Below are 72,089 nucleotides of genomic sequence, written 5' to 3'. Positions count from 1 at the left end.
AAGGTGCATGTTTAGAAATGCGAGAATAGTGTAGGGGGATCTTACTAAACTTCTTACGCTCTTGGCGTTTAGAAGTTACGGAGGGCGCATCGGAGCCAGAGGTCGATGTTGATGAAGTGCCGGTCTCGTAGTAGACCACTTTCCTCATCCTCTTTTGCTTGTCCCCACTCCGATGCGGCTTGTGGGAAGAAGATTTTTCCTTCTTCTCTTTGTGGTGAGAAGAAGATTTCTTCTCCTTCCCTTTGTTGGAGGAGCTCTTCTTCTTCTCCCTCCTCTTGGTGCGGGACTCTTCCGATGAAGTGCTCCCGTGGCTTGTAGTGGGCTTTTCACCGGTCTCCATCTCCTTCTTGGCGTGATCTCCCGACATCACTTCGAGCGGTTAGGCTCTAATGAAGCACCGAGCTTTGATACCAATTGATAGTCGCCTAGAGGGGGGGTGAATAGGGCGAAACTGAAATTTACAACTTTAAACACAACTACAAGCCGGGTTAGCGTTAGAAATATAAATGAGTCCGCGAGAGAGGGTGGAAAACAAATCGTAAGCAAATAAGAGGTGTGACACGCGGATTTGTTTTACCGAGGTTCGGTTTTCGCAAACCTACTCCCCGTTGAGGAGGCCACAAAGGCCGGGTCTCTTTCAACCCTTCCCTCTCTCAAACGATCCCACGGATCGAGTGAGCTTTCTCTTCTCAATCACTTGGAACACAAAGTTCCCACAAGGACCACCACAAGTTTGGTGTCTCTTGCCTCAATTACAAGTGAGTTGATCGCAATGAAAGAATCAAGAGAGAAGAAAGCAATCCAAGCGCAAGAGCTCGAAAGAACACAAGCAAATCACTCTCTCTAGTCACTATGGCGTTGTGTGGAATTTGGAGAGGATTTGATCTCTTTGGTGTGTCTAGAATTGAATGCTAGAGCTCTTGTAGTAGTTGGGAAGTGGAAAACTTGGATGCAATGAATGGTGGGGTGGTTGGGGTATTTATAGCCCCAACCACCAAAAGTGGCCGTTGGGAGGCTGTCTGTTCGATGGCGCACCGGACAGTCCGGTGCACACCGGACATGTCCGGTGCCCCCGCCACGTCATCACTGCCGTTGGATTCTGACCGTTGGAGCTTCTGACTTGTGGGCCCGCCTGGATGTCCGGTGCACACCGGACATGTACTGTTCCTTGTCCGGTGTGCCAGTATGGGCGCGCCTGACTTCTGCGCGCGCTGAGCGCGCATTTAATGCTTCGCAGGTAGCCGTTGGCGCCGAATAGCCGTTGCTCCGGAGTTGCACCGGACAGTCCGGTGCACACCAGACATGTCCGGTGAATTATAGCGGACTAACCGTTGGAGTTTCCCGAAGCCGGCGAGTTCCTGAGGCCGCTCCTCCTTGGCGCACCGGACACTGTCCGGTGTACACCGGACAGTCCGGTGAATTATAGCGCGAGTGCCTCTGGAAATTCCCGAAGGTGGCGAGTTCGAGTTGGAGTCCTCTGGTGCACCGGACAGTCCGGTGCGCCAGACCAGAGGTGCCTTCGGTTGGCCCTTTGCTCCTTTGTTGAATCCAAAACTTGATCTTTTTATTGACTGAGTGTGAACCTTTTACACCTGTATAGTCTATACACTTGGGCAAACTAGTTAGTCCAATTATTTGTGTTGGGCAATTCAACCACCAAAATTATTTAGGAACTAGGTGTAAGCCTAATTCCCTTTCAACAACTGCATGTGTTAGTTCAACTTTCGGACTCCTTGATATCGCCACATCTGCAGCAGGCGGCGTAACACCCTTTGATGCTAGAATTGTGCCGGTAGTATCTTTTTCCTCTAACCCCTCTTCGTCAATGTCGAAGAACGAGCTCATTACTGAAGCTATTCGTTCTTCCTCTTCCTCTTCTTCTTCGCTTTTTGAGAGAGGTTTTAGAGGATTAAAGTTTTGGGCTATCAGAGCGATGGCATCCTTGATCTTTGTCCCTTGGGTTTCCAAAGAAGGGATTTCCTCAATCATGGTCGGCGTCTCAGCTTCGGGCACAACCTGGAAAGATGAAAACAACAAGAAATTAACACAATAAGTATATAAGTGGAATGATAGAGTTTAGAAAACACACTATACCGGAATTTCCTCCGAAGCTTGAGGTGTTGACCCAGGTTTTATCTTTGAAATCTTGCTCCACATCGTGGTTACCTTCCTCTTCCTCTTCTTCGAATCCTGAATCATGTCAGGATAGTCAGGATAGAAGGAGCCGATAGCATCAAAAACACGGTTTAGTCAGTGTCTTTTTCATGCTGCGAAAGTCTGATGCAAAGCTTCGTCCTCTGGTTTGCTAAAATTCCCAAGGATTTCATTGTATTTTACTTCGATAAAGTCTACCCATTCGTCGCAAGGTTCCCCAAACTCATCTTCAAACTTATACTTGTAGCGAAGCATAACTAGTCTAGGCTTTGCACCCGAAACATCTTTCTCAAACTTCTTCGGCATCTCCTAGTCTGTCATCAGTGGCCACATTTTAAAAGCTAAATATTTATGAACAAGGTCCCTTGTCCTCACATACATACAAACAACATTGAAGGCAACTATAGCAGCCTGAGCTTCAAAGTTGATATAACAAGTCGGTTTTTATAACCAAAGCATGTATGAATAGGGGTTTGAATAATTCCCTTTATGTGAGTATGCTCCTTCAAATTATTCTTCATATAAAACCACTCCTTCGCACACGCATTCGACCACTTGCTTTGGTATGCAAGAGCCGGAGATAGGGCACCTCTCCGATAGGCAAAGTTATAACAGCCAAAGTTATTGTGAAGGCCATTAGTTGCCTTCATTTGAAAATGCAATTCATGTATATGACAAAAAGCTTCACAAAGGGCTTCAGCATCGGACTCAACACCTTGGCTCCGCACAGCCCTGATAAAAATTCCTAAGCGCACTATGGCATTTGGCGCGAGTTGGTGAAGATAAATGTTAAATCTTTTCAACACAACAACTAATGCCTTATGTAGCGGAAATCTAAGTACATCTTTTAGAAAGCTTCCAAAGACAACAACTTCATCCTCCTTCGGCTCTGACACCAAATCTTTGCATCCTAGTAGAACCCGGTCAATGTAGCCAAACCGTTTAAGTACCTCAATGTGCCCATCTTTGGTCTTTGATTTGCCAAAGTCCACATGACTCGACTTTGTTGGGTGAATGATGGTGTTGTCTTCCTCAATATCAATATATCCACTATCCTCGGAAGGATCCACGATAGTAGCCAAGAGCACCTCTAGGACAGATTGCTCCTCGACCATGTCTAATGAAAAAGTATGTGGTTCGCAATTACCTAAGGCTAGTTCAGAGAAAGTGAAATCGTTCGAAGCAAGCTTCAAAGGTAGAGAAGGGTTTAGTAGCAAATGAGCGCAAGCAGCAGAATGTCGACCTAGTACTACCGGGTGTTGATCCTTTTATACAGCCAACTTTTGAAATCTAAGTGTAGCATTCGCTGAACAAGCTTCGAGAAGGTGTTTTTGGGACCTTCGGCGCAAGGCCTCCCAATTTCTTTTATTTGCGATCTAAGCTCGTTATGAAGAAACGAACTCATTCAGCAAGGGGCTACTATTGGGGGCCTACTCTACCAAAGGTCCTCATTTAATATTCACTTTGACGTAAGCAAGTGTGTTTTAGGTACACCGTTGTTGATGAAAGAAGATAGCATGCGAACAAAGTGATGTCAAGAAAAGACGAAGTAGCATATAAAGAAGCTTCGTCCGTTACATGAAGGCAGCGAAGGTGCAGACCAAAGCCGACAGTCTCGGTATGAAGAAAGCTTTGAACGCAAAGTAGCAAGGGATAAGAAGTCTAAGACTTGTACAACAAGAACGAAAAATAAAAGGCAGGAATGTACTTACTCTATCTATAAATCATGTGTGTAAACTTTACATGCATGCTTGTAATTTCATACGAAGTTGTACCTCTCTCCTATAAATAGGTGAACAGTGCCCTACATAAAGTCACCTTTTGAAGGGCCATAGGTTCGTGTTGCTTAGCATTCGAAGAACCTTCGTTCCACCTTACACTAAGGAGTCGAAGGTATGTTTGTAAACTTATTTGATATAAAGGAAGATGGAATGAAAATGCTAAGGCATGTGAGATGAGTTTCACACTATGATGTATATTGTCAATTCATTCCATATTGTCCCATTTGTATCTCCTCTTTGAAGACCTTCGTCCTTCGCACTAACACTTCGAAGAAGTGTTAAAAACAAGGACAAAGGTGTACATATTTAACTTGTGTTGCCTTGGTTTTCAATACCATCAGGGGATGGAAATCAAGTATTCAACAATTAAGATTTTAGTACCCTTATCATTAGTTGCTTCATACGTCTTCTAGTCCATCAAATGGATGTGAATACAACTTTACTCAATGGAGAGTTGGATGAGTAAATATATATGAATCAGTCTAAAGTATTCATATTACTCAGGCAAGAAGGCAAGGTGTGTAAGTTATTGATGTCTTTGTACATGCTAAAAAAGCACTAAAGCAGTGGCATGAGAAATTTAATAATACTCTCACATATATATGTTTTGTTGTTAATGAAGTTGATAAATGTGTGGTGGGTTGGAGCATGATTATGTGTTTGTACACCGATGATATGTTAATCTTTCAAACTAATATTTATGTTATAAATGAGGTAATGTCATTTTTGTCCCAAAACTTTGATATGAAATATTTAGGCGAGGTTAATGTTATCCTGAACATTAAGGTGGTAAAAAATTAGAATGAGATTACACTTACGCAATCTCATTTTGTTGAGAAGTTCATTTTGTTTAATTATTCGAAAGAATAAGAGATTAGGAAGATACCAATCAAGATTCTTAAATAATTGGTTCACTCACGTACTTAGTTGGTACTACTCGACCTACTCCTTTATAGTTAGCAAATTTGATAGTCGCCTGGAGGGGGTGAACAAGTGAAACTTGAAATTTACAACTTTAACACAACACTTGGTCCCCCGGTTAGCGGTTAGAACAAGATGAACAATCATCAGAGTATAAACTAAGTCCTTTGCTTGAAAACGTGTTGTTGTTAAAGAATGCGGAATTAACACAAAGCAACATAACTAATTATCTATGGACAATAGAGCAAGAGGGCTTAGTTAAGAAGAGGAACAACACAAGTTCTTTCTTGCAAACAGTTGCTTCTACAAATGAAAATATCATTTGAAGCAACACAAAGTAGAACCAATAAAGAGTAGCGCAAGAGAACTTAGAAAGAGAGAATACAAACCAATCACAAGCAATAAGCACACGAGACATGGGTGATTTGTTTCCCGAGTTTCGGTTCCACAAAGAACCTACGTTCCCGTTGAGGAGTCCACAAAGGACGGGTCTCTTTAACCCCTTTCCCTCTCTCCAACGATCACCAAGATCATTGAGCGTTCATTCTTCTTTGTCAACAAGAGATCAAAGTCTCTGCAAGGCCAACCACAAAGATAAGGGGTTCTTGCTAGCTTTACAAATCAATGGAAGTCAATACACCAAGCTCAAATGAACACAAGAGGAAGCACACACTTTCTTCTCAAGAATTCTCACAAGGTACTATTCGCTCAACACACATGAGTAGCTCTTTCTTGCTTGATTTGTCTTTTGTGACACTTGTGGGGCTCTAAAAATGAATTTATTTATTTATTTTCTAGAATTTTGGAGTGATTTGGACATTTTCAACATTAAAAATGTATTTCTGAAAATATAAAATCTTTAAAATCCAAATTTATCCAGATTTTGGATACACTTAAAACACCCCTATCAATACATGCATGGCTTCCCCTCGATGAGCCCGTCTTAGAACATGAACCGTTTTTCCAAATTCAATCTACAACTCTCGCAAACATTCGCTGAAGTTTGAGTTCTTCATCAACTCCGGTGAGGACCTTCTTCTCGAGTGAGCCCTCCATTGTCCTTCTCCATATTTCTTCATTTTCACAGATTATAGTGAGTGATTTTCTTCCCCAAAACATTAATCTTACAACCCCCTTTTTCTCCTTCCATTCGGCCATACGACAAACTGCACCAAGCTACTACACCCTTGGCCCGCACGTGCCCTAAGCCCCCCACCACATACGTTGAAGACCCCTCTCCCCCGCATGAAGAGTAGCCCACCCAAGTGGTGCTTGGCTTCAGGAAATAAAGAGAGAAAGTAGAAGGTACCCACAATAGATCTTAACTATTAGATTCTATCTGTTAAATCTCATCTATTAGATCCTATCTAATTAGATCCCATCTGTTAGATCTATTCCACCAAAAAAAATCTTGTTTTACCCATAACTTCTTCGTTTTAACTCTGATTTTAGTTGTTATCGAACCCACGACATCGTAGTGACACGTAGAATATTAATATGCAGTTTGTTTCCATGTTTTGGTATAATGTTATTGTATCCATTATTTGCTTATTGTATGTATTGCTAAGATTAGAAGCGAGGTCATGAGGAACCTAAAGCATAACTGTTGGGAAGTACCTGGTGTTTCACAAAAAAGGCAAGTTGTATCCTTGATCACATTCTTTGACCTAATAAATTTGATTGACATATTCTCACCATGCTTGCACTGTTACGTTAAATTGATGGGGCCTAATAGGTTACCTAGTCTTGTTTACCCTACACCTTTCATACTAATGAATTATTAAGTAGTCTTGCTATTGCGCTACCTGGTTTTGGGACTAATGCTATATATGAATTATGATCACGCTTTATTATTTTGTCAATGGATTCTTTATTGTTCATTATAAGATCATTTTGTTAACTAGAACATGCAGCAACTACCCGAGACAATAGTGCTACCACAAGGGTGGAATTCATCACCCTTGGCCAATTAATTAGGAAAGCTAGTAAGAGATTATCATACCCGAAAGAGGAAAGCGGGGAGTGCATCGCTGCATAGTATAGGGAGGTTCTCGAGTCGATCATGCTGAGATGGTTTTTCAGATGAGGGATTCCTATACTCCCTTCTTTCTGAAACCGTAGCGGGGTTTGTCAAGCTAGTGGAACTTTGTAAAGGCCTCGCAGTGGATCCAATTCACATCGGAAGTGTCTAAGGGTCTAGCTAACCTAGGCTAAAAGGGAAACACGTCTTGTGGATGAAAGTTGCCTAGAGGGGGGTGAATAGGGCGAAACTGAAATTTACAAAGTTAATCACAACTACAAGCCGAGTTAGCGTTAGAAATATAATCAAGTCCGCGAGAGAGGGTGCAAAACAAATCACAAGCAAATAAAGAGTGTGACACGCGGATTTGTTTTACCGAGATTCGGTTCTCGCAAACCTACTCCCCGTTGAGGTGGTCACAAAGACCGGGTCCCTTTCCCTCTCTCAAACGGTCCCTCGGACCGAGTGAGCTTTTCTTCTCAATCACTTGGAACACAAAGTTCCCACAAGGACCACCACACGATTGGTGTCCCTTGCCTCAATTACAAGTGAGTTTGATCTCAAGAAAGAATGAGAAAGAAGAAAGCAATCCAAGCGCAAGAGCTCAAAAGAACACGACAAATCACTCTCACTTAACACTAAAGCTTTTGTGGAATTGGAAGAGGATTTGATCACTTGGGTGTGTCTTGTATTGAATGCCTAGCTCTTGTAAGTGGTTGGAAGTTGAGAAACTTGGATATCTTGAATGTGGGGTGGTTGGGGGTATTTATAACCCCAACCACCAAACTAGCCGTTTGGTGGAGGCTGCTGTCGCATGGCGCACCGGACAGTCCGGTGCGCCAGCCACGTCACCAGGCCGTTGGGTTCCGACCGTTGGAGTTCTGACGAGTGGGCCCGCCTGGATGTCCGGTGGTGCACCGGACAAGTCATGCAGACTGTCCGGTGTGCCACCCGCGCGTGCTCTGCTCCTCTGCGCGCACTGGCGCGCATTTAATGCGTTGCAGTCGACCGTTGGCGCGAAGTAGTCGTTGCTCCGCTGGCTCACCGGACATGTCCGGTGAATTATAGCGGAGCGGGAATCCGAAGCTGGCGAGTTCAGAGTCGCTCTCCTTTGGAGCACCGGACACTGTCCGGTGAATTATAGCGAAGCGCCTCTGAAAATTCCCGAAGGTGCAAAGTTTGGCTTGGAGTCCCCTGGTGCACCGGACACTGTCCGGTGGCTCACCGGACACTGTCCGGTGCGCCAGACCAGGGCTGCCTTCGGTTATCCCTCGCTCTTTTTGTTGAACCCATTTCTTGGTCTTTTTATTGGCTAAATGTGAACCTTTGGCACCTGTATAACTTATAGACTAGAGCAAACTAGTTAGTCCAATTATTTGTGTTGAGCAATTCAACCACCAAAATCAATTAGGAATATAGGTGTAAGCCTAATTCCCTTTCAATCTCCCCCTTTTTGGTGATTGATGCCAACACAAACCAAAGCAAATATAAAAGTGCATAATTGAACTAGTTTGCATAATGTAAGTGCAAAGGTTACTTAGAATTGAGCCAATATAAATACTTATAAGATATGCATGGATTGTTTCTTTTATGTTTAACATTTTGGACCACGCTTGCACCACATGTTTTGTTTGTGCAAATTCTTTTGTAAATCCTTTTCAAAGTTCTTTTGCAAATAGTCAAAGGTAAATGAATAAGATTTTGCGAAGCATTTTCAAAATTTGACATTTTCTCCCCCTGTTTCAAATGCTTCTCCTTTGACTTAAACAAAACTCCCCCTAGATGAAATCCTCCTCTTAGTGTTCAAGAGGGTTTTAAGATATTGATTTTGAAAATACTACTCTCTCCCCTTTTTGAACACAATGAGATACCAAATTGAAAAATCATACCAATTGAGAAATTCTTTTTAAAATTAGGTGGTGGTGCGGTCCTTTTGCTTTGGGCTAATACTTTCTCCCCATTTGGCATGAATCGCCAAAAATGGAGTCATTAGAGCCCTTATTACTTTCGCCCCCTTTGGTAAAAGACATAAGAGTGAAGATTATACCAAAGCCGGAGAGTTGCCCGGAGCGACGGCGAAGGATGAGTTACGAAGTGGAAGTCTTTGTCTTCGCCGAAGACTCCAATTCCCTTTCAATACACCTATGACTTGGTTTGAAATAGACTTGAAAACACATTAGTCATAGTATATGAAAGAGACATGAACAAAGGTATATTAATGAGCTATGTGTGCAAATCAATAAAAGAAGTTCCTAGAATCAAGAATATTTAGCTCATGCCTAAGTTTGTTAAAAGTTTGTTCATCAAGTGGCTTGGTAAAGATATCGGCTAATTGATATTTAGTGTTAATATATGCAATCTCGATATCTCCCTTTTGTTGGTGATCCCTTAGAAAATGATACCGAATGGCTATGTGCTTAGTGCGGCTATGCTCAACGAGATTATCCGCCATGCGGATTGCACTCTCATTATCACATAGAAGAGGAACTTTGGTTAATTTGTAACCGTAGTCCCTAAGGGTTTGCCTCATCCAAAGTAGTTGCGCGCAACAATGTCCTGCGGCAATATACTCGGCTTCGGCGGTAGAAAGAGCTACGAAATTTTGCTTCTTTGAAGCCCAAGACACCAAGGATCTTCCCAAGAACTGGCAAGTCCCCGATGTGCTCTTCCTATTAATTTTACACCCCGCCCAATCGGCATCGGAATAACCAATTAAATCAAATGTGGATCCCCTAGGATACCAAAGCCCAAACTTAGGAGTATAAACTAAATATCTCAAGATTTGTTTTATGGCCGTAAGGTGAGCTTCCTTAGGGTCGGCTTGGAATCTTGCACACATGCATACGGAAAGCATAATATCCGGTCGAGATGCACATAAATAGAGTAAAGAGCCTATCATCGACCGGTATACCTTTTGATCGACGGATTTACCTTCCGTGTCGAGGTCGAGATGCCCATTTGTTCCCATGGGTGTCTTGATGGGTTTGGCATCCTTCATCCCAAACTTGTTTAGAATATCTTGAGTATACTTTGTTTGGCTTAGGAAGGTGCCCTCTTGGAGTTGCTTCACTTGAAATCCCAAGAAGTACTTCAACTCTCCCATCATAGACATCTCGAATTTTTGTGTCATGATTCTACTAAACTCTTCACACGTAGATTCGTTAGTAGAGCCAAATATGATATCATCAACATAAATTTGGCATACAAACAAGTCATTTTCAAGAGTTTTAGTAAAGAGTGTAGAATCGGCCTTTCCGACTTTGAATCCATTAGCGATAAGAAAATCTCTAAGGCATTCATACCATGCTCTTGGGGCTTGCTTGAGCCCATAAAGCGCCTTAGAGAGTTTATAAACATGGTTAGGGTACTCACTATCTTCAAAGCCGGGAGGTTGCTCAATATAGACTTCTTCCTTGATTGGTCCATTGAGGAAGGCACTCTTCACGTCCATTTGATAAAGCTTGAAGCCATGGTAAGTAGCATAGGCTAATAATATTCGAATTGACTCAAGCCTAGCTACGGCTGCATAGGTTTCACCGAAATCCAAACCTTCGACTTGGGAGTATCCCTTGGCCACAAGTCGAGCTTTGTTCCTTGTCACCATACCATGCTCATCTTGCTTGTTGCGGAACACCCATTTGGTTCCTACAACATTTTGATTAGGACGTGGAACTAAATGTCATACCTCATTCCTAGTGAAATTGTTGAGCTCCTCTTGCATCGCCACCACCCAATCCGAATCTTGTAATGCTTCCTCTACCCTGTGTGGCTCAATAGAGGAAACAAAAGAGTAATGCTCACAAAAATGTGCAACACGAGATCTAGTAGTTACCCCCTTATGAATATCGTTGAGGATGGTGTCGATGGGGTGATCTCGTTGGATTGCTTGGTGGACTCTTGGGTGTGGCGGCCTTGGTTCTTCATCCTCCTTGTCTTGATCATTTGCATCTCCCCCTTGATCATTGTCGTCATCTTGAGGTGGCTCATTTGCCTGATCTTCTACTTCATCAACTTGAGCTTCATCCTCATTTTGAGTTGGTGGAGATGCTTGCGTGGAGGAGGATGGTTGATCTTGTGTATTTGGAGGCTCTTCGGATTCCTTAGGACACACATCCCCGATGGACATGTTCCTTAGCGCGATGCAAGGAGCCTCTTCATCACCTATCTCATCAAGATCAACTTGCTCTACTTGAGAGCCGTTAGTCTCATCAAACACAACGTCACAAGAAACTTCAACTTGTCTAGAGGACTTGTTAAAGACTCTATATGCCCTTGTGTTTGAATCATATCCTAGTAAAAAGCCTTCTACAGTCTTAGGAGCAAATTTAGATTTTCTACCTCTTTTAACAAGAATAAAACATTTGCTACCAAAGACTCTAAAATATGAAATGTTGGGCTTTTTACCGGTAAGGAGTTCATATGATGTCTTCTTGAGGATTCGGTGTAGATACAACCGGTTGATGGCGTAGCAAGCGGTGTTGACCGCCTCGGCCCAAAACCGATCCGAAGTCTTGTACTCATCAAGCATGGTTCTTGCCATGTCCAATAGAGTTCTATTCTTCCTCTCCACTACACCATTTTGTTGTGGAGTGTAGGGAGAAGAGAACTCATGCTTGATGCCCTCCTCCTCAAGGAAGCCTTCGATTTGAGAGTTCTTGAACTCCGTCCCGTTGTCGCTTCTAATTTTCTTGACCCTTAAGCCGAACTCATTTTGAGCCCGTCTCAAGAATCCCTTTAAGGTCTCTTGGGTATGAGATTTTTCCTGCAAAAAGAACAACCAAGTGAAGCGAGAATGATCATCCACAATAACTAGACAGTACTTACTCCCGCCGATGCTTATGTAAGCAATCGGACCGAATAGATCCATGTGTAGGAGCTCCAGTGGCCTGTCAGTCGTCATGATGTTCTTGTGTGGATGATGGGCACCAACTTGCTTCCCTGCTTGGCATGCGCTACAGATCCTGTCTTTCTCAAAATGAACATTTGTTAATCCTAGAATGTGCTCTCCCTTCAGAAGCTTATGAAGATTCTTCATCCCAACATGGGCTAGTCGGCGGTGCCAGAGCCAACCCATGTTAGTTTTAGCAATTAAGCATGTGTCGAGTTCAGCTCTATCAGAATCTACCAAGTATAGCTGACCCTCTAACACACCCTTAAATGCTATTGAATCATCACTTCTTCTAAAGACAGTGACACCTACATCAGTAAAAAGACAGTGACACCTACATCAGTAAAAAGACAGTAAAAAGACATAATTGAGATACGGAAAGCAAATTGTAATCTAATGAATCAACAAGAAAAACATTGGAAATGGAATGGTCAGGTGATATAGCAATTTTACCCAATCCTTTGACCAAACCTTGGTTACCATCCCCGAATGTGATAGCTCGTTGGGGATCTTGGTTTTTCTCGTAGGAGGAGAACATCTTCTTCTCCCCTGTCATGTGGTTTGTGCACCCGCTGTCGATTATCCAACTTGAGCCCCCGGATGCATAAACCTACAAAACATGTTTAGTTCTTGACTTTAGGTACCCAAATGGTTTTGGGTCCTTTGGCATTAGAAACAAGAACTTTGGGTACCCAAACACAAGTCTTTGATCCCTTGTGTTTGCCCCCAACATACTTGGCAATAACTTTGCCGGATTTGTTAGTTAACACATAAGAAGCATCAAAAGTTTTAAATGAAATGCTATGGTCAATTGATGCACTAGGAGTTTTCTTCTTAGGCAACTTAGCACGGGTTGGTTGCCTATAGCTAGATGTCTCACCCTTATACATAAATGCATGGTTAGGGCCAGAGTGAGACTTCCTAGAATGAATTCTCCTAATTTTGCTCTCAGGATAACCGGCAGGGTACAAAATATAACCCTCGTTATCCTGAGGCATGGGAGCCTTGCCCTTAACAAAATTAGACAATTTCTTAGGAGGGGCATTAAGTTTGACATTGTCCCCCTTTTGGAAGCCAATGCCATCCTTAATGCCAGGGCGTCTCCCACTATAGAGCATACTACGAGCAAATTTAAATTTTCATTTTCATTTTCAAGTTCATGCTCGGCAATTTTAGCATCTAATTTTGCTATATGATCATTTTGTTGCTTAATTAATACCATATGATCATGAATAGCATCAATATCAACATCTCTACATCTAGTGCAAATAGAAGTATGTTCAACGATAGATGTAGAGGGTTTGCAAGATTTTAATTCTACAACCTTAGCATGTAATATATCATTTTTACTTCTAAGGTCGGAAATGGAAGCATTGCAAACATCTAATTCTTTAGCCTTAGCAAGCAATTTCTCATTTTCAATCCTAAGGCTAGCAAGAGTAATGTTTAATTCTTCAATCTTAGCAAGCAAATTATCATTATCATTTCTAAGATTGGGAATTGAAACATTACAAACATTTGAATCAACCTTAGCTAACAAATTAGCATTTTCATTTCTAAGGTTGTCAATAGTCTCATGGCAAGTGCTTAGCTCACTAGATAATTTTCGCACTTTTCTACTTCTAGAGCATAAGCATTTTTAACTTTAACATGCTTCTTGTTTTCTTTAATAAGGAAGTCCTCTTGGGAGTCCAAGAGATCATCCTTCTCATGGATATCACTAATCAATTCATTTAATTTTTCTTTTTGTTGCATGTTTAAGTTGGCAAAAAGAGTACGCAAATTATCTTCCTCATCACTAGCATTATCATCGCTAGAGGACTCATATCTAGTGGAGGATTTGGATTTAACCTTCTTCTTTTTGCCGTCCTTTGCCATGAGGCACTTGTGGCCGACGTTGGGGAAGAGAAGTCCCTTGGTGACGGCGATGTTGGCGGCGTCCTCGTCGTCGGAGGAGTCGCTAGAGCTTTCGTCGGAGTCCCACTCGCGATAAACATGGGCATCGCCGCCCTTCTCTAGTGTATACGGCATGATGGCTTTTGTTTTAATATGTTTGGTGGCTTAACAATGAGATATCATCCTACAAAGTATTCTTGTACGAACGTACCTATATGAATTGACTATTGGTGGGAATTCTCTAAGAAGCTCATGAAAGAGACACAAGAGCATGACTTATAAGCTCCACCCGAAGAGATTGCCTAAAGAGCACCAAGTACGAGTCAAATTCTTGAGTACAACTAGTTTGTGCAAAACTGCCAATTTAAGGCACGGTTCGTTGAGCAATTGTAAGCTAGTGTAACTATTTTGAGACCTGGTGCATGATTGATGGAGTTTATTGAGCTTGGCCTATTCACTACTAAATTCCAAAATAAACCTGAAAGTGTCACCCATGAATCCAACTTCACTTTGTGCAACAAGTTCAAAACTGAATCCATCATATCGTGGATATCGTAACTGAGTTACTTTCCAATTTTGTCTTGCATGAAATGTTTGGAATTGGATCCATCAAATCGTGGAGATTGTAACCGAGTTAGTTTTAGTTTAATATCCTTTTGTACATGGTTATCATTAGCCTGGTTTTCCTATATAATATCCTATATAATAGAGGGTGTTGTTCTCTTCGAAAGAAACAAGAAACAACCAATTTACTACAGGTTAGTTTAAGACAAGAAAGTCATTATTGCTGCATGATCTCAGGCTTCTCTATCCCTAACATCGACGTGATAAAGACGACAAAGAGAGCAATGTCTCCAAAACCATGCTCCGCTAAAAAACCTACATATGTTAGAATGAATAGGGTTTTTAGACAACAATCATGCAACTGCTTGGCAAATAAATATGTACTATAACATCTACGGACTTCAACAAAACCACGAACTCTCAACCAGACTAGAGCAATTCCTCATAACGATGAGTTCATCACTCTTGTTTCTACTAGATGCATTTAGGATAGGTTTAATCTACTAAGACATGCCTTTATTTGTTATGTGTGCTTTATACATTGTTTATGTAACGATTTGCTTTAGGAATTCATTTAATCTTAAAATGCACAATTATCTAACAATACAATTAATCATCAATGTATATACAAGTGCCCACAAAAATGATGGAATATGAATATACGACATTCAAGGCATCAAACAATCCCTAACTCATAGTTGCCTCTTTACAGATTGCATTAACAATCAGATCAGAACAAAGTCACCTTGAAACTGTGTGCCTGACTTGGTGATACAATTGTATCCTCCTGATTTGAAGACCCTCGCTTTCTTAAATAATGGATGAAGTGATGTCATTGAACTCAATGTTTTAGAAAGCTGGACCTCGGTTTGTCTGTAAAGCACTTACAACACAGCATTTGGAAATATCGTGGTGTCATAAGGCATTACAGAAGCAACTGACACCACTGTTGCAAGGTCATGTTGTATTGGTTCCAGAAAACACGGCCAGAAAAAAAATTGCTGCGGAAACCAGACCAAACATTTTGTACCCCCTACTATCTTATCTTCTTTCTTCTGGTCAGTGGGAGTCCAATGTATTTTGTTTCCTGGAGCAAGTTCTATATATAAGAACTGGGACCTCAATTCCATTGCTCCAAAACAAAGATAAAATTACCAAATCAGCAATTTCTACAATGATTCAATGAGTAATGAGCAAATTAGTATTTTTGTTTCAAAAATATTGATGCTTCATCTGCATTCAGAGCTAGGCAAGTCAATGTTACAATAGGTTTCTTTCTTGATAACAAGATGTTATAGTAGATATTTGGCAGACAAGTATACAAGCAAAGTTTTATCGCTCCACAAAGAATGTAAATGCATAAGCTTGTAGAACTGCATGGGGAAATATTTAATTGCATTAGCTTGCTCTTAAAAAGCATGTAGAGGAAATCACCAAATATGCTGCCGATCGCTGTTTTTCAGAACCTGTTGAACAGATGGTCTTTTGGCAGATGTTGAAACAGTGTTGCGGCAAATCAATCTCCTACGAAGTTGGATTTGTTATTCTGTTTCATCAGTCTCTAAGAAATGAGCAACAGCAAAGTAGAGCTGCTGTTCTTCAAATGGCTTTGACACATATCCATCCATTCCACACTGCATACATTTTTCAAAAGTCGCTTGGATTACATCTGCCGTCATAGCTAATATTGGTACATGCCAATGGGCCTTATTTCCATAATTATTAGCGGATATTTCACCCATCATGATCATATCGTTTATTTTTTTCTCTATGGACCGGATTAATCTTGTAGCTTCAAACCTGCAATTGAATGTGAATATTGTTAATGGTAGTCCTACAGTGGATCTACAAGTGATCAAAGTAGATGCAACCACTTGTTATAACCCATAGGAAAGCAAACACAAGCATGTGAGGCTACAGTGCATTTTTTTAAGCAAGGACTGGATGTGAAAACAAAAGAGAGATTATCCTCAGTGATACTCCTATGAGAGTGCTTGCTAATAACATGAGGAGATGCATACATTTGACAAGTGTTGTTATTTGAGGACCAAAAAATAACTTTCTCTTTTTTTCTCGAACACGCAGGAGAGCTGCGTATCATTATATTAAAAGAACAAATAAACAAGGTCTAAAATAGACCGGGGTACAACTGACGCCTTACGGCGGCCTGAACGAAACTAGCATAGACTGACTCATCTATAAAACTCTAGGCTACATGAGAGAGGGAGGCAACAAGGGATGTCAACCCCTTGGCCCCGGCAGTCTCCCACAGACGGCGCTCATCCCCCACATGGATTAGAAAATTAGCAACATTAGGGGAAAGGCCATCAAAGATGCATCTGTTCCGATGATTCCACAAAATCCAAAAGAAGCACATACCTAAAACTAAAGACATGCTTCCATGTGAACTAACGTAAGATGTTCCAAGAGTGACTTCTGCACAAAGAATCTTTTACATATTGAACTCTTATAGTATATCCCGCAAGTAAATAACATATGACAATTTTCCATTGGAAATCATATGGCGCCCAGGGAAATTGGCGCCCACATTCTAAAATACCGTATTGCAATGTTTCAACAATCATCACAAAAAACATGTGTGCAAGTACACCTTAAGTGTAGCCTCAAGAATTCAATAAAGTTCATCTTTGATGCTGAGATTAAAAAACAAAGTCTCACTGTCAGCACATGATGAACACTGCCAGGTTGACTGCTTGTCTATTTTGGTTCTTGGCATCTAGGAAGAAATTTCAATCTGAAGTGTTGCGGCTATACCTAACTTTGTGTACTGCATACATGATTTTTGTGATGATTTTTGAAATATTGCAACATGGTATTTTAGATAATGAGAACGCCTGGGCAGCAAATCTGCGCTCTTTTTCATTAGTAACTCATTGGAAAGGAACATTACCCGTCCATCTCGGGCATCTGAACATCCATGAAGCAAGCATCAAATGTGTGAGGTGGCTTGAGCATATCAATTGCATCACTCCCACTATCAACACATGTAACTTTAGATCCATATTTCTTCAAAGAACCAGCTGCAACTTTACGGTTGACTGCATTATCATCCACAACCAGAATCTGTTTTCCAGTTAGTACACTTTGAAGAACCAAAGATTGGTCTCTACTCTGCTGCCTTGTAACCCCAACCCCTAAGGTTTTGCGAAGACAGGCAACAATAGTACTAAGACGGAGGGGTTTCCTTATGCAATCACCAAATCCTGTCAATCTTAAATAATCAGATTCAACAGGGCTTATTGAGCTTCCCAAAAGAATAGTCTTTGGCATGGGCTGAGAAAACTTGTGTGCGCCCTTTAGTTGACAATCTACAAAACGATGATAGAATGCCAAACCTGAACCTTTACCCCAAGCTTCTGTATCAACAAGGACCATGTCCGGATTGTTTTTGCTGCTCAACATGTAAAATATAAATGATAACATCAACAAGTAAGGCATCAACAGTGCTTAGAAAAGAAAATGCATACATGGAAAGTGATGATGGCGACATTATGCATTGATTTTGTTGGGTCGTAATACTGAGGACAAGTGTAGGTTGCTGGCCATGAACAAATTGATATGTTATAATGATGACAGCAACAACTGAATGAATTCACAAGTTATTTAGAATCGAACTATCCTATTTCAGTTTCTAAACTCAAACCAACGAAGGTTTCACTCTGTTTCTCCTACTTTTCTTCAGTTCATGAGAAGTTACGAAACCTTGTTTTGGGATCGACAATATGGAAAATATTCAAAGAAATAGCACACAACCAACTAAAGAAAATATAGCAAAGCCATGTGTTAAGATGACAAAAGTTTATAAATGCAAGGAATGTTACATTTATTTGAACAAAATAACTTCTAATTTCTAAAACTTGTAGAAGTAAATCAAACAGTAAACTACACAAGGAAATGAACCTTGAGGTGCAGGCTTTCATCAAAGCTGAAGATGCAGATTCAGATTCAGATGTGGCAACAAGACTGCACTGTATTCCAAGTCTACGAAGATGGTACATAGTAACCTCTGCACGTGCACTCCTTCCATCAATAATAAGAGCCCTCATTCCTTGAAAATCCAACGGAGTAGGTTCAGAATAGTATCTTTTCATATCTCCAGGACATCCTCTGTTCTCCTTGAAAATGGCAGTAAAAGAAAATGTACTACCAACTCCTGATTTACTAGTAAACCCTATTTCTCCACCCATCAATTCAACTAAACGTTTTGTAATACTCAAGCCAATTCCAGTTCCACCATATGTTCGTGAGGTGGAACTGTCAGCTTGCATGAAAGGTGTAAAAATACGCATTTGAGCATCTTTTGTTATTCCTATGCCGGTGTCTTCAACTCTGACAGCTAACCTAATTGTATCTGTTTCACCATTTGAATTCTTGAACATCGTAAAATTCTCCAAGGACCTCCAGCTATCTGCTACTTCAAGTCCGCTTAGTGTGTTCCATAGCATCGAGTTGTCAGAATCATACAGAATTTCTCTGTTATGAGCAGAAACATCACAAAAATTGTTTCCTTTCCTGTTTAGTTCCTTGACCAAATGGACTTGAACAAAGATGTGGCCCTGTTCAGTAAACTGTATTTAAAAGCAGACACATTAAGATGGAGACAAGTCAAATAATTCCTAGGTTGCATAAATGAAAAGGACAAATAAAGCAGCTAGTCGTGTGACTACTCCATGTAAAAACTTTTGGTGTGTTGGCTAATCCTCCAAACGAGGAGAAGCTGGACTAGTATCCATTATCTAAAAAAAAAGCCGCAGTCTATTTTTTTAGATACCCGTCCCTTGTAATGGGCCTAGCCCAGTTATTTGGTCTATTAATACACTGCCCAACCCTATTCTAGGGTTAGGGTTTTCCATAGTTCTACATGGTATCAGAGCCACACTAATTCCCTCCCACCCTCCCTGCCGCCGCCAGTCCGTGGCAGCCACCGCTCCCCCCTTCTCCCTCCCCCCAGGCCCGATCGCCGCTCCCCTTCCTCCCACCGGTCGCCGCTCCTCCCCAGGCTGGCCGCCGCGGCGCCTCCTCCTGCGCCGCCGCCCAGCAGCAAGGGCTGCCCCCGCCGGACCCCCTCACTGGGCACCGCGCCGGCCATCCAGCCACCTCGGCCGCTCGCACCGGTCCTTCCTCCACCGCCGCCGTCAACCCCGCAGCGTCGGCCGCCCAACCACCTGGTGCCGCCATGTCGACACCACCTCATTCCCCCTACACCCCGGCTGCCGCTACGACTGCTGCTGCCCAGCAGCCACGCGCGGCCCTCCCTGCGGCCACTGCCACTGTGGCCCCACCAGCACGCAGCGCCGCGGCTACCGCCGCCCTCGCCACTGCCGGACTCGGCACCCCTAGCGACCTCGCTGTTGGGGAGGGGCCCACATCGCCGATCTCGGGCCCCTACCCGATGCCACCCTCGCTGCTCAACGACGCCGCGATTCTCCTCCGGGCCCACACCACCGCCACATGGGCTGACGTCACTGCCCCCCCCCCGCCCCCCCGACGGCCTCGTCGGCGCTGGTCACGGCCATCGCCACTATCCAGGCAGCCGTGGAGGCTTCCCTCGACCGCGAGCGCGCTGCGACCCTCGCCCTGTAGCAAGAGCGTGCCATGAGCGCTGCTCTGACCGCCCAAATGGCTACCGCTCAGCGACTCCTCCTCGGGCATCCTCCGGTCACCCCGGAGGCACCTCCACCCAACCCCAGGCACCCATCGCCCCTGGACTCGACGCCGACCACATCGCCGCCCTTCATGCGCAGGCTGCCGGTCTCCACAACATATGGTCCCTCGTGTCAATCGTGCTAGACCCGGCGTCCTCCCACTACCCTCGCTGTCGGGGGCAGGTCCTCACCCTGCGGCGCTACGCTCTCGCCGACCACGTCCTCGACGACATCGTCACCCCACCGCCCATGGCCTGGTCCCTGATGGACACAGTCGTGCTCTTTTGGCTCCACGACACTATCACCGTCGAGCTCCAGGACATCATCTGCGACAAGGCGGACACGGCCCGCCAGGCGTGGCTCGCCCTCGAGGAACAATTCCTCGGGAACCGGGACGCTCGGGCCCTTCAAATCGATGATCAGTTCCACCAATTCTCCCAGGGGGACCTCTCTGTGCGGGAGTACTGCCGCCAGATGAAGGGCCTAGCAGACTCCCTCCGCGACCTTGGCGAGTCGCTGGCGGACCGTACCTTGGTGCTAAACCTCCTGTGTGGCCTCAGCCCCCTCTACGGCCACCTGAAGGCTCTCATCAAGAGGACCGTACCTTTTCCCACCTTCCACGCCGTGCGCAATGAACTTCTTCTCGAGGAGCTCACCATGACGATCGAGGCTCCCACTCCGGCACTCTACAGCGCCACCCCTGGTGCCCAGGCGTCTTCCGGAGGACTCGCCCCCCGCGCTCCGTCAACCAGGACCCCCGCTCGGCCCTTCACCGCGGCTCCTACGGACCCTCGTCAGCATTCCACCATCGACGGCGGCCGTCGCCCCTACAAGGGCGGACATGGGGGCGGCAGCTCCTCTCGTGGAGGTTCCACCGATAGGGGTGGCGACCAGAGTTGGCCGTCGTTCTACAACCCCTGGACCGGCATTATCTCCATGTGGCTGGGTCAGGCCCCCAGCGCCTCCCGTCCTCCGGCTCTCCTGACTACGCCGCCCGCCTACAACATGCCTCCATACGGCGTGCCCCGACCGACCCGGGGCCCGCCTCAACTCCCGCCTACGAGACCGTCTACCACGACACCATGGTCCTCGTTCGTTGCAGGTTGGGACCCTGTTGCCCTCGCTGCCGCATACAGCACCATGGCGTTGGCCCCACCGCCTTCTGACTGGGTCATCGACTCCGGTGCATCCTATCACACCACCCCCACCCTAGGCATGCTCTCGCTCACACCCACCTCCCCCCACACACCCTACCTCGATCGTCGTTCGAAACGGTTCCACTCTTCTAGTCACCTCAGTAGGTGCCTCGGTTCTCCCTGGACTGTTCTACCTCAACGACGTTCTCGTAGCCCCTCACATCACTCACAATCTTCTTTCTGTCCGTTGGTTCACCACCGACAATTCGTGTTCCATTGAGTTTGACCCTACTGGTTTTTCTGTAAAGGATCTGGCCACCAGGACCCCACTCGCCCGATGTGACAGCGTCGGGCCCCTCTACACACTCCGGTCGTCGTCCACCGGCGTGTCTCCACCTCCCGTCCTGGTCTCCACCACCACCTCCACCACTTGGCATCGTCGTCTCGGCCACCCAGGATCTAGGTCATGACCAAGCTTTCCAGCACTTTAGATTCTTCTTGTAATAGGGGACATTTTGAGGGCCTCTGTCATGCATGTCAGCTTGACCGACATACCCGTCTTCCTTTCACTACATCTTCTTCTAGGGCTGAACAGGCTTTTGACCTGGTTCATTGTGATCTATGGACCTCCCCGGTACTCAGTCTGTCAGGATACAAATACTATTTGGTGATTTTGGACGATTTTTCCCATTTCCTATGGACTTTTCCTTTTCGAATGAAATCCGACACGTTTACCACCCTCACTCACTTCTTCGCCTGGGTCTCCACCCAGTTCTGTCGCCCGGTCCATGCACTGCAGTGTGACAATGGCCGCGAGTTCGACAACCATGCCTCTCGGTCGTTCTTCCTCGCCAGTGGCGTTCAATTGCATCTCTCGTGCCCCTACACCTCTGCCCAAAACGGTCGGGCCGAGCGAATGATTCGCACCACCACCAACATGATTTGTTGCCTTCTCTTTCAGGCGTCTCTCCCTGCCAACTACTGGGCAGAGGCCTTGCACACCGCCACCCACCTCCTCAATCGCCTCCCATCGAAGGTGGTGAGCCACCCCACCACCTACTTCGCCTTGTACGACACAACCCAACTCCGTGTATTTGGTTGTGCTTGCTATCCCAACACTTCCGCTACTGCCCCTCATAAACTGTCTCTACGCTACACTCGCTGCCCCTCAAAATAATGTTCCAAAAATTACAATACTACATCATTTAAAGTGTTTAAGGCACTAAAAACAAATTGTGTTGCAACAGTTAAGCCCTAATCCAGAGTGTAGTATATTTTGGTCACTTTATGGTCTGCCCTATATTTTTTGATAAAAATGTAAAATAGAGCACTGTTGGAGCAGTTTTTTATAAGTTAAGCACTATATTATAAGATAGAGAATTGATTTAAGGCAATGTTAGAGATTCTCTAATTGAGACACCCTCATAGGCATGCCTCTATCCATGGTTGGCATACAACAATGCATCTACATTGTCGCTCCATGTACATCGATAATTGTGTTGCACCTCTTGCGCACCACCAGGATGCACTTGGTCTTCATCAAACTTTTTGTGCTCTTCATCACCAACAGCGAACACTGTTTTTGACGCCATACCTTGCTTCTGGACCACTGCCTTTGGGCACACTGTACCTTATGTCTGGACCATTGCCTTGGCCAAGGACGTCGGCCCAAACTACTCCCCTTCGGGTAGGAGCGTTCACTCCCGCACTGTTCCTTCTTCATTCAGCATAACCACATCGCCAGCATCATTGTCTCTTTCCCACATATATCATCTAATTTGACAATTGTGGGATACATCGACACCTTGTGCTCAGTTGTTTTGGGCACCACAATCAACCATCGTTGAGGCACTCTCTTCCAAGGTCGCTCGGATGTTGACACATTGTTGGGGCTCTCTAACTAGCATGTCTTATATTGGCAGTGTAGCGTGCCGTTCTCCAGGACACGTTCTCAGGCCTAGCAAATCCGGTGTATGCTTCCTCCATGATGACCTGCCTTGACTGTGTCGCTATTTTCGTCGACATCCTCGATGGCCTTGACTACATTGACCTCAACATCACCCCCTTATACAATGGACTGTCTCGACGCGCCTCGACCATCACCATGGCGTAAAGATGGCATCCTCAACCATGGCTACTCACCCTCGTGCTCGACTACCTCAACATCGGCACAAAGAGCTTCTGCCTTGCTTGAGCACTCTAGCTACAGCATATGCGACACATTGACCACTATGACTTTGGGGGATGTCAACTCGTCGTCTTACAACCTTCAGCTTCTCTGGTCTCACCATCTGTGCCGCTCTCACCGGCTATTAGAAAAGCTAAGGAGGAGAGGGATTTGTGGGTGCTGGCTGGGGCCAAGAATTTGGATCTCCTAGCAGCCCCTATCCCAGGGTTGTTTTTTTTTTCTTTTTTTTCTGGAATACGCAGGAGAGCTGCGCATCTTTGTATTAATAGAAGAAAAGAAAGGGGGAGAGAACCCCAATACAGCACATACACCACTAGAGACTAACTACGGATCACTGACTAAAACATGGAGGAAACACGACCCACACCGCTGTTTTAAGCCAGCAACTCATCGACTTGGAGGAAGGACAAGGCCTTGGCACCAGTCATGGACCAGAGCACCGCCTCTTCCCTAGCCATCCTAAGGGTCGTGAGCAAGCTGGGATTACAACCATAAAAAACACACCTATTCCTATGCTTCCAAATGGTCCAAGCACCTAGGATCACTAAAGAATTGAAACCTTTTCTCACAAGATCCGATGCCGGAGCTGCTAGACTTCCACCACGACTCAAAGGATTCCTCATGAGCTGGATACAGATCCCGCAACCCCACTGAATTAAGGAAATCAAACCAGAACTGCTTAGCAAAAACACACTTGACCAGCAAATGATTTATGGTTTCAACCTCTTGGTCGCACAAGGGGCACTGCTCTGGTCGGTCTAGCCCTCTTTTTCTGAGCCTGTCAGCAGTCCAGCACCTATTATGTTCCACAAGCCATATAAAGAACTTGCACTTCCCAGGAGCCCAAGATTTCCATAGCCGCTCTGCTGGTTCGAACTGAACTGAACCAAGGAAGAGAGCATTATAAGCAGAACTAGATGTATAATCACCTGAAGCGCTGAATTTCCATAAATATCGATCCCTTATTCCAGGCTGGAGCACAACTGCATCAAGCACTTCACAAAGTTCCAGGAATTCAGCAATGACTCTGACTGAGATTGCCCCTTGCACATCTGAGAGCCAATGGAAATTAGGGAGAGTATCTTTGACCAACCGTTTGTTGGCAAGACGCAAGGGCACCAAATCAAACAACGCAGGAGCTATGTCCTTAATACATCTCCCCTCCAACCATCTGTCCTTCCAGAAAAGGGTATTGGCTCCATCACCGAGCTTAGTAATAATGGCTGCAGCAATCAGATTTTTAACCACCTTACAAACATGAATGGGGAAGTCCGCCCAAGGCCTACTGGGGTCTGTTTTCTGCAGCCATGGCCAGCGAGCTCTCAAAGCCCAACAGAGGTTCTTTAACTCACTAATCCCAAGACCACCCAACTCCTTGGGACGGGTAACCTTAGGCCAAGCCAAGAGGCAGTGACCACCACGGAACTCTTTCCTACCCCTCCAGAGGAAGCCCTTCCTCAGCTTATCGATTGCTTTGATGGCCCATACAGGAAGGTCAAGTGCCAGAGCTGCATATATCATCTTAGCCGTCATGACAAACTGCACATGAATAGCTCTACCAGCCCTGGTCATAAGTTCAGCTTTCCATCCTGGCAAAAGGCTGGCCACTCTTTCAACAATGGCTTGAACCTGGTCCCTTGTGAGTTTCTTGGGAGACAAAGGCAAACCGAGGTACTTACAGGGAAAAACTGAAATATTGCATAGCAGCAAGTCCTGTAAACAATTCACCTCTTCTTCCCCACATCAGATTGGGAACACACTGCTCTTCTGGACATTAGTCCTTAGACCTGAAGTTGAACCAAATAAATGAAGAATATCCATAACCATACTGATATCCGGGGCAGTAGGACATAGAAATAACATTGCATCATCCGCGTACAGCGAGATACGATGCTGCATATTCCTAGAAGAAAGAGGCTGAAGAAACCCTTCCTCAGAGGCTCGCTGCACAAGCAGATTCAAGACATCCATTACAAGAATAAACAGCATAGGCGATAGAGGATCACCCTGCCTCAGTCCGTGTTGATGCCCAATACACTCCCCTGGCAGGGTTGTAGCTGTTCTGTTGTTAGCTCTCTAGTTATGGACTGTTTTTGATTGCGTGACACCGCCTCCGCGTGGAGGGCAACCGGTGGCAGCGGGACTGGAAGGTGTCCGAGGTCGTCGCGCGCTTGCTCGCGCTGCCTCGTGCCGACGCGGACGCCGTCGACGCCGTGCTCAACTGCTGGGCCGGTCGCTTCGCACGCCGCAACTTCCCGCTGCTCATCAGAGAGCATCGCAGGCCGCGGTGGACCCTGGCGCTCGAGTTTCTTCTCTGCGGTGACCACGGCAAGGCGGTCTAGGCCGCGTGGGCGTCCCGGCTAGGCGCGCGGCGTAACCCGGTAAGTGCTCTTCCCTCTGTCTCGGCGGAGTGGGACACCAGAGGTGGGAGGCGGCCATCTAGGCCGGTCTCCCGCCAGTGGTTGTTCGTTCGTTCTCTGCGCTATGCAGCGACGTTGCTTGGCCACGTACGCTCGGAAGGGTCGTCGTCGAAAGACGCTGGCGCCCACCGATGCGGTGGTCGTCCGCCCACTGGCGGAGGTTGCTGATTGTCAGGTTCAGCTGGATCAGGAGGTTGGTGATCTGGCCGGTTCGGCAAATAGCGGACGGACACCTGAGGGTGGTCGGCTCTCTGTTTTCGTGAACGGGTCTCTGTCCTGTGTTGACGGCAAGCTAATTGACTGCAGTTCCGCGCCACCAAAATCTATTTGGAATGAAGCTCTCGAACAGGTAGGAGAGGTAGTCGGCGGTGTATGCAGGTCGGGACCAGGACCGACGTTGAGTACATGCTTGCATTCTCCTAGTCCGAGCACTTCTTCTAGGAATAAGGTGAAGCCATGGCAGGGCAAATTGCCGTCGCCACGACGTTCGCCGGAGTTCACAGTTGGACATGCACTAGAAAAAGCGCAATGGCGCTGCTCCCCTGGAAGGTGCCACGGCCAAAGGTTGAAGAAGACGTCTTCAATGGGAGCGGTATCAGCGGAGCGGTTAGCTGATGGTTTGAATTTGAATGATTTTGGTATGGATGCAAGTCAGGCGATATTCTGGGATTCTCATGCGGATCCTGTGCTGGAATCAAGGAATGTTGGCTTAATTAGTGCTTGTCCCCGTTGGAATGGGAGGGCCCAACATATGATTCTCAGTCCTAGGATTCCTTATAGGCCAACTGCTGGGCTGGCTTCCTTGTTCTCCCGCTCAGGCACCAGTTCTTCTGCTGCCAGGGCGGTTCACATTTCCTCCCGGGGTGTGGCTCCTGGCACCTTCGTCGAGGCTGTAAGGAACGCAATGGCGCCGGTTGGTGATACTGGAGGGCGTGGAGGCAGTCGCGGCCAGCATCAGTCCGAGGGCGCTGCAGGTTTTTCCACCGGTCAGCAACTGCTTGGGGGCACGGGAGGATATGTCGCTGGTTTGGGACTGAACACTGACTTTGGACGCGGTGGATCCCAACCAGTGTTCCATCCTGGTTATGGTGGCGGACGCCGTCCTTTTGGACGTCGGGGAGGTGGACAGGGCCGTGCTGGAGCGTGGCGTGGTGGAAGAGGTGCTTCTGCCGGAGGCCGGTTCTATGGTGGTCGTACTTTGCCAACCCAGTCTGGGGGCGGAGGTGTTCACAGCAGGTTTTCAAATGGAGGGGCTTCCTCTGTGATGGTCGCTGGACAGGGTCTGGGAGGTTCAGGGGCTTCTTCGGTGACTCCTCAAGTATCAAACGCTGTGGACTTGCTCCAACAGGCAATTACAACATCAATTGGCAACGGTAGCGCTGTCAGGCCTGTTCCAGATAGTACCATGGAACAGATTGTTTCCTTGCTGCAGCAGTCTGTGGGGAAGAGCCAGCACATTCAGAACTCGAGGGGGAATCCAGCAGGTCCGAATATTGGGTCCCAACACAGTTCAAAGTTGGAGACCATCAAAGAATTGTCTACTCCAACCCACTTGGATGACAAGGTGGGTTCTTCTGTGATTTCAAGTTCAAAAGAGAAAGTGCCGTTTTGTTTCAGGTGCAAAAATAAAGGTCATCAGTTGAGTGACTGTAATATTGAGCTATTTTGTGAAATTTGTGATGTCAAAACTCACTTAACTTCGAAATGTCCGGTGGTTCGTGCCTGCAAAACTTTTGCAATACCTTGCGGGTATGCGGTGGAGGGATTGGGGTTTTACTTTATACCCCAACCCATTCCAGTAAAGCAGAGGCAAGGTGGCTGCAATGGTACAGTGTCTATTGTGGAGGGTTCCATGAATGAAGAGCAGATTTTGAATGAGCTTAAAAGGTTGGTGGCTGCTGATTGGGACTGGTGTGTGAAGTGTGTGGGGAACAATGTGTTCTCGACGTGTTTCCCTTCCAGGGGTGAACTTCACCGTATGATCGAGTGGGGAACTGTTCATACAAAATTTGGTGCACAGATGCTTGTCAAGGAAGAGGGGTTTGGAGAGGAAATAAAATATGAGATGCCTAAGGCTTGGGTGCAGTTCACTGGTTTACCTAAGGAACTTAGAGAGTACTCGGTAATCTGGGCGGTTGGTTCTATGCTAGGCATCTCAAAAGAGGTGGATATGTTGTTTACTCGGAAGTTTGACAGGGCAAGGCTGAAGGTGGCCGTGCTTGACCCGAATTTGATTCCGCAAGTAGTTGATGTGGTAATTGGAGACTACTTATATGAACTGAAATTCAGGGTGGAGTCAGCAGCTGAAGGTGACCAGCCTTTGCCGATGGATATGGATCATATCGGGGATAATGATGATGATGAATTTCAGGATCAAAACAAGGATCACAATATAGGTGAAAGAGGGAATAAGGGGGCGAGCTTGAAGGGAACATCAAAGGATTCAGCAGGGGCAGTTAATAAGGTGTCGGATTCTATGCTGAACAGCAACACGTCCAGTGGGAAATCGGTGTGCGCTGGCCCTACACAGCTGGATCTGGATCAATCTCAGGGTACCTGTCTCTCGGTCAATGCTGTTAGTATTGAAAAGTTGGGCAGTATCCCGGAGGCGTTGACAGGAAAAGTGCATGCACTGCGTCGTAGCTCGCGCCGCTCTGATTCGGTGAGTGAAGACTCGCTAGTTCGAGCGATTCGGCTGAAAGCGGGATACAACCTGGACGATCAGCCGACTAAAGGTAACAATGTTTCCTTTATTAGTTTACCCGATAATTATATTCTGGATTCTTTTAAAAATATTGGCATTTTAGCGGGTTCTAATCCTAGTTCAGTTGCTTCCTCTATTGGTCAGTTGAAAAAATTAGAGATTAATAGAGTTCAGGATCAGCTAGTGGGTAAGAACGAGGCTGATTTATCTGATTTTATGGGAAAGGGAGTAGTAGAGGACGAAGAGTTTGATCATTTCATTTTAAATCATTTGTGTGGGGATATTATGCATGAAGAGACGGATGGCACTGATGGGCTGATTAAGTCAGTCTGTACAAAACCATCTAGTCAGGGTTCGTTGTGTTCTAAGAAAAAAGGTCGGGCTTGATTATTAATTAATTGTTTACCAATGAAAGGAATCTTTTGGAACAGCAATGGGTTCAAGGATTTGAAAAAACTTAGATACATTTCGGATCTGACCAAAGAACATGGTCTCAATTTTATTGCCCTCTCTGAAACAGGCCGCAAATCCTTCCCAGATCATCTACTAAGGAATTTGTGTGCTGGGAAAAATTTTATCTGGCATTGCAAAGAACCTCATGGTAGATCTGGGGGGATGTTGTTAGGAATTGACGCTGATGTCTTTGATGTTGGTGCCATCACGGAAGGGGATTTCTTTATTAAGTTTAATTTGCTTGATAAAGCAGATGGTTTTAAATGGGCTCTTGTCTCGGTGTATGGCCCTGCCCAGGACTGCTTCAAACAAGAATTCCTTTCTGAGCTAGTCCGTGTGAGCAATACAGAAACTTTACCTATTCTCATTGGGGGAGATTTTAATATTTTACGATCTCCATCTGAGAAAAATAATGATAGATTTGATCATCGTTGGCCGTTCCTTTTCAATGCGGTAATTGATGGTCTTGATCTAAGAGAATTGCAGATGTCGGGGCGAAGGTACACCTGGGCTAATACTAGGGATATTCCGACTTATGAGAAGTTGGATCGGATTTTGGTAGCTACAGAATGGGAGGGAAAATACCCTAGAGCTTCGGTACATGCCTTGTCGAGAAATATATCCGATCATACTCCTCTGCTTCTTAGCACAGGTGTTGTAACCGCCCATACAATTCCTCCGTTCAAGTTAGAACTAGGCTGGTTTCTGAGGGATGGTTTTGTGGATATGGTAAAAGATATTTGGGTAAATGAGACAAGTGGTTCTACTCCTTTGGAGAAATGGCAAGCCAGGATTAGGAAGGTGCGCCAACACTTAAGGGGTTGGGCAATGCACACTTCGGGGTTGTTGAAAAAGGAAAAAAAGGAGATCATAGCTAAGCTTGATGATTTAGATAAGAGAGCTGAAGTAGTTCTGTTGAGTACTTCGGAGTTGGATCTGCATAACTACTTACAGAACAGGCTTGCTCAGCTACTCCGGGAGGAGGAAATAAAGTGGTATCAAAGAGCGAAGGTCAAGGAGCTCCTGGAGGGGGATAGTAATACTAAATATTTTCAGATGATAGCCAATGGAAAATTCAGGAAGAATCGCATCTTCCAGATGACGGATGGAGCTCGTATGTTATACGACGAGAAAGAATTAAAGAGTCATATAACTGGTTATTATAAAAATCTCTTTGGCCCCCCAGAAAACACGTCTTTTAGTCTGGATGAGGATCTTAGAGATGATATAATACAAGTTACTCAAGTTGAGAACGAGAAGCTCACCCAGCCATTTTCTGAAGATGAAGTAAAAGCGGTGGTTTTTAGTATGGAACATAACAAGGCTCCAGGTCCTGATGGATTCCCGGCGGAATTTTATCAAATCTGTTGGGATGTTATTAAAGATGATCTTATGGCTTTGTTTCGTGAGTTCCACTCAGGAAATCTCCCTTTGTATAGTCTTAACTTTGGGACTATCATTTTGCTTCCTAAGACTCGGGAGGCAATCTCGGTTCAACAATACCGACCAATTTGTCTACTAAATGTCAGTTTCAAAATCTTCACAAAGGTGGCGACTAAGAGGATCACGGAGGTTGCGCAGAATGTAATCAGTCCCCTGCAGACTGCGTTCCTGCCAGGAAGAAATATCATGGAAGGGGTGGTGGTCTTACATGAGACTATTCATGAGCTACATACGAAGAAAAGGGATGGGGTCATTTTCAAAATCGACTTCGAGAAAGCTTATGATAAGGTGAAGTGGAGCTTTGTTCAACAATCCCTTCGTATGAAAGGTTTTTCAAGTACCTGGTGTAGGTGGATCGAGTCTTTCATGAAGGGGGGCCATGTTGCGGTTAGAGTTAATGATCACATGGGTCCTTTTTTCCAGACCCATAGAGGGGTGAGGCAGGGCGATCCGCTGTCTCCTATTCTCTTTAACTTGGTAGTGGACATGCTTGCTACCCTGATTAATAGAGCAAAGGAAAATGGCCAGATCAAGGGCTTGGTGCCGCATTTGGTAGATGGGGGGCTATCCATTCTGCAATACGCTGATGATACAATTTTGTTTATGGATCACGATCTGGAAAAGGCAACGAATATGAAGCTCATATTATGTGCCTTTGAGCAGTTATCTGGTCTTAAAATAAACTTTCACAAGAGTGAGATATTCTGTTATGGGAAGGCAAAAGAGGATGAAGGGAGGTACACACGGCTGTTTGGTTGCAGTTCTGGTGGGCTGCCCTTCAGATATCTTGGGATTCCTATGCACCACCGTCGATTGACAATTGGTGAGTGGAAAACAGTGGAGGCCAAATTCGAGAAAAAGCTCAGCAGCTGGAAAGGAAAACTTATGTCAGTAGGAGGGCGGCTCGTATTAATTAATTCTGTGTTGACCAGTCTAGCGATGTTTATGATGTCTTTCTTTGAGGTACCAAAAGGTGTGCTGGAGAAGATAGATTATTTCAGATCGCGTTTTTTCTGGCAAGGGGAGGGTCATAAGAAAAAATATAGGCTGGCCAAATGGGATGTAATTTGTCAACCTAAGGAGGTTGGCGGGCTAGGCATTTTGAATTTAGAGGTTCAAAATAAATGCCTCTTAAGCAAATGGTTGTATAAACTTCTCAATGAAGAAGGGATGTGGCAATCATTATTGAGACGTAAATATCTGGCCAATCGAACCTTATCCCAGGCGCAGCGTAGGGCCACTGATTCACACTTCTGGAGTGGTCTTATGAAAGTTAAGGACACATTCATTAGTAAAGGAACCTTTGTGATTCATGATGGGTCCCAGGTGCGTTTCTGGGAGGATGATTGGCTCGGGTCGGGAACGTTAAAACTTCGTTTTCCGTCTCTTTATAACCTAGCGAGGAGGAAGAACTCTACTGTTGCCTGTGTGTTCTCCACGGTGCCCTTAAATATATCCTTTCGGAGGGGTTTGGCTCAACAATTGAGGGACCAATGGGTTCAATTGGTCTCACTTGTTGCGCATACCAATTTGAATTCAAACAGGGACTTGTTCAGATGGAACTTGACCGCCAACGGGATGTTTACGGTTAAGTCTCTGTATCTGGCATCTCTTAACAATGGGTTGGGGGTGCATAATAAGGACCTTTGGAAACTTAGGCTTCCTCTGAAAATTAAGATTTTTATGTGGTACCTCAAAAGAGGGGTAACATTAACAAAGGATAACTTGGCTAGGAGGCATTGGAATGGTAATAAGATATGTTGCTTTTGTAGTAGACCGGAGACAATAAAGCACCTATTTTTCAGTTGTTTGTATGCGTCATTCATTTGGCGGTTGATTCAGATAAGCACGGGGTTGAGACCTCCTCGGGATGTTAATGATTTGTTTGGGGTTTGGGCGAGCGGGAGGCTTCCCAGAGTTCGAAACTTACTATTAACCGTTGCATCGGCAATTTGTTGGGCTATTTGGTTAAGTAGAAATGATGTGGTGTTCAATAATTCATCTCCTAAATCATGTGTGCAGGTAACCTTCAGGGCAACATATTGGTGCCGCTTCTGGTCTCAGCTTCAGCCTAGAAGGGAGGACCAAGAGTTAATAAAGTCTTCATGTCGTAATGTGGAGAGGGTGCTACTACAGTTCTTTAGCAATTTTGGATGGGGGTCTGCGTTGCGTTTAAATATGTAGTAGCTGTGGTTCGATAGCTGAAGTTCTTTAATTTGGCTAGTTGGGGTTCTCTGAAGTGGTCATAGGAGGTGTTTTGGCAATATGCTTCCGTCCCTTGTAATAAATGGCCGTAACCTCATTTGAGGCCAAGGTCGGATGATTTTTCCATTATCTAAAAAAAAAAAGTTATGGACTGTTTTTTTTGTACTTTTGTTTTTGGCCACGTGAGGTGCCTTGTATCTATACCTGTTTTGGTCCATTTTGGACCTTTTATCTTCTTAATATAAAGATGTGCAGCTTTCCTGCACGTTCGAGAAAAATATGGGGGGTGGTATATTATATTGGAATATCTTTAAATATGCTAGATTAGGGTCATGTAATCCTGACTTCTTATCTTTAGGGAGGTTTCTTGCCATCCAAGTGAATGTACTCATGTATAATCTGCCCACGAGCTCAGCGACACAATTGACCAATTCTACCAATTGTCTTCTACACATCTCAAATTCAAAAGCTCATGACATTAATATTTTAGTAAGTTGTCACGTTTCCTACAAAGTATATTGTTGTATAAGCTAAATGGTGGGATTGACTAGACACAGTTACAACTTGCCAGCAAGCTGAAATAATGAAGCTACCACATATTTGAATCTAACCTTCATAGAATTCCCCACAAGGTTCGTAATGATCTGCCGGAACCGCCATGGATCCCCAATTAGGACATCAGGAACTTGGTCAGATACAAGCACGGCCAACTACCCTCAAAAAAGAATTACACATTATTTTAGGTCCCATGGCACAAACAATATTCAGAGCTTAGCAAACAATACAAGTTCTAAATTAGGACTCACCTCTATGCCTTTAGCTTGTGATTTATCGTAGAAAAGAGATATCACATTGTCAAGAATATCACGGACATCAAAAGGCACTGCTTCCAGCTCAATCCTTCCTGACTCTATCTTAGCCAGATCAAGGACTTCATTTATTAAGTTTATTAATACCTTTCCACTTTCTTGAGCGGTGACTACAAAATCCTGCTGAGTTGTATCAAGTTCAGTGTCCATTAGCATCTGCAGCATACCTAATTCAAGAAGAAATCCTTTTCAAAATTTATTTAGTTGTCTTTGATTAAAACATAAACACAAATAACTGCGGTATGTATTAATAGACAAAAAAGAAATATCAGAAGTACAGACCTAAAACACCATTCATTGGAGTCCGAATCTCATGGGAAACAGTTGCTAGAAACTGCAAGACAATCAATAATGACTCAGCCGACAAAAAGAGAAAAGTAGAACAAATGAGATAACAAACCAATGCATAGGATGAAGACACTGGAAGAGGTAGAATGAACCTGAGATTTTGCTATATCTGCAGCTTCAGCTTGTCCTTTAAGTTCTCTCATTACTCTATAATCATGTTCAGCCTTTTCAAGGGAGTTCAGAGTTGCATAAATAATATGTCCAACAAGCAAAACAATTATAGCTACAGCTGTTGATATTATTATTGCAGACCATGGCAGTGAAGGTTCATGTTTAAATCTGAAAGAGAAGTTTGAAAGAGAAAGCACTGAGCATATCTGAAGAACAAAAGCATTGTATAATTCGCATCAAAAAAAAGTTTTCTACCTGCAATGCATCTCATGTTTGCGTGTTGGGTCTCCAAAATCAATGCTACTAATATGCAGATCACCAGATGGAGTAAAATCAGAACCATACATTTCAATAGGAGAGGTATGATTTGTGGTGTCATATAAATTAACTACTATCTTTCGTTTGCTAGCGAGTTGTTCTAGGAGTTTATCAACCAGAGAAGGGACATCAAATGAGGCACCAAGATAGCTGCAAAGTGTCAATAACCACAAGGTTAAGTCTCCTAAAGAAAAAATAGTGTATTCCTATATAGCTTCAACTTGAAACTTTGCAAAACATTTTACCCCAATGTAGCATGAATACGCTCCTGTGGTGTTGCATTTGGAGGCAGATCATATTTATATACAGTGAATGTAAGCACCACACCGAGATGGTTGGACTTCAGAAGCTTAAAAGGGGATGTTAGGGCCCCTTTACCTGTTGACCAGGAACGTAATATATTGTCATGATCTTCCTGAAATCAAGGTTGTAATGTTAGCAGAAAAATGGAGTCTTAGTTATTATTATTATTACTATGAGGTTTAGTAATTATGTAATTTCCACAAAGACAGAATAAGAGAGAATTAGTAACAGCCTGCACAGTATTTCTATGGAACATGCTATAGTAATTAACACATTGAACAAGACACATAACAACTTATATTACTATAACACTCATTGTAAAAATGATTAATTTTTATACATCAAATTCTAATTAAAATAAAAATATAAGTTCTAAAGTGTCTTTTTTGACCGAGAAGTTCTACACATGTTTAATCCTAATAATATTGAAAGTTAGAAGAAGAGCCAGAAATTTCTTCGTTTTATAACAAAAATAGTAGTAAGGAACTCAGGATAGATAAAATAGTAAGTATTTACTGTAAAGGCTTACGAATATCCTACTACCTTCCCAGACATCATATCTACAGATATAATGTGCTTCACAGTTTCCTGAGAGAAAATAACAGGCGCATACTCATCTTGAACTGGTGATGGTTCAAGCTTTTCAAGGTTGTAGTCATGAACAAGGGACTGATCTCCATCTTCCATCTTCTTAATCTTCCATCCATGTTGTTCCTCAAACTGTTGTCTTTCATTGTGTAATACCTTCAATGCATAGGCGACACCACTCATCAATGGCCTTTCAAATGTTGTCCTTGCTGTGAAGTCCTCAAATGTTTTCTGCATGAGTTGACATTAGCAAAGGTTTATGCTCATTGAAAAGTGTACATGTGTTCAAGCAGTATGAAAAATAAGATGATTTTCCCCTACAAACCATAGCTAATTAATGCATATAAAATATAGTTCGAAACTACATATCTCACGTTTACGAATCTCTTCACAGTTCCAAATACAGTTGATTTAGGTTATCCCCCAAACAGTATCCCTATTATTTGGCAATTGGTAGTACTCTTTTAGAAATGGATGTACAATTATTAGAGGCAGGCATTCTTTCCTTTCCCTTAGCCCTGCATCTTAATGAGAATGTCAAAGGGAAACGGAGATTCCACTTTGAGAGTTTTTGGACCAAGTTTCCAGATTTTTTGGAGACGGTGGCTACCTCTTGGGAGCAGCCAGTTATGATTTCTTGTCCCTTGGAAAGATTAGCTCTAAAGTTGAAAAGGCTTGCAAAGGCTTTGCAGTCGTGGAGCCATAAAAGGATCGGAAATGTTAAATTTCAGCTTAACCTGGCCAGGGAAATTTTGCACAGATTTGAGATTGCTCAAGACAATAGACTGTTGTGTGGGGACGAGATATGGCTGAAAGGAAGGCTTAAGCATCACTGCCTGGGGCTTGCATCTCTGGAATGGACAATTGCTAGACTTAGATCGCGGATCAAATATCTGAAAGAGGGAGATGCCAACACTTCCTTTTTTCATCTACAGGCTTGCTATCGGAAAAAGCGAAACTTTATCTCTGAATTAGTGCATGGGGACCAGATCGCCACCTCGCAAGAGGAAAAGCAGGAGGTCTTGTTTGATTTTTTCTCCAATCTGTTGGGGGTAGCGAAGCAGCGAGAGTTCACTCTAGATTTGGAGGTTTGCCACAGTGCTGATGTTGACCTTGGGGCCTTGGACCTTCCCATTACAGAGGAGGAGGTCCGGGCCACTATTGCTAGCCTTCCCTCGGACAAAGCCCTGGGGCCAGACGATTATACAGGAAGATTTTATAAAACTTGTTGGCACATAATTAAGGCTGATCTGATGGCGGCAGTTATCACCCTGCACCAAGGTAACACACGCAAATTGTGGATGATGAATTCTGCGTACCTAACACTTATCCCTAAGAAAGTTGATGCCAAGACAGCCGGGGACTACAGGCCAATTAGTCTTATTCACAGCTTCGCCAAGTTGATATCCAAAGTCTTGGCTAATCGCTTAGCACCGCACCTTCAAAATTTGGTGGCTACAAATCAAAGTGCCTTTGTTAAGGGACGTTCCATTCATGATAACTACATGTTGGTTCAACATTCTATCAAGGCCTTTCACAGGAAGAAGATCGCTGGTCTGTTTCTAAAGCTAGATATTACAAAAGCTTTCGATTCAGTGTCCTGGGCCTTTCTCCTAAAAGTATTATCCCATCTGGGCTTCGGGCCTAGGTGGTGTGGTCTCGTGTTCAATTTGTTATCCACTTCTTCCACACAAGTGCTATTGAACGGAGCTCCGGGGGATTATATTCGTCATCGGAGGGGGCTGCGCCAAGGCGACCCCTTATCTCCTATGCTTTTCATAATCGTGATGGATGTGCTTAGTAGCTTATTCAAGCATGCTGAGGAAAGAGGATTGCTGCAGGACCTGGCCATCAGAAACGTGAAATCTAGGCTCTCGATTTACGCAGATGATGTGGTTCTTTTTGTCAAGCCTGCAGTTGATGATCTTACTTGTGTCAAAATGATCCTGGATTGCTTTGGAGAGGCCTCGGGCTTAGTTGTGAATTTGCGAAAAAGTTGTGCTATCCCTCTCAGTTGTGATGATCAGACGGTTCAGGACAGCTGTAAAATTTTGCAGTGCAACTCGGCTTCTTTTCCATGCAACTATTTGGGGCTGCCTGTTTCTGATAAGAAGTTAGGGAAAAGGGACCTTTTGCAGTGGGTTGACAAGATAGCTAACCGGCTGCCCGGTTGGAAGGCTCCACTGCTAAACCTTGCTGGCAGGGCATCCTTGGTCAGGTTCGTGCTCTCTGCAATCCCTGTATATCTTTTCATCGCCATGAACGTTCCCAAGTGGGTTATCAGTGCTATTGACAAAATTCGGCGAGGTTTCTTGTGGAAGGGTAGAAAAGATGTGAAAGGTGGGCATTGCCTGGTGGCGTGGGATAAAGTCACCAGACCGCTGGACCTTGGTGGACTTGGTATCCCAAATCTAATATATAAGAGTTGGGCGTTGCAAGCTAAATGGCTTTGGCTCTCCAAGACTGACCCGAATAGGCCTTGGAGTGGATTGGATCTCCCTGTTCAGTCACAAGTAAGGAAACTAGTGGCCAGTTCGATGTACACTAATGTGGGAAATGGCAATAACACCCTTTTTTGGAGGGACAGATGGATAAATGGGTGCTCTATCGCTGAGCTGGCACCTGAAGTGATCTCAAAGGTGGATAAAAAGGTTGCCTCTACCAGGACAGTGCATCAAGCCTTAGAGGGCATGTCGTGGGTCAGGGACATCAAGCCAACCCTCTCCCTTGTAGGGATACAACAATATCTTACGCTTTGGGACACCCTGGGTGAGATCGTGCTCACTTCTCAGGAGGATCACCATATGTGGAGATTCGAGTCTTCGGGCCTTTTCTCTTCTAGGTCCTGCTACAAGGTTCTGTTTTTGGGCTCCATCACCTTCGAACCTTAGAAAAGACTTTGGAAATCGTGGGCTCCTCCTAAGTGCAAGACCTTTTTATGGTTAGCCATGCAGAATAAGTGTTGGACAGCTGACAGGCTGCAAAAAAGAGGTCTTCCCCATCCGGAAGCATGCCCTTTCTGTGAACAAGAGCAAGAAACAGTTCAGCATCTGTTGACTGGTTGTGTCTTCGCCAGGCAGTTTTGGCATAACATCCTCTCCCCCTTTGGTATGGGCCACTTAACTCCAGGACCAGAAGATACTAATTTTGCTGATTGGTGGGGACTAGTGACCATTCAGGTGCACAGAAGCAAGAGAAAGGGAGTCAACAGTGCCATTATTTTGGGAGCATGGTGCCTTTGGTTGCATAGAAACAGAGTTATTTTCGATGGAGATTTACCAACCATTGGCAAGGTGCATAGAAGCTTCATCGACGAGCTATCCTTATGGGTGCTGGCTGGTGCCAAACACCTCGGAAGCCTTGGGCTTGCTGCTGCTCTAGGCGCAGCAGGCCCGACCTAATTTTTTCCTTGGTCGTCTTTTTGTATCCTAGTCCTATGGATAGTTTTATTTATGCTTGTTGCTGGCCACCATAGTGTGGTTTTTTGTACTGGTCCTCTTGGACCTTAATTTCCCCTTCTTATTAATACAATGATGTGCAGCTCTCCTGCGTTTTTCGAGAAAAAAAGCCCATATAACAAGTAAATTGAAACCAGAAATAGGGTGGTGTCTCCAGTTTTCAGCTATAACAAGTTTCTGGTGTTTGTTGCTACGGAGTACCACCTAATTATTAAGTAAATCCAGATAATCCTTGGGAGGCAGGTATTGCTGTTTTTTTTCTCGAACGCGCAGGAGGACTGCACGTCATTATATTAAGAGAGGAAAAAGGTCCAAGAGGACCAAAGTACAATGCCCGTAGGGCAAACAGAACACTTGACCACAATCTAGACCCTACTCATGATAGCAGGAAGACCAAAACTTGCTAGCTGTTTAGCCCCAGCCCTCTCCCAACAACTTAACTCATTCAGAAATAAGCTTTTAACAAAACACAGGGAAGGGTTTACACCATCAAAAACAGCTTTGTTCCTAGTCAGCCATAGGCACCAAGACCCCAAGATAATGAGACTGTTGAAGCCTTTCTTTCTGTTTTTGGGCACCTTCTTAAGCACCTTCCTCCACCAATCAGCAAATGAGATTTCATGAACAGCAGGAATGAGATCCCCAAGACACAAGGGAACAAGAATAGCATGCCAAAATTGCCTGGCAAAACTGCAAGTACACAGAAGATGTTGCACTGTTTCCTGCTCTTGGTCACAAAGAACACAAACAACCGGGTGTTGCAGCCCTCTCCTCCTTAATCTATCAGCAGTCCAACACTTATTCCTTATCGCCAGCCAGAGAAAGAACTTGCATTTTGGGGGAGCCCAGGATTTCCACAAACGTTTCCATGGCTCAAACGAAATTGAACCCATGAAAAAAGCCTTATAGCAAGACTTTGAGGAGAACATCCCAGAAGAAGAGTGCATCCAAACATGTCTGTCAGCATCATGAGAAAGCCTAACTTCCCCCAAAGTATCCCATAACAACAGATATTGCTGCAACCCACTCAAGGAAAGAGCACCACGAATATCACTGACCCAATGCCAATTATCCAGAGCCTGTGCCACCGTTCTGGAAGAATACGCCTTGCGGCCAACCATACCCACCACCTCAGGGGCAATGTCCTGGATATTATTCCCATGAATCCATCTATCCGACCAGAAGAGAGTAGTAGCCCCATTCCCTAAAATGGTAACAACCGACAAATCAAAGAACTGTCTAACCTGACGTTGCACTGGAAGGGACAGCCCACGCCAAGGTCTGCTTAGATCCGTCTTTTCCAACCATAACCATTTTGCCTGCAATGCTCAGCTTTTGAGCTTAAGGTTAGGGATCCCAAGCCCACCAAGCTTCAGAGGCCTCGTGACAACTTCCCATGGAACAAGACAGCTACCACCATTAACTTCCTTTCTTCCTCTCCAAAGAAATCCTCGCCGAATTTTATCAATTGATTTAATAACCCACTGAGGGACATTGATTGCAATAAGAAGATAAGTCGGAATGGCCGATAGAACAAACTTCACCAACGCAGTCCGCCCAGCCAGATTGAGCAGCCGAGCCTTCCAGTTAGGCAGACGATCTGCAATCTTCTCAATCCATAACTTAAGGTCACATTTCCTCAATTTTTTATCAGATATGGGCAGCCCCAGATACTTGCAAGGAAACGCAGCGGGACTGCAATGCAGCACACTGCAACCAGCAAGCACCTGCTGATCATCACATCTAATTGGAATAGCACTGCTCTTGAGCATATTGGTTACCAGACCAGAAGCCGAACCAAAACAGTTTAGTATTATTTTAGCACAATTCAGATCTGCTTCAATTGGCTTTATGAAAAGGACCACATCATCCGCATAGATGGAGACTCTACTGCGGACATCAGCTCCCCCAAGGCCCTGCAACAAGCCTCTATTTTCAGCAACCCGGAACAAGCTGCTAAGCACATCCAAAACCATCACAAATAGCATGGGAGAAAGAGGATCTCCCTGGCGAAGACCTCTCCGATGAAAAATATGATTACCAGGCGAGCCATTCAGGAGCACCTGAGTAGAAGAAGTGAATAACAGGTTGGAGATCAGATTACGCCAAACAGGACCAAACCCCAAATGTGCCAAAATCTCCAATAAAAACGCCCACGAGACTGAGTCGAAAGCCTTGGAAATGTCCAGTTTCAACAGCAAACTAGAGATCTTCCTCTTATGAAGGAACTTAATCGATTGTTGCACTAGCATGAAATTGTCGTGAATTGACCTTCCTCTAATAAAAGCACTCTGGTTAGCTGCCACTAGGTCCTGAAGATATGGTCCCAAACGATTAGCGAGGATCTTAGTGACCAGCTTAGCAAAACTATGAATCAAGCTAATTGGTCGAAAATCACTAGCTGAGGAAGCATCTTCCCTCTTTGGAAGAAGAATGAGATACGCTGAGTTCAGCAAGTCAAGTTTATAGGCATCACCATGGTAAAGGGAATTAAGAGCAGCCATTATGTCGACCTTAATGATGTCCCAGCATGTCTTATAAAATTTTCCTGTAAAACCATCAGGCCCAGGGGCCTTATCAGAAGGGAGACTAGCAATGGTGTCCCTAACCTCCTTCTCTGAAAAAGGCTGCTCCAAAACAGTTAGATCCATCGCAGCCCTGTGACAATTACTCAGATCAATAGTAAATGGCCTCTGCAAATCAGCCCCCAGCAGGTTACGAAAATACTCCTCAAGAATTTGTTGCATATCATCATGGTTGGTAGCCAATCTTCCATCTCCCTCAATTTTGGAGATGAAATTCTTTTTCTTTCGATAACATGCCTGCGAATGAAAGAACTTAGTGTTGGCATCACCCTCCTTTAGATAGTGGATCCGTGATCTCAACCGAGCAACAGTCCTTTCAAGAGACGCGAGGCTAAGACACCGCTGCTTCAACAAGTTTAGCAACCAAACTTCTCCACTGGACAGAATTCTGATATCCTGCGCCATTTCCAGCCTATGCAACACTTCTCTGACAAGCCCCAGCTGCAACCTTACATTACCCACTTCTTTATGCCCCCAGGACTGCAATGCGCGAGCTAACCTTTTAAGCTTCAAAGACACCTGCTCCAACGGGCATGAGCCCCCAACTGGCAAGCTCCAGGACGCACCCACCACCTCCAGAAAACCAGGAAATTTGGGCCAGAAACTCTCAAAATGAAACCGTCTTTTCCCCAAGCAGCCCTCTCTGACCTTGAGGATCAAAGGACAATGATCTGAAGATGTGGTCAGCATACATGAGATGCTTGATTTAGGGGCTGCATGCACTTTTGGTCATAATTAACCTTTATAAGTGGCGATAGAATCTGTTTTGGGGGCATGTGTAGGTTTTCATATACTTATCCTTAATGCAATGATACACAGTTCTCCTACGTGTCTGCGAAAAAAAATCACAATGATACACAGCTCTCCAATGTGTCTGAGATAAATAACACTTATTCACTTAGATGCAACTCTGCATTCCATCTTTGAACCACATTACTTGTTTCCCAATTCAAAAAAACCTTGTGGTTTTGCTCATAGTGTCAGCAATTAAGATGTCTTTCATTTTTAAGATATAGATTTAGATGGCTCCTAAGGAATCCATCTACTTCAAGAGATCAAATTATGTTCCCTTGATCACTAGGGCACAACGCTGATAGATATCATGATATCCAGTAGGGTAACTACAATGTTACCAAAAGAAGAATTGTACATGACTTACCCAAGTAAATATACTAACATGAAGGTCGAATTGATAAAATATGCAATCTTAATAGAGGCATCATTGTTCCGGAGGCTAGTATTAAATGGTGCTAAGCAGGAACTGAACTAAGGATAGTTTGATTTCACTACACATAATAATATGGTTCCCATTGACCTGTTCTCAAATTTACTGTTCTGCTCTTACGATATGACACACATATTAATAGACTCCGCTTCCTTTTTGCAACATGTAATGTTTGGTTCCCGTAGATCAGCCGGTTGGCCTACGGTCATTTTTGTAAGAACCGGGCTGTGTGTGTGAGTAGTGGGCAGCAACAACTCTTTTTACCAAAAATTGGAAGTTTTTTATTCACCATGCTTATGGGAGGAGCACCTTGCAATGCATGATGTGATGGGTACCTGATCAATAGCAGAAGGATCCTTCCCATGGTGAAATGATGAGACCAGTATAGCCAACGCATGCACATGGTTCATGCTTACATTAAACTGATCCTGTAACATCCTTGCTCTCTCATCACACATATTAGCAAGATTCTCAATTCTCCGAGCAACAACATCGGCATACATGCATGAAAATATGCATACAGAGCTACAGAGCCCAAATAAGACACCAATAAGCAGGGCTCTCTTTGACCACTTTCGACTTATTTTAGTACTTGGTGCCTGGAGAACTTTCTCATCTGCATAAAGCTTGTGGGTTTGAATCCCTCTTTTGTGCGTAGTTTTAACTATTGATATCACAATGCTCCCCAAAAAAGCAGATAGACATAATATTATTGTGCGATTAGAACTTGACCCAATATTCTGGACCACATTCACGCCACTGATTCCAGCACATAAGTCACATTCGTCCGGCTAGAAACATTGGAAACAAAAATGAGATCAATGCAACTTTGTAACAGTTGACGAGTAATATGGTCATGGATCATGCAATAAGTCAATAACAAATGATATTTAAGAATCAAATAACCATATGGTGACCTGATATTTTACTTTACCAATATAGGGTAAAACCCCCGTTTTTTTAACGATAATTCAGAAGTTAATGGTTTAAAAGCGCTTGTCAAGTATCGCGACAAAAAAGTAGGTAAATGATGGTTTGGTACTGAATTGTATGTAGGATTGAATTATAAAAACTCCACTTGCAGGAGGTAAGACAGCCCCGGGCATTGTATTAAAAAACACGACTTGCGCGCGCGCGGGGGGGGGGGGGGGGGGGGGGGGGGGGGGGTAAGACAGCCCACGGGAACTGTATTAAGAAAAGACCTCACACAAGCCGAGAAAACCCCCGAACCTCTGCCCCACCCATACACAGTGACACTGTAGCCCATGTGAGAACCACCGCGGTCGGAACTGGGCCTTAGACCTATGCTTTGGCGTGGGACAGACGAGGGGCACAGCCTAAAATTCACTATCACGGAGAGTCAAACTTAGGACCAGGGGAGTGCTACTCAAACCACCTAACCAAGCTCTTTCGCCCGGACATTGTATTAAGGAGAAGACCTTCTAACATAGGTCAAGAAAACTCTCAAACCCTAGTCTCACCTATACATAGTGATACCGTAGCCCATGTGAAAACGACCACGACTGGAACTGTGACTTAGACCTGTGCTTTGGTGCGAACACAAGGTTAATAGGTGCTCTTCTATTTTGAGTTTATCATGGGTAAATGTCAACTGAGTAATGTCTTTGGTTGAGTCGAATGGACTAACCGGGATGTTAGTGTGTACAATATGTCTCTTAGCTTGTGGTGCGCAGGTGTGGAGTTTGGAAGCAGTGGTCAATGACGAAGGTGAAGGTCTTGCAGGGTTGTGCTAATGGACCAGAAGCGATAAATGACAAGTGCTAGAACTTGACCTAGGGATTGGAGAAGATGGATGACAAGTTGTGAAAGGGAAATGTGCCCTTGGGCCATTTCTATAAGATTTTGGTGATTAAGTGCCCAACACACATTAAGGGAATGAGTATATGTCAAAGGGTGGACAAAGTGCAAATCAATACCAAGGTATGATTCTAGACTTAGTACATTGGTTTTTGTGTACTAACATATTTGTCTAAGTGCTAGAATCAGAGAAAAGACAATTGGAAAAGACTTGGCTCGAGCAGCCAAGACTCTGCTCAGTCTGGTGCACCGGACAGTGTCCGGTGTGCCAGGCTGGCTCTGGTGAAAAGGCCGCTCTCGGGATTTCGTCGGCGGCGTACGGCTAAAATTCAACGGACTGTCCGGTGTGCACCGGACTGTCCGGTGAGCCAACGGTCGGCCGAGCTAACGGTCGGTCGCGCAATCCGCGCGTGACGCGTGGCCAGGCCAACGGTATGAAGGGGGCACCGGACTGTCCAGTGTGCACCGGACAGTGTCCGGTGCGCCAACGGCTCCAAACCTTCAACGGTCGGCTGCGCCAGAACAGGAAAGAAATCCGCACCGGACAGTGTCCGGTGGTGCACCGGACTGTCCGGTGCACCAGTCGACAGAAGGCAAGAATTGCCTTCCTGGAATGCTCTCAACGGCTCCTAGCTGCCTTGGGGCTATAAAAGGGACCCCTAGGCGCATGGAGGAATACACCAAGCACACTTTGAGCATTCTTGATCATTCACACTTCGTCTTTGCACACTCATTTAACATTCTTAGTGATTTGAGCTCCGTTCTAGTGAGAACTTTAAGATATTCATTTGAGCTCAAGTCTTGGCCGTGTGTGTGTGCGTATTGCTGTGAACTTGTGTGTGTTGCTCACCCCATCCTTACTTCTGTGTTCATTTGTGATCATCTTTTGTAAGGGCGAGAGACTCCAAGTTGTGGAGATTCCTCGCAAACGGGATATAGTGAAAGGAAAAGAAATACCGTGGTATTCAAGTGGATCTTTGGATCACTTGAGAGGGGTTGAGTGCAACCCTCGTCCGTTGGGACGCCACAACGTGGAGTAGGCAAGTGTTGAACTTGGCCGAACCACGGGATAAACCACTGTGCCTCTCTGTGTTGATATCCTTGTGGTTATTGTGTTTTGCAAGAACTCCTTTCTAGCCACTTGGCTTTATTGCTCTAACACTTAATCAAGTTTGAGGCATCAAGTTTTAAGTTTTTACAGGATCACCTATTCACCCCCCCTCTAGGTGCTCTCAATTGGTATCAGAGCCGTTCTCTTCAAGAAAGGGACTAATCGCCCGAAGAGATGGATCCTAAGGGAAAGGGGATGGTGGTCAACGACAATGAGAAGGAGTCCATTTTCAACGAGCCAAGGGACGACAAAGTCAATGACTCCGGCCCGAGTCAAAAGAAGAAAGATGGAAAGAAGAAGAGGCGCATCAGGAAGGTTGTCTACTACGACAGCGACGAATCCTCCTCTTCTCAAAAGGACGACGAATACGAGGAGAAAAAGAAAACGGTTAACTCAAACTTTTCTTTTGATTACTCTCGTATTCCGCATAATTCCAATGCTCATTTGCTTTCTATTCCACTTGGTAAACCTCCTCACTTTGATGGAGAGGACTACGGGTTTTGGAGTCACAAAATGTGTAGTCATTTGTTCTCTCTTCATCCAAGTATATGGGAGATAGTAGAAAACGGAATGCAATTTGATAGTTCGGATAATTCTATGTTTATCAATGAACAAATCCATAAGAATGCACAAGCCACTACTGTTCTTCTAGCATCCTTGTGCAGGGAAGAATACAATAAGGTGAGCGGCTTGGACAATGCCAAGCAGATCTGGGACACCCTCAAGATCTCACATGAGGGGAACGACGTCACCAAGCTCACCAAGATGGAGTTGGTGGAAGGCGAACTAGGAAGGTTCGCAATGATCAGGGGGAGGAGCCAACCCAAACGTACAACAGGCTCAAAACCCTCGTCAACAAAATAAGGAGCTATGGAAGCACGCGATGGACGGACCACGACGTCGTCCGACTTATGCTAAGGTCTTTCACCGTCCTTGATCCTCATCTTGTTAACTCTATTCGTGAGAATCCTAGGTACACCAAGATGACGCCCGAGGAAATACTTAGAAAGTTTGTAAGCGGGCGGATGATGATCAAGGAAGCAAGATACGTTGATGATGCGTTGAATGGCCCAATCCACGAGCCTCAACCCGTTGCTCTCAAAGAAACAAGGAGCAGGGAGACGCTACCTAGCAAGGTGGCGCAAGTTGAGGCGGTCGGGCTTAACGAGGAAGAAATGGCCCTCATCATCAAGCGTTTCAAGACGGCGCTCAAAGGTCACAAGGAGCATCCCAACAAGAGCAAGACGAAGGGAAAGCGCTCCTGCTTCAAGTGTGGTAAGGTTGGTCACTTTATTGCTAATTGTCCCGATAATGATAGTGACTAGGATCAAGAAAAGAAGAGGGAAAAGAAGAAGACCTACAAGAAGGCTAAGGGCGAGGCACACCTTGGCAAGGAGTGAAACTCAGATTGTTCATCGTCCGACTCCGACGACGAAGGACTCGCCGCCTCGGCCTTCAACAAATCGTCCCTCTTCCCCAACGAGCATCACACATGCCTTATGGCAAAGGAGAAGAAGGTAAGTACTCGAAATAATACTACATATGCTTCTTCAAGTGATGATGAATCTAGTTATGATGAAATAGACTATACATGTTTATTCAAAGGATTAGATAGAACTAAAATTGATAAGATCAATGAGTTGATTGATGCCTTGAATGAGAAAAATAGACTTTTAGAAAAGCAAGAAGATCTTTTATATGAAGAGCATGATAAATTTGTAAGTGCACAAAATTCTCTTGCTCTAGAAGTTAAAAGAAATGAAATGCTTTCTTGTGAACTATCGACTTGTCATGAGACTATTTCTAGTTTAAAGAGTATTAATGATGATTTAAATGCTAAGCTAGAAGTACTTAACAAATCTGATTCTTGTGTAGAACATGTAGTGATTTGTGATAGGTGTAAGGACTTTAATATTGATGCTTGTGTTGAGCACCTTACCTCTATTGCAAAATTAAATGGTGAAGTGGCTAGTCTTAATGCCCAACTTAAGACTAGCAAAAGTGAATTTGATAAACTAAAATTTGCAAGGGATGCCTACACTATTGGTAGACGCCCCTCAATTAAGGATGGACTTGGCTTTAAGAGAGAAGCCAAAAACTTAACAAGTCATAAGGCTCTCATTCCCGCCAAGGAGAAAGGGAAGGCTCCTATGACAAATAGTGCTCAAAAGAACCATGCTTTCATGTACCATGATAGGAGATATTCTAGAAATGTTCATCATGATAGGAGTTGTAATGCTTATGATTCTAATGCCATGTTTGCTTCAAGTTCTCCCTATGTGCATAGTAGAGATATGCCTAGGAAAAATGTCATTCATCATATGCCTAGGAGAAATGTTGCTCATGTTCCTAGGAAAATAGTTAATGAACCTTCTACAATCTATCATGCTTGCAATGCTTCCTTTGCAATTTGTAGAAACAATAAGAAGGTGTTTGCTAGGAAATTAGGGGCAAAATTGTAGAGAGTTGGTTTAGGGGAAAGCACCGCACACTCAATCAGGTGCGTGACTTCTCATATATATAGCCAAGTGGCTTGGTGTACAAGGATACAATCTCCTAAACTAGGAAGGCTGTCACCTATACAAGGTAAGGCTAAACTAGGAAGGCTGTCATCTATACAGGGTAAGACAGCCGGTTGTAGATATATGCCTAATACCCGCCCGCAGTCGCAGCGGGAGAGTCACGGACGCAAAGACTGGACCTAAACTCAGTAAACAACTGGACAGGTAAGCCTTTGGTCATGATGTCCGCGAATTGATGAGTAGAGGGGACATGGAGCACCCGAACTTGCCCCAGTGCCACCTTTTCGCGAACAAAATGGATGTCGATCTCAATGTGCTTCGTGCGGCGATGATGAACGGGATTAGCTGCCATGTAGACAGCGCTCACGTTGTCGCAGAAGACGACCGTCGCAGAGGCAAGAGAGACCTGAAGGTCCTGAAGGAGCTGCCGCAGCCAACAGCACTCAGCAACAGCATGGGCCACAGCTCGGTATTCAGCCTCCGCGCTGGACCGAGAAACTGTGGTCTGTCGCTTGGAGGACCAAGAGATGAGGTTGTTGCCGAGGTAGACGCAGTAGCCTGAAGTGGAACGTCGAGAGTCGGGGCAGCCAGCCCAATCCGCATCGGAATACGCGGTGAGGGACTGGACAGGGCCGACTCCAAGGTGAAGGCCGGAAGAGAGAGTGCCCTTCAAATAGCGCAGGATCCGCTTTAGCAGCGCCAGGTGGGGCTCGCGCGGGTCGTGCATGAAGAGACACACCTGCTGAACGGCGTAGGCCAAGTCAGGTCGGGTCAGGGTGATGTACTGGAGGGCGCCGGCGATGCTCCTGTATATGGATGGATCAGCAACGGGAGCACCATCAGTGGCGGATAGCTTGGCATGAGTGTCGACAGGGGTCGATGTAGAGTGACACTCAGCCATGCCAGCGCGCTGGAGAAGCTCAACGGCGTACTGTCGCTGAGACAGGAAGATCCCGTCGGAGGAGCGCGTGACGGAGATGTTGAGGAAGTGATGGAGGTCCCCAAGGTCTGTCATGGCGAACTCTGAGTGAAGAAGGGTGATGAAGCGCTGAAGAAGATCCGTCGAAGAGGCGGTGAGGATGATGTCGTCGACGTAGAGGAGCAGGTAGGCGAGACTCTCACCCTCTTTGTAGACAAAGAGGGAGACGTCGGAGGAGGAGGCGGTGAACCCGAGCTGGCGTATGTACGTGGCGAACCGCTGGTACCATGCCCTGGGAGCCTGCTTTAGGCCATAAAGAGAGCGCTGCAGAAGACAAACATGGTCAGGAGCAGCGGGGTCGACGAAGCCGGGCGGCTGCTGGCAGTAGACCGTCTCCTCGAGGTGGTCGTGAAGAAAAGCGTTCTTCACGTCCAGCTGGCGGATGGGCCACGAACGAGAGGCGGCGATGCTGAGGACAGTCCGGATGGTCGGGTGTTTGACCACCGGGCTGAACGTCTCGTCGTAGTCGATGCCATGCTGCTGAGAGAAACCGCGCACCACCCAGCGTGCCTTGTGACGAGCAAGAGTGCCATCAGAGTGGTACTTATGCTTGAAGATCCATTTCCCGGAGACAACGTTGGCACTGGGGGGTCGGGGAACGAGGCGCCAGGTGTCGTTGTCGAGGAGCGCCTGGTATTCCTCGGCCATGGCCGCGCGCCAGTTTGGATCAGCCAAACCGCTGCGGTAGTTGCCGGGGATCGGAGAGGCCGGCGTCGTCGCAGTCGCCGAGAGACCCACGTACCGCACCGGTTGGATGGTGCCAGACTGGGTGCGGGTGACTCGACGGGGCTCCGGAGGCGGCGGAGGTGGAGGTGGAGCCGGTGAAGATGAGGCGGGGTCGTCGACGACGTGGAGGGCCGGCTCAGCCACGTACTCGGGCAGAGCTGGTGTAGTCCGCGGGCGTCGAGCGTACACACGCGGACGTTCGCATGGTGCATCCGGAAGTGTAGTCGACGGAGGCGGTGGTGCAGCTGACGAAGGAGGTGTCCTAGAGGCAAGCTCCTGGAGGACAGGGCCGCACATGAGGATAGCAGGGTCTTCCTCATGCACGACAGGCGACGGCCGTGGTCGCTCAACGTCACGTGGTGACGGAGCTACCACGGGAACAGCTGCTGCAGGGTTAGGGGCAATCAAAAAATCCATATCCGTCACAGGGAGGAGTGTGGTGGAGAAGGAAAAGGATGTCTCGTCAAACACGACGTGACGGGAGATGATGACGCGCCTGGTGGTGAGGTTGAGACAGCGGTAGCCTTTATGGGAAGAAGGATCCCAAGAAGACACAGGCTGCCGAGCGAGGAGCTAGCTTATGTGGTGTTGTGGCAGAGAGGTTTGGATAGCAGAGACACCCGAAAACACGAAGGTGACTGTATTCGGGGGTCTTGTTATATAGTATGGTGTAGGGAACGGCGTTGTTCACAGAGGAACAGGACCGGCGGTTGAGGAGGTAGGTGGCGGTGACGAGCACCTCGGGCCAGTAAGGTGGCGGCATGTGGGCATGTATGAGGAGAGTGCGGCTGATGTTATTCAGCGTGCGAAGGATCCGCTCTGCCTTGCCGTTTTGCTGGGATGTGTAAGGGCAGGAAAATCGGAAAAGAATGCCACGAGATGAAAATAGAGAGGTGAGGGTGTGGTTAGCAAATTCAGTGCCATTGTCAGCCTGGAAGGATTTTATTGTGACGCCAAATTGGGTTTGCACAAGAGCGCAAAAATCAGTGATGTGAGAGGCTACTTCAGATTTGCGAATAAGTGGAAAAGTCCAGCAAAAATGAGAGTAATCGTCTAACAAAACCAAATAGTACTGGTACCCTGATATGCTAGCCACGGGAGACGTCCAAACATCGCAATGAATCAAATCAAAGGGTGCAGAACTGCGTGTTTGAGAAGGAGTAAAAGGTAGTCTCACATGCTTGCCAAGCTGACAGGAATGACATAGAGGTGGTTCTACTTTATTACAAGAAATGGCGGAAGTATTTCTAAGAGTATTTATTGCAGTAGAAGACGGATGACCGAGCCGAGAGTGCCACAGGGAGGTGGTGATGGCAATGGAGGCGTACGGCGAGGTGTGGGTGGCAGCTGGAATGGTGTAGAGGTCCCCATCACTATCGCAGCGAAGCATCACGCGACGACTCGCCATATCCTTAACAGAAAAACCAAGAGCGTCAAATTCAATCGAACAATTGTTGTCACGAGTAAATTGACGTACCGAGAGGAGGTTACGAACGAGGGAAGGAACCACTAGGACATCACGCAGAGTGAAAGTGGATGAACTAGTAGGAAGGACAGAGGAGCCGCGGCAGGTGATGGGTAGGTTGTGACCATTGCCGACAGTGATGGATGTATAAGAGGGTGGGAGACGGGAGAGGAGTATACCATCCGTAGACGTCATGTGGCTGGAGGCGCCGGAGTCCATCACCCAGCTGCCCTGTCCCTGAAGGGCGAGCTGGTGCAAGGCAGCGACGAGGCCGGATTGGTCCCAGTTCGGCGTGGGGGACGGCATCTGGAGCGGTGCGAAGGCGGTATGCGCTTGAGGTTGGGGAGCGACGCCCAGGACTCCAGCGCCAGGAGCACGCCACCCGCCCTGTCCGCCTGGGCCTCCCTGCGGCGCGCCATAGGGGGAGAAGCAGAACCAGGGGCCCGACGGCTGGCGGCCCGACTGCGGCCACTGGTGAGTAGATGCACCAGAATGTTTGCCGTAGTTGCCGCCCTTCTTCTTCTTGCTGCCGCCGCCGTGTCTGCCGCCGCCTTTGCCATAGCCGCCGCCGCCTGCCGGTGTCTGCTGGGGACCAGCAGAGGAGCGGCAGCCGCCCGGGCCAGAGCAGGAGGAGGTGGCGGCGAGGAGAGCTGTGGCGGCCGCCGTCTTGACCTCGTTGGCGAGGCGGAGCTCCTTGAGTTTCAGGAGGTCAAGAGCAGAGGCGAAGTCGGGAAGGACGATGGAGTTGGTGATGTTGTCTGCGGTGTTGCTGAAGCGGGGATTGACGCCGCGGAGAAGATTGAGGACGAGTTGCGAGTCCTCGACGGGATGGCCGACGTCCCGGAGATCGGCGGCCTTCCGCTTCATGATCTCAGTGTACTCGTCGATGGAGGAGTCGCCTTGGGTCATGGAATGGAAGTCGTGGAGGTGGAGAATCGCCCGCGGGGCCTTGTTGGCGCGGAACAGACCTTCGATGGCGACCCAAAGGTTGCGGGCGGTCTGGTTGTCACCGTCGACGGTAGCACTGGGCATAAAACCCGAGCCCGAAGCCCTGTACCCGAAATACCCGAACTCGTACCCGTATAGCCCAAAACCCGTTACCCAAATAGCTCCAGCGGGTAACGAAACTAAATACCCGAATTAAGTACGGGCCTAATCGGGTATTAAATCACGGTACCCGAACTACCCATACTACCCGAAGCACTGTAGTTGCGTGCTTGCGCCAGCCCGCCAGGTGCTCGCGGCCTGCTCAGTGCTCACGGCCCAGTTCTCAGTTTCTCACGGCAAGGCAAGGCAAAGCTCACCTGGCAACCAAATAGCTCCAGTGTGTGGGTGTGCGGTCTGCGGTGTGCCCCTGCGGACTGCGGTTCTTCTCCTCTCTCTCTCATCGTCAGGCAAGGCAAGGCCACAGCCCAAAGCGTCCTCGGCGGCAGCGTCCACACTCCACAGGCAAGGCAAGGCCTCTCTCTCATCATCAGGCACTGCTGCAGCGTCGTCGCCCCTCGGCCAGGCCACAGCCCACAGCGGCAGGCGGCAGTGCCCAGCCGCGGAGCCGCCCAGCCTGACAGCGTTTAGCGCCCAACACTCCAGCATCTCAGTAGACAACAGCACCCTCCTCGGCCAGCGCTCTCGGTCAGCGGACAACACCCTCTCTCGGTCGAATATATCGGGTATTTTGATATTACCCGAACCCGTACCCGAAAGTACGGGTACCCAAAATTACGGGTACCCGACATTTTGGGTACGGGTTCGGGCTTAAATGTTTAAAACCCGAAATATAAAAAACCCGAAAAACCCGACCCGAAATAACGGGTAAACCCGAACGCCCAGCTCTAGTCGACGGCGAGGCTGAGGATGGAGTCATCGACGGAGCCGAAGATCCAGCTGCGAACGCAGCAGTCCGCTTGATCCCAGATCGGGTCTTGCGGGCGTGGGGGAGCAGAGTCGTTGATGTGGTGGCGAAGGAGGAACTTGCCGCACATCGATTTGAAGAAGGATGCCCATCGGGAGTAGTTGGAGGCTTTCATCTCCAGCTTGGTCGGTACATGAGATTGAACCGAAACCGTGGCATACGAGGGCACCATGAGCTGCTGGATGGCGCCAAGGTTGGCGCTGGCGCCTAAGGTCTGCTCAGACATGGAGGAGAGGAGGGGTGCCGGCGGCGTGAGAGGAAGCAGAGAGCAGCGGAAGGAAGGCCGGGATCGAATTGATCCTGGTCCTCTGATACCATGTAGAGAGTTGGTTTAGGGGAAAGCACCGCACACTCAATCAGGTGTGTGACTTCTCATATATATAGCCAAGTGGCTTGGTGTACAAGGATACAATCTCCTAAACTAGGAAGGCTGTCACCTATACAAGGTAAGGCTAAACTAAGAAGGTTGTCATCTAAACAGGGTAAGACAGCCGGCTGTAGATATATGCCTAATAAAAATGCAAAGGAGATAAAACTTGCATTTGGGTCCCTAAGACCATTGTTACTAACCTTGTAGGACCCAACAAGAGTTGGGTACCTAAGACCCAAGCCTAAATTGCCTTGCAGGTTTATGCATCCGGGGGCTCAAGCTGGATTATCGACAGCGGATGCACAAACCACATGACGGGGGAGAAGATGTTTACCTCCTACGTCAAGAACAAAGATTCTCAAGATTCAATCATATTCGGTGACGGGAATCAAGGCAAGGTTAAAGGGTTAGGAAAGATTGCTATTTCATCCGAGCACTCCATTTCTAATGTGTTTTTAGTTGAGTCGCTCGGTTATAACTTGTTATCTGTTAGTCAACTTTGTAATATGGGTTATAATTGCCTATTCACAAATGTGGACGTGTCTGTCTTTAGAAGGAGTGATGGTTCATTAGCTTTTAAGGGTGTACTAGACGGCAAACTTTATTTAGTTGATTTTGCAAAAGAGGAGGCCGGTCTAGATGCATGCTTAATTGCTAAGACTAGCATGGGCTGGCTGTGGCATCGCCGTTTAGCACATGTGGGGATGAAGAACCTTCACAAACTTCTAAAGGGAGAACATGTGTTAGGTCTAACAAATGTGACTTTCGAAAAAGATAGACCTTTGCAGCTTGTCAAGCAGGTAAACAAGTGGGAAATGCTCATCACAGCAAGAACGTGATGACAACATCAAGACCCCTGGAGCTGCTGCATATGGACCTCTTCGGACCCGTCGCTTACCTTAGCATCGGGGGAAGTAAGTATGGTTTAGTAATTGTTGATGATTTTTCCCGCTTCACTTGGGTATTCTTTTTGCAGGATAAATCTGAAACCCAAGGGACCCTCAAGCGCTTTCTAAGGAGAGCTCAAAATGAGTTTGAGCTCAAGGTGAAGAAGATAAGGAGCGACAACGGGTCCGAGTTCAAGAACCTTCAAGTGGAGGAGTATCTTGAGGAGGAAGGAATCAAGCATGAGTTCTCCGCTCCCTACACACCACAGCAAAACGGTGTGGTAGAGAGGAAGAACAGGACGCTCATCGACATGGCGAGGACGATGCTTGGAGAGTTCAAGACGCCCGAGCGGTTTTGGTCGGAAGCCGTGAACACGGCTTGCCACGCCATAAACCGGGTCTATCTTCATCGCCTCCTCAAGAAGACTTCGTATGAGCTTCTAACCGGTAACAAACCCAACGTTTCATACTTTCGTGTATTTGGGAGCAAATGTTATATTCTAGTGAAGAAAGGTAGAAATTCTAAGTTTGCTCCCAAAGCTGTAGAAGGGTTTTTGTTAGGTTATGACTCAAATACAAAGGCGTATAGGGTCTTCAACAAATCATCGGGTTTGGTTGAAGTCTCTAGCGACGTTGTATTTGATGAGACTAATGGCTCCCCAAAAGAGCAAGTTGTTGATCTTGATGATATAGATTAAGAAGATGTTCCGACGGCCGCCATACGCACCATGGCAATTGGAGATGTGCGACCACAGGAACAAACGGAGCAAGATCAACCTTCTTCCTCAACAATGGTGCAACCCCCAACTCAAGATGATGAACAGGTTCATCAAGAAGAGGCGTGTGATCAAGGGGGAGCACAAGATGATCATGTTATGGAGGAAGAGGCACCTCAAGTCCCTCCAACTCAAGTTCGAGCGACGATTCAAAGGAATCATCCCGTCGACCAGATATTGGGTGATATTAGCAAGGGAGTAACTACTCGCTCTAGATTAGTTAATTTTTGTGAGCATTACTCTTTTGTCTCTTCTATTGAGCCTTTCAGGGTAGAAGAGGCCTTGCTAGATCCGGACTGGGTGTTAGCCATGCAGGAAGAGCTCAACAATTTCAAGAGAAATGAAGTTTGGACACTGGTGCCACGTCCCAAGCAAAACGTTGTGGGAACCAAGTGGGTGTTCCGCAACAAACAAGACGAGCACGGAGTGGTGACAAGGAACAAGGCTAGACTTGTGGCAAAAGGTTATGCCCAAGTCGCAGGTTTGGACTTTGAGGAGACTTTTGCTCCTGTGGCTAGGCTAGAGTCAATTCGCATATTGTTAGCCTATGCCGCTCACCATTCTTTCAGGTTGTTCCAAATGGATGTGAAGAACGCTTTCCTCAATGGGCCAATCAAGGAGGAGGTGTACGTAGAGCAACCCCCTGGCTTTGAGGATGAACGGTACCCCGACCACGTGTGTAAGCTCTCTAAGGCGCTCTATGGACTTAAGCAAGCCCCAAGAGCATGGTATGAATGTCTTAGAAACTTTTTAATTGCTAATGCTTTCAAGGTTGGGAAAGCCGATCCAACTTTATTCACTAAGACTTGTGATGGTGACTTATTTGTGTGTCAAATTTATGTCGATGACATAATATTTGGTTCTACTAACCAAAAGTCTTGTGAAGAGTTTAGCAGGGTAATGACGCAGAAATTCGAGATGTCGATGATGGGCGAGTTGAACTACTTCCTTGGGTTCCAAGTGAAGCAACTCAAGGACGGCACCTTCATCTCTCAAACGAAGTACACGCAAGACTTGATCAAGCAGTTTGGGATGAAGGACGCCAAGGCCGCAAAGACTCCAATAGGAACTGACGGACACGTCGACCTCAATAAAGGAGGTAAGTCCGTTGATCAAAAAGCATACCGGTCTATGATAGGTTCCTTGCTTTACTTATGTGCTAGTAGATCGGATATTATGCTAAGTGTATGCATGTGTGCTAGATTTCAATCCGATCCAAGGGAGTGTCACTTAGTGGCCGTGAAGCGAATTCTTAGATATTTAGTCGCTACGTCTTGCTTCGGAATCTGGTATCCAAAGGGGTCTACCTTTGACTTGATTGGATATTCAGACTCCGATTATGCTGGATGTAAGGTCGATAGGAAGAGTACATCAGGGACGTGCCAATTCTTAGGAAGGTCCCTGGTGTCCTGGAGTTCTAAGAAACAAACTTCCGTTGCCCTATCCACCGCTGAGGCCGAGTATGTTGCCGCAGGACAGTGTTGCGCGCAACTACTTTGGATGAGGCAAACCCTCCGGGACTTTGGCTACAATCTGAGCAAAGTCCTACTCCTATGTGATAATGAGAGTACTATCCGCATGGCGAACAATCCTGTTGAACACAGCCGCACAAAGCACATAGACATCCGGCATCACTTTTTGAGAGACCACCAGCAAAAGGAAGATATCGAAGTGTTTTATGTTAGCACCGAAAACCAGCTAGCCGATATCTTTACCAAGCCTCTAGATGAGAAGACCTTTTGCAGGCTACGAAGTGAGCTAAATGTCTTAGATTCGCGGAACCTGGATTGAGTTATAGCATACATGTGTCCTATGCCTTTGATCATGTCCCGTCTATGCATTTTGTTGTTTATTTATGGTGCTCAAGTTGTACAAGCACTCCCCGGACCTCACAAGTCCATTTGCATGTGATGCACATATTTAGGGGGAGATGTGTTACAACTTGACCCTTTGAGACTAACCATATGTTTGAGCTTGCTTGATTTAGTCTCAAAGGTGGATTGAAAGGGAAAAGGTGAACTTGGACCATGCAAGACTTCCACTGCACTCCGATGAGAGGGTAACTCACTACAAATTCATCTCCATATTCCTATTGTCTTTCTGCTCTTAATTGACAATTTTGGTGAGGCAATGGGGTTTAAGGGCCAATATTGATCCCGTTTTGGTGCTTGATGCCAAAGGGGGAGAAAATAAGGCCAAAGCAAGAAATGGATCAGCTACCACTTGAGAATTTTGAAAATAGTAGAATTAGAGTTTTTGTTTTGTCAAAATCCTCTTAATGTCTCTTTTTGTCAAAAGTTGGTCTCTTGTGGGGAGATTGGTTGATTATGGGAAAAAGGGGGAGTTTTTGAATCTTTGATCAATTTCTCTTGGAATACCTTTCTCTATGCCTCGACAAGTGAATTTGACTTAGAGATAGGAAATTGATTTTGATTTGCAAAAACAAACCAAGTGGTGGCAAAGAATGATCCAAATATGCCAAATGTGAATCAAAACAAATTTGTGTTCTCATTTGCATTGATGTTGCACTTCTTTTAGTTGCTTTTTGTTGTGTTGGCATAAATCACCAAAAAGGGGGAGATTGAAAGAGAAATGTGCCCTTGGGCCATTTTTATAAGATTTTGGTGATTAAGTGCCCAACACACATTAAGTGAATGAGTATATGCCAAAGGGTGGACAAAGTGCAAATCAATACCAAGGTATGATTCTAGACTTAGTACATTGGTTTTTGTGTACTAACATATTTGTCTAAGTGCTAGAATCAGAGAAAAGACAATTGGAAAAGACTTGGCTCGAGCAGCCAAGACTCTGCTCAGTCTGGTGCATCGGACTGTCCGGTGGTGCACCGGACAGTGTCCGGTGGTGCACCGGACAGTGTCCGGTGTGCCAGGCTGGCTCTGGTGAAAAGGCCGCTCTCGGGATTTCGTCGGCGGCGTACGGCTAAAATTCACCGGACTGTTCGATGAGCCAACGGTCGGCCGAGCCAACGGTCGGCCGCGCAATCCGCGCGTGACGCGTGGCCAGGCCAACGCACCGGACTGTCCGGTGTGCACCGGACAGTGTCCGGTGCGCCAACGGCTCCAAACCTTCAACGGTCGGCTGCGCCAGAACAGAAAAGTAATCCGCACCGGACAGTGTCCGGTGGTGCACCGGACTGTCCGGTACACCAGTCGACAGAAGGCAAGAATTGCCTTCCTGGAATGCTCTCAACGGCTCCTAGCTGCCTTGGGGCTATAAAAGGGACCCCTAGGCGCATGGAGGAATACACCAAGCACACTTTGAGCATTCTTGATCATTCACACTTCGTCTTTGCACACTCATTTAACATTCTTAGTGATTTGAGCTTCGTTCTAGTGAGAACTTTAAGATATTCATTTGAGCTCAAGTCTTGGCCGTGTGTGTGTGCGTATTGCTGTGGACTTGTGTGTGTTGCTCACCCCATCCTTACTTCCGCGTTCATTTGTGATCATCTTTTGTAAGGGCGAGAGACTCCAAGTTGTGGAGATTCCTCGCAAACGGGATATAGTGAAAGGAAAAGAAATAACGTGGTATTCAAGTGGATCTTTGGGTCACTTGAGAGGGGTTGAGTGCAACCCTCGTCCGTTGGGACGCCACAACGTGGAGTACGCAAGTGTTGAACTTGGCCGAACCACGAGATAAACCACTGTGCCTCTCTGTGTTGATATCCTTGTGGTTATTGTGTTTTGCAAGAACTCCTTTCTAGCCACTTGGCTTTATTGCTCTAACACTTAATCAAGTTTGAGGCATCAAGTTTTAAGTTTTTACAGGATCACCTATTCACCCCCCCCCCCCTCTAGGTGCTCTCAAGTTGCGGTGGCTAACACCGAGAGACACCAACAGACGCGAGAACATGGCAGAGTGAATCGTGTCGCTGGCACAGTCGAAGACTCCCGAGACACATGTCCAGGGCATGGGAAAAGCGTATGCAGTACACTACCTACGACGATTTGGTGATTGAGCCTTAAAATTACACAGACACGGTTTCATGGGTTTGTCCTGGAACACAGTTCTGACGAGAACCGGAGATGGCACGTGGAGCTATCACGGAGGTTACATTGAGGGGAAACAAATCCGTGAAGGGAGTGTGGCCGTCAGATCAACGATTTGGGAGTTGGACCATTATGCCCTTGGCTAAGTGGTTTAGCTTTAAAATAGCTAAGGGTATGTTGAAAATGTAAAATAACCTCTATAAATAAGAGGTTTTCCCCAACCAGCTATATCTCTAGCTTCTATCTTGTGTTTAGTTTTTAGGCTTTACTTTTCTCTAGACTCAACTGCGGGGAGTAAGACAGCCCCGAGCATTGTATTAAGAAGACCTTCTCACACAGGTCGAGAAAACCCCCGAACCTCTACCCCACCCATACACAGTGGCATAGATCCGCGGATGTTTTAGCATACTATTTTTCATCATTGTTTTAGCATAATGGGCTTTTTATTGGATCCACCCATTTTGATCACTGGGAGCGAATTTGGCACTCCTGGGTGCCTTCTAAATGCAAATTCTTTCTTTGGCTAGCTGCCTTGAAAAGATGTTGGACAGCTGACAGACTACAAAAAAGAGGTCGCAATCATCCTGAGAGATGCCCTCTTTGTGACCAAGAGCCTGAAACTATAGAACACCTTCTTGTAGGATGTCTTTGCGAGAAACTTCTGGTTCAGGCTGCTGGGACAGGTCAACCTCCAAAGTTTCACTCCTCGTATTGGAGAAGATAATGTCATGCAGTGGTGGAAAAGCTACAATGACCAGCTGCAACAGATTGCTAAAAAAGGTTTCAACTCGCTAATTATCCTGGTGCTTTGGTCAATTTGGAACCATAGAAATAGATGTGTCTTTGATGGTCTTTCTCCTAACTTGGAAACTGCTATCAGAAGAGCGAAGGAAGAAAGAGAATTGTGGGAACTGGCTGGTGCCAAGAGCTTGGCCCTCCTTACTGCCCCAATTCCGGGAGTTGGCACGTAGTGTTTTTCTATAGTTTGTTTAGATGGATCTTCTCAGGTTTCTTAGTTTTCGACCTCCATAAGGAAGTCCTTGTACCTGGTCTATTTTGGACCTTCATTTCTTTCTTCTTAATATAGTGGGGCGCAGTTCTCCTGCGCTTTTCGAGAAAAAAAAGATCTAGGAAGCATGGCCCTTACCACAGTGGTTCATGCTGAAATAAAATCCATTCTCATGCTTCTTTGAATTCTTGAAACTTTTGGAGCTCAAATTTTGTTGATGTTTTGGAAGCTTTCATGTGAAGGTGTGTACAAATTTCAGCGCAATCGCAGTTTGTCAGGATCGTTTTTTCTTTTTGGAGCTTTGCCTTGGGCTGCTGGCAACAGCTGAGTGGCACTGCCGCTCGTAGAGCCACAGCGTCAGGCTCCGCTTAACAATGTCGTGGAGCAACACTGTCGTGCTCACCTAGGTACTTCACTGCTTTGAGTAGTTTTGGACTTCCAGGTGTCCGTTTTACGATCTTTTTGTTTCTTTGGGTTATTGTATACTGCAAAAACATTTTCAAAGTATCCAATCACTAGTTGGTCATATTTTTTTTTGGTTTGGCTCTTTCTTCATTTTCGTTGGAGCAAAAAGCTCAAGTTTCGATTTTTGGAGAGTTTCACTCGTACAAGTGTTTTTCATCGTTTGAGTGCTTCGTTATGCTCTTCTATCATCACCGAGAATATCCAGATACTTGTTGGCTCGTGAGCATCTTATTTGAGAGTTTTAGTGTTTGGAGGACTGGATGAAGATTTGGGAAGCAAGCCAAGATTTCCCTTGCGAATAATTTTTATTGGCTCTCATTCTCCTTCCTCTGTCGCCCAATTCAATAACTCAATTGGTATCAGAGCGGGTTAAGGATCAATCCACCTTAGCTATTTTTTTATTCGAGAAGGCGACATGGAGCGTGGCGTTGGCAAGCCATAGTTTTCGATGAATCAAACTACTTGTACCGGAAGATCTGCATATTTGCATACTATAGATTGGATCTGGAATGTTCCTATAAATGGTTTACCATTTATCTGGCCATAGATTTGGTTGACGTGTGGATGATAATGATGACTTTTGGCCTGTTTCTGAGCTTTTGGCTATGCACATGGCATGTGTTGCTCTAGGATCAATAATCCTCTAAATCATGCTTTAAGCAGATTTGTTTATCTTGCCGGTCACTTTCAATGCACTATTACTTTCACTATTTTAATCATTACTTACCCGAAAAATATGATAGTCGGCTCAAGGGAGCTGATCTGGCTAGAATTTGACGTTTAATCTGTGTTGTGCATTTGCAGTGCGATTCACCGACCACAGCACACCCTCCCTGGTTAAAGGTGAATCTAGGTGGTATGCCTAGAACCCTCAATCGAATTTGCTTTAGGAGGGACGATCGTAGCAGCAGCGCACCTCTCGGATCCAGAAGCGGGCTCAGACATTTGATATTGGGTATTCAAAAATTCAAAAGATTAAAGAAATTAGTGCTCTCACGCTATTTTGTGTAATACATTATTGACAAATTACTATAGATCACCAAAAATTTGGGTATTCAATGAATACCCATGAAACCCCCTGGGCCCGCCTCTGCTCGGTTCCTCGTGTGTTGGCTGCCTAGACTGTTAGAATACCCGTTTAGGGTTTGGGGTTGTTCCCTATGTAATTACTGTCTCGCCCCTTTGTAATGGGCCTGGCCCAGTACTCAAGTCTATTAATACACCACCCAACCCCTGTTAGGGTTAGGGTTTACTATTCCAATATGGTATCAGAGGAAAATTAGGTTTCTGCTCCCAGCCGCCAACTCCTCCCCTGCTGGCTGCCGCCCCTTCCCCTCCACCTCCGACCACCTCAGGCGCCGCCGCCCCCTGCAGGCTGCGTCCGCCAGCCGCCATCCCACCTTCCTCTCTCCTCTCTCTGCTCTCTTCACCGCGCGAAGCCGCCAAGGACCGCGCCCCTGCCCAGCCGCTCGTCGAGCCGGCCGCCGTGCACCCGCGACCTCGCCGGTGCCCTGCCCCGCGGCCGAGCCGCTCGCCCAAGTCGCGCCCTGCCCCGCGGCCATCCCGCGCCAGGCGCCCGCCTCGCCTCCCCGACGCGGAATCTGCGCTCCTCCCGCCGCCGGCCGCGCTCGGGCAGATCCCAGGCTGCTTCTGCCAGCCTCCCAGCCACCGGCGTCCAGCACTCCGGCTGCCATTCTGCCAAGCACGTCGCGCTCCTTCCTCCAACCGCCAGGGCACGACCCAGCCAAGCCGACCGGCGCCAGGGCGTCCTCAAGCCCCGCGCAGCCGCGCCCAGTGCCCGCGACCACGGCCGAGCCGCAGCCGCCCGACCACCCCGTCGTCCCACGGTCGATTCCCTCGCCGCGTTGCGCCATCACCCGGCCCGGCCCTCACCACTCCTGCTGGCGTCCCCGCTGCTCGGCAGCCTTCTCCTCCCTGCTTCACCCAACCAGGAGCACCCGCCCGGTGGGCCCGCGCCCCTGCTGTTCCGCGTCATGCAGCGCCCCTGCTGCCCCTGTTGTTCCGCGCCCGGCTGTCCCGTCCGCGCCTCCCTGCGCCGGCCTGCACCGGTCGCCATGAGCTTTACCTCGCCCGCCATTCTCTTGACTGTGTGTGTCCTCCTCCACGACGGCCAGCTCATCCGGGGCATGTTCGTGTCCTTCGATCTAGTCTGGAACCCTATTCTTCGGGACTGCGTCGAGGTCCACCCTCAGGTGGGCCGTCACGTGCCTGGACCGCTTGTCTTCCCACGTGCTGCGATCGCCTCCCTAGCGGTTGAGCCCGTGTCATCTCCCTCCCTTCCTATTGCCTCTGTCGGGGCACCTTCTTTGGCCCTCTCCGCTCACACCGTACCTTCGCCACTTCCACCTCCCCGAACCACCACCGATTGGGTGGTTGACTCCGGGGCCTACTTCCACACTACCCCCACCACTACTTCGTTACTCCACTCCCATCCACCCCACCCCTCACATCCTACCTCCATCGTCGTCGGCAACGGTTCCACCCTCCCGGTCACCTCAGTAGGTACATCGGCTCTTCCAGGACCATTCTGCCTTAACGACGTCCTTGTTGCTCCCGGACTAACTTTTTTTTTCTGGAATACGCAGGAGAGCTGCGCATCTTTGTATTAATAGAAGAAAAGAAAAGGGAGGGGGGGAGAACCCCAATACAACACACACACCACTAGAGACTAACTACGGATCACCGACTAAAACATGGAAGAAACACGACCCACACCTGCTGTTTTAAGCCAGCAACTCATCGACTTGGAGGAAGGACAAGGCCTTGGCACCAGTCATGGACCAGAGCACCGCCTCTTCCCTAGCCATCTTAAGGGCCATGACCAAGCTCCCGGACTAACTCATCCCCTCCTCTCGGTTCGTCGCTTCACTAGTGACAACCAGTGCTCTATGGAGTTCGACCCCTGGGGCCTCACCATACGCCACCTTCCCACACATGTTGTGCTCGCTCGCTGTGACAGCTCCGGCCCCCTCTATTCTCTTCACTTGCCCTCCACTCCCCACACCAGAGTAGCCTCATCTTCTGTACTTACTACTACCACCACATCTCATGCTCTTGCTACTACCACCACCTCCTCCGCCATTTGGCACCGTCGCCTCGGGCACCCTGGACCTGACGTCATGTCCCAGCTTTCCGGCCACTCCGACATATCATATACTCGGGGCTCTTCTGAGCGCCTCTGTCATGCTTGTCAGCTCGGCCGTCACTCCCGTCTTCCTTTTTCTACTTCCACGTCCAGGGCTGTTCAGGCCTTTGATCTTGTCCACTGTGATCTCTGGACATCTCCTGTCCTTAGCCTCTCCGGCTACAAATACTACCTGGTCATTCTGGATGACTACTCCCATTTCCTTTGGACTTTCCCCCTTCGGCTGAAGTCCGACACGTTTACCACCCTCACTCACTTTTTCGCCTGGGTATCCACCCAGTTCCGGCGCCCGGTCCGTGCCCTGCAGTGCGACAATGGCCGCGAGTTCGACAACAACGCCTCCCGCTCTTTCTTCCTCACTCACGGCGTCCAGTTGCGTCTCTCGTGTCCCTACACCTCTGCTCAGAACGGCCGAGCCGAGCGCATGATTCGCACCACCACCAACATGATCTGCTGCCTTCTCTTTCAGGCGTCTCTCCCTGCCACCTACTGGGCAGAGGCCCTTCATACCGCCACGCATCTCCTCAACCGTCTTCCCTCGAAGGCGGTGAGCCACCCTACACCTCACTTCGCCCTGTACGGCACAGCCCCTTCCTACGACCACCTGCGCGTGTTCGGCTGTGCCTGCTACCCTAACACTTCAGCTACCGCCCCTAACAAGCTTTCTCCTCCCTCCACTCGCTGCCTCTTCCTCGGCTACTCCCCTGACCACAAGGGGTATCGGTGCCTGGACCTCACCTCCCACCGCATCATCATCTCTCGTCACGTCATCTTCGACGAAGATGTGTTTCCCCTTGCAGGCTCCACCCCACCCACCGATCTAGACTCACTCCTCGAGTCTAATCCGGTTCCCCCCCACCCCCAGCGCCCCGCCTCGCGCCCATTCCCGCGCCACGCGCGGCCCCGTCGATCACGCCTGCGCCACGCGCAGCCCCGACGACCCCGCCTGCGCCACACGCGGCCCCGTCGACCCCGCCTGCGCCACGCGCGGCCTCGACGACCCCGACTCGCTTCGCCGACCCCACGCTCGTCTACCACCGTCGCAGCCACGCCGCCACCTCGGCGCCTGCCGACTCGGGCCCGTCGACGAGCACGACCCGCTTTGCCGACCCCGCCGTCGTCTATCACCGCCGCGAGCCGGCCATCCTCGCCGCTCCCGACGTTCCGGCGGCCCGCTCCGAGTCGTCAGTGTACCACCCGGTCGCCATCCACCGCGACCCCGGGCACGTCCACCCGATGGTGACTCGGCGTGCCGCTGGCGTTCTTCGCCCCGTCGACCGGCTGATCCTGGCAGCGGATACGACCTGCACTCCTCCGGACGCATCCCCTGTGCCCTCCTCCGTTCGCGCTGCCCTCGCCGACCCACATTGGCGTCGTGCTATGGAGGAGTATGCGACCCTCTTGGCCAACCACACCTGGGACCTGGTGCCGCGTCCACCAGGCACCAACGTGGTCACCGGCAAGTGGCTATTTCGCCACAAGCTGACCTCGGACGGCTCCCTCGACCGCTACAAGGCCCGTTGGGTCCTTCGGGGCTTCACCCAGCGCCCCGGAGTGGACTACGACGAGACCTTCAGCCCCGTCGTCAAGTTCGCCATTGTTCGCGCCGTCCTCTCCCTCGCCCTCTCCCGCGACTGGGCGATCCACCAGCTCGACGTCAAGAATGCCTTCCTCCATGGCACTCTGACGGAGACTGTCTACTGCAGCCAGCCCACCGGCTTCGTCGACGCTGACCGTCCGGATCTGGTCTGCCGGCTGAACCGGTCCCTGTACGGCCTCAAGCAGGCGCCACGGGCATGGTACAGTCGCTTCGCCTCCTACCTGGCCTCCATCGGCTTCGTCGAGGCCAAGTCGGACACGTCCCTGTTCATCTACCGGCGCGGCGACGACACCGTCTACCTTCTGCTCTACGTCGACGACATTGTGCTCACGGCATCCACCGCCGACCTCCTTCACCGCACGATCGTCGCCCTTCAGCGGGAATTCGCCATGAAGGACCTGGGGCCCCTTCACCACTTCCTCGGCATCACCGCCGAGCGACGGCCTCAGGGTCTCTTCCTCCACCAGCGCCAGTACGCCATCGACATCCTGGAGCGGGCTGGCATGTCTGACTGCAAGCCTTGCTCCACGCCTGTCGACACCCAGGCGAAGCTCTCTGAGGACGACGGGCCTCCGGTCGCCGACGCGACGTCTTACCAGAGCCTGACCGGCGCGCTCCAGTACCTCACCTTCTCCAGGCCCGACATCGCTTACGTCGTCCAGCAGGTGTGCCTGCATATGCACACTCCGCGGGAGCCCCATCTTACCGCGCTCAAGCGGATTCTGCGCTACCTCCGCAGCTCCCTCGACTACAGCCTCCTACTCCGACCATCCCCGACGTCGGAGCTTGTGGTCTACACCGATGCTGACTGGGTTGGCTGTCCCGACACGCGCCGGTCCACCTCCGGTTACGCCGTGTTCCTGGGCGCCAACCTCGTCTCTTGGGCCGCCAAACGGCAGCCCGTCGTCTCTCGCTCCAGCGCTGAGGTCGAGTACCGCGTCGTGGCCAACGGCGTGGCAGAGGCCTCCTGGCTACGACAACTCCTCCACGAGCTCCACAGTCCCCTTCAGTGCGCCACCCTCGTCTACTGCGACCATGGTTTTTAAAGCGGTAAGGCGCTCCAAGGCGTTGGACCAACGCCTAGGCGCCTAGGCGACGCCTAGGCGACGCCTAGGCGACGCCTAGGCGAGGTAGGCGGGCAAGGCGCCTAGGCGTCAGACCACCGCCCGGACGCCTAGGCGTCGCCTAGGCGACGCCTAGGCGACGCCTTAAAAACAGTGACTGCGACAACGTCAGCGCGGTCTACCTCTCCACCAATCCCGTGCAGCATCAGCGCACGAAGCACGTGGAGATGGACCTGCACTTCGTCCGCGAGCGTGTCGCTGCCGGTGACGTTCGGGTTCTCAGCGTCCCCACCACGCTGCAATTCGCTGACATCTTCACCAAGGGGTTACCGTCGAGTGTATTTTTAGACTTTCGCTCCAGTCTCAACATCTGTACAGGATAGAGTTGTGACTGCGGGGGGTGTTAGAATACCCGTTTAGGGTTTGGGGTTGTTCCCTATGTAATTACTGTCTCGCCCCTCTGTAATGGGCCTGGCCCAGTACTCAAGTCTATTAATACACCACCCAACCCCTGTTAGGGTTAGGGTTTACTATTCCAATATAGACAATCGACCGCAGATTTCCCGTGACGACAGTGCTTCGCTGTATTTGTCGGTCCCACCGAGAATTTTCAGCCACTTGTTTTTTTTCCAAAGTATCGAATCACTAATTGGTTGTGGTATTTTTTTGGTTTGGGCTCTTTCTTAGTTTTCGTTGGAGTATACAACTCAAGTTTTGGGTTTTGAAGAGTTTAACCTATACACATGTTTTTTATCGTTTTAAGTGCTTCAATATGTTCATCGGTCATCATCGAGAACATCCAACCACTTGTTGGCTTGTGAGCATCTTATTTGAGAGTTTTGCTGTTTTTTAACCCCGGCCTAAAATTCGCTCCTACGGAAAATCAATCTTAGGGTCTAAGAAGTGCTACTCAGACCATCAAACCAACGCAACTAAATACCCTTTAAACATATATGAAATATCTACGATGCTCACACATGTATAGAAAAACATGTTTACATGTAACTAATTTAGGTTCCAGATGATCAGCGAATTCATTATAGAAACTATTTGTTTCACTAAATCTAACTCTAACTTTGCTTTATATTGCAAAGTCTAGACAAGCTGCAAATCACCAAGCCTGTACAAGAGAAAATAAAATGAAACATAAAACACTCACATTGCACTGCGTGGTAGAATTAATGTCTTCTTGTATAACATTTTGCAATAACTTATCTTCCAATACTGCAGGTGCATGACTATTTAGGCCATATTTATCTTGTGCTGTGCAAGATTCTTGAAGAATTGCATCCTTCAACCAATTCTGTTTTCCATCATATATCCTATCTCGAATGCAACGAATATCTGGGATAAAAGACGCACCATTGACTTGATTCCCATCATGGACCATTCCAGAATTTACCATACATTCTTTCTACAAAACAAATGCAAAGACATAGTTGAAAGTGACAGTGAGGAATGTATACTAAATTACTAGTGAGGAACTTGTGCATGATGAATGAATAGAAATTTATATTGCCCAAAAAACATTGTTAATTCTAGATTTCTAGTGATCATATGATACTGCAGAAACAACTATTTGATCAGGCATCTATTGGAAACAATACTTTAAACTCTTAGTTGGACTAGGAAGTACAAATATTTCATCGGAAAAGTAACTATGTTTCATTCCATTAACATGTATATTCTTCTGATTTGCACGGATATTTCTATTTTATAAATATGTACTGGAATGATCTATCTGGAATTCAACATGAGGGGGGGCGGGGGGACTATATTTGAATGGGCCCGTTCCATTGAAGCATCTTTTACATCTCCCCTTCCTGTCATGTCTACCACTGTCATGTTTACCACAGATACTACTGAAATACAACAGCGAACAGACTCATCATTCCAAATAGCACTAGATAATTAAGTGACCATACAACAACATGCAACATTGTTCCATTTGATTAGAACAACCGAAATCTAACCAAGAAGATGACATTGACAGAGTAAACAGGGAGGCAAGTACATGTGTCGATGAGAGGAGGAACACCAACGCCTGCAGCTGGCTCCTGCTGAGGTTGAACTGCCCCACCCGTACCACCCCGTGGTGCTCAGCCACCCGGCCACAACCTGATCTTTCAGACCCACCAACTGCCCAGACCATCAAGAGACATAAGAAGAAACCAGCCACAGCGCCGACACCGGCGTGCGCTGCTTTCCCTCGCCGGCAGCCGCCGCCGCATTCCCCTGCTCCGTTCGGAACCATCGGGTGAGCAGACCTCGCTTCAACCACTAAAGCTACCAAAGAGGCTCAAGAAACAGCGCGTGGCGACACAGCGCAAGTGGTGCTGCAGCGAGTTGCAGGAGCCACATGAAGCACAAGAAAGAACCGAGGAGGCAAGTAAGTTGAGGATTTGAGATAGGCCAGCAGCGCGTCACCGAGCCAGCAATCGCATGCGGAGTCCGGAGAGAGGGGAGTGGGTGTTCTTGCTTGGCTTGTTGCTCGGTTCGAGGGGCCCGCACGGTCGCACGCTGTGAGCCAATCCAAGAACGGAGGAGGTTGGCTACTGCCGCGGCGCGAATGATTGCCCCCTCTGTCCAAGAACAGTGGCACGCCGGTGGGTCGGGGACCGGTGAACGGTGATCCAAGAGCCCACTCTGTCCAACTTTAAGCCACCGGAGCAAGTTGCAGCGCCGGTTGCTTTGCTGCTCCTGGTTTCTTGCACGGGTTTGGGGGTGTGGTGGGTGGTGGGAGGGGAAAGGCTGCAGCAGGAGCTGAAAAACAAAAGGCAGGAGCTGCTTGCTGGTAGAGAGAATAGCAGTGGTGAGCCACAACTGGATACAGGAGAGAAACGAGAAGAGAGAAGAGCAATGGTGTTGTTTATTACTCAGAAAAGCTGCTGTGCTATTGCTGTGGCAAGTACTAGAGGCTGTAGCTCTAGGCCTCTAGCTATCTTGGTGAGTCAGGGAGAGATGGTGACAACTCAAACCACGCCAATCCAGGCCAGCAACAACGAGCTGCAAAGAGGCGGTGTGGTGTGGGGTAGGGTGGTGAGGTGGAATGGAAATTTTGTGGGGAAAGGGTCGAAGGTCCACATCATTCTCACAACATCCTCTTTGCTCCCAACATTGGTTATTCATTGCGCTCCCAACATGGCTTGCAGTTTTTCTTTTCCTTCTCTTTCTTTCGTTGCTTGCAAGACAGGTCTAAGCAATGAAGTCATGTGTAAACCGTGCGAGTAATATATCAGGACAACCGCTTAGTTTACAACTAATGATGTTTGTTTGGGGTTTCAGTTGTAGACGCCGACATCTGCGTTCACATTCTGTATTGGAAAAAAAAGCACCTATTCTCTCTAAACAAAACATTTTACGTTCTTATATTTTGAAGAGTTAAATGTTTTTTTACTTTGACTTAATACACATAATGGAATATTAATATTTATATATAATTAATATTGTTTGTAGATCTTTAAATCTATTTTATAATAAAATTATTTGGTCATACAAATAATAGTGATATTTTTAATAAATCTAATTACATTTAGTAAATTTAACTAATACCAATATCATAATCTCAATTATTTTACATCCGCGGGAGTAGTTGTGCATGTTGTTTTCACTTTTTATTTTTCTAAAATTTTCTTTATCTTTACTACTATAAAGCACTAGTTTTCACCGTCATCATGTGTCAACACTTTGAAAAAAAACTCCTTATATTTCTCTGTAATCAACTTGTTGCAAAAAAACTATTTATATTCCTTTGTAATCAACCTGTCGTCCAAGTCTCTAATCCCGGCTCCCTCCCTATCCTACAATGACAACACGGCCGCCGTGGACTCTGCGGGTCGCTCGCTCCCACGTCGAAAAAAGAGCCTCGTCGGGTTCGGGAAGTCGCGGCTCGTGAGAGTCGGGGATGGGGGAGGATGGCGGCAAAAGAAAGCAGGAGACGACGACAGCATCCAAGGTGCAGCGGGAGGCTGCGGCGGCCAACATCTCCATGCGCAAGTGGCTACAGCATGTCAAGGCATCCTTCCTCAGCCTAGTAAGCATGCAGCACTCCTAACTAGCGTGCGCTTCATCACGCAAGATTCGAGAAAACCAACAAAATAGACTGCGCGGTCGGCGGTGTTCATCTAGGATTTAGAATTAGCAGGACCTAAACCGAGTATATGAGATGTGACTTTGGTACTACAATTAGTGAGGATGGAGATGTAAGCTTGGGAGGTCAGGTAGTACCAAAGAAGGACACCTTCCATTAATTGGGATCGATGCTACAGAGAGATGGTGATATTGATGAAGATATTAGCCATAGGATCAAAGCGGGGTGGATGAAATGGTGTCAAGCATCAGGAGTCTTATGTGACAAGAGAGTCCCACAGAAGTTGAAAGGCCTCATAGAAGTTGAAAGGCAAGTTCTACAGGACGACGATTAGGCCTGCTATGTTATATAGGGCTGAGTGTTGGCCTACTAAGAGACGACATATCCAACAACTAAGTGTCGTAGAGATGCGTATGTTGTGTTGGATATGTGGGCACACAAGATTGGACCGAGTGAGAAACGATGACATACACAATCGGCTAGGAGTAGCGCCAATTAAAGAAAAGCTTATTCAACACCGGTTGAGATTGTTTGGGCATGTCCACCGGAGACCCCTAGAGGCACCTGTGCACAGAGGCATCATAAGACGGTACAATAATGTGAAGAGAGGTAGAGGGCGGCCAAACTTGACATGTGAGGAGGCAATCAAAAGGGACTTGAAGGAATGGAATATCTCAAAGGAGTTGTATTTGGATAGAAGTGCTTGGAAAGAACCTATCCACGTGCCCGAACCGTGATTAGGTCTTTTCCCTTTTAGTGCTCCCAAAAGCTTTTTCCCCTCCCCTTTCTCTCTCTTTCTCTTTTTGGTGACTTATTGTTGGGTTTCAACTCTAGCCTACCCCGACTTGCTCGGGACTAAAAGGCTATGTTGTTGGTGTTGATGTTGATCTCCTCACATCTCATCCTATGTTCCATGGTAAATCCAAAAACTGCTTTATAACTACCTAGTTATATTTATATAGTAGCATTTGATAGCCCAAAATACATCACTACACATAGTGAGAAACAGTGAAAATCTCACACATAAGGATCCAATAGGTATATAACTCGAGAACGTTTGATGGCACATATTTAACATAACAATCCTATCTACATCTTGGAGTGAGTCAATCCAACACATGAACTTTATTAAGTGTGTGGGGGATAGATATCCCATAGGTCCTCACCAACATCTTGTGATATAACTCGAGAACGCTTGATGGCAGATATTTAACATAACAATCCTATCAACATCTTGTGTTTTGTCGTGTTGCGCACGAACCATCGAGCTACAGTCGATCTCGCCAACAACAAAAAAACACTATGTGATATATCCCATAGTGTGTTGCCGGTACCAAACACCGATAGCTGGAGGGCCAGGTAGGGGAGGCGACATCAACATCGGTTAACCCTATGGTCGTCGTCTTCACCAACGCCATCAACTTTGCTTTGGGTGAGATGTTCCATTTCAAATGTATTTCCTATGTCGCCGACAAGAGAAGAACTTGTCACATCCGGTTTTAATCGAATGCATAGCATATGTGTGATAGGATCTATTTCCACACATATGTTGACGTCACAAGTGTAATATATCAAAGGAACAATGCATAAAGCATAAATTAAGATTATTGTAACATATTACACTTTGAATAGACTTAATGACATACCTTAATCATCAAAGTACAACGAAACATAAACATCCTTCCACAGGAAGATGATCGTGGGTTGCTAGATTAGTTAGAAATGGAAAGCTAAGTCCATCTTGCTTTTAGTTCTTTGTGAGTCAACTTTGTTTGACTATCGGCGGCGAGATAATCAAACATGTGGAGCTAACGATGACATGATAGTCAAACATGTGCTTCAGCGAGATAGTTCGGTCACCTTAGAGGCCAGTGT

The 72,089-nt window shown here is 46.8% G+C and overlaps 1 protein-coding gene across 18 annotated transcripts; it reads right to left on the bottom strand.

Annotated features, from left to right (window-relative positions):
* Window positions 1-14,797: 14,797 nt before the first annotated feature.
* On the bottom strand, window positions 14,798-69,231 carry LOC541642 (histidine kinase 3). Of its 18 annotated transcripts, none has more exons than XR_002261851.3 (14): window positions 68,139-69,231; window positions 67,284-67,538; window positions 42,580-43,035; window positions 34,932-35,207; window positions 34,331-34,500; window positions 34,023-34,235; window positions 33,749-33,935; window positions 33,591-33,642; window positions 33,246-33,493; window positions 33,051-33,149; window positions 18,146-18,813; window positions 17,136-17,636; window positions 15,659-16,024; window positions 14,802-15,311 (listed from the first exon to the last, which is right to left on the bottom strand). XR_002261851.3 is itself a non-coding variant. In NM_001111397.1 (13 exon segments), coding segments are annotated over 13 exon segments (3,606 nt in total). In that variant the 3' UTR covers window positions 14,798-15,765.
* Window positions 69,232-72,089: the final 2,858 nt, after the last annotated feature.

The sequence above is a fragment of the Zea mays genome, chromosome 5 (genome assembly GCF_902167145.1).
Source record: "Zea mays cultivar B73 chromosome 5, Zm-B73-REFERENCE-NAM-5.0, whole genome shotgun sequence".
NCBI lineage: Eukaryota > Viridiplantae > Streptophyta > Magnoliopsida > Poales > Poaceae > Zea > Zea mays.
The sequence above is the reverse complement of the archived record's forward strand: the minus strand, read 5'-3'. Positions and strand labels throughout refer to the sequence as shown.

Excerpts from the sequence above, each read along its gene's own strand:
- LOC541642 (XM_020537564.3), bottom strand. The coding sequence starts at position 68,378 with ATGGTTCCGAACGGAGCAGGGGAATGCGGCGGCGGCTGCCGGCGAGGG. Across the intron at positions 67,539-68,138 it reads TCCTCCTCTCATCGACACAT|AAAGAATGTATGGTAAATTC; the intron begins GTACTTGCCTCC and ends TTTGTTTTGTAG. Across the intron at positions 34,501-34,931 it reads TAGATATGATGTCTGGGAAG|GAAGATCATGACAATATATT; the intron begins GTAGTAGGATAT and ends CCTTGATTTCAG.